The sequence below is a fragment of the Physcomitrium patens genome, chromosome 14 (genome assembly GCF_059467195.1).
Source record: "Physcomitrium patens ecotype Gransden chromosome 14, ASM5946719v1, whole genome shotgun sequence".
NCBI classification, from domain to species: Eukaryota; Viridiplantae; Streptophyta; class Bryopsida; order Funariales; family Funariaceae; genus Physcomitrium; species Physcomitrium patens.
The window spans coordinates 5,459,819-5,531,907 of NC_143423.1; the positions used below are offsets into that span (position 1 = coordinate 5,459,819).

General features: G+C 31.5%; 4 protein-coding genes across 7 annotated transcripts; 2 read left to right on the forward strand and 2 right to left on the reverse strand.

The window, feature by feature from the left end:
* Positions 1 to 22,718: 22,718 nt before the first annotated feature.
* LOC112290935 (mediator of RNA polymerase II transcription subunit 15a) lies at positions 22,719 to 24,468 on the forward strand. The gene is made up of 4 exons (XM_024537781.3): positions 22,719 to 22,920; positions 23,217 to 23,284; positions 23,445 to 23,519; positions 23,859 to 24,468. Exons 1-4 carry the CDS (start codon positions 22,905 to 22,907, stop codon positions 24,045 to 24,047), a joined length of 348 nt encoding a protein of 115 aa, XP_024393549.1. The 5' UTR covers positions 22,719 to 22,904; the 3' UTR covers positions 24,048 to 24,468.
* Positions 24,469 to 24,817: 349 nt separating this feature from the next.
* On the reverse strand, positions 24,818 to 26,768 carry LOC112290936 (uncharacterized). 4 transcript variants are annotated; one of them, XR_012218982.2, is made up of 3 exons: positions 26,641 to 26,768; positions 25,390 to 26,018; positions 24,818 to 25,016 (listed from the first exon to the last, which is right to left on the reverse strand). XR_012218982.2 is itself a non-coding variant. In XM_073538931.2 (3 exons), exon 3 carries the CDS (start codon positions 26,008 to 26,010, stop codon positions 25,699 to 25,701), a length of 312 nt encoding a protein of 103 aa, XP_073395032.1. In that variant the 5' UTR covers positions 26,011 to 26,018; positions 26,229 to 26,381; positions 26,641 to 26,763; the 3' UTR covers positions 25,362 to 25,698. The 4 variants fall into 4 exon arrangements, 3 of the variants coding, with proteins under 3 accessions (XP_073395032.1, XP_024393550.2, XP_073395033.1); XM_073538931.2 differs by lacking the exon at positions 24,818 to 25,016 and adding an exon at positions 26,229 to 26,381 and having other exon boundaries at positions 25,362 to 26,018; positions 26,641 to 26,763; XM_024537782.3 differs by lacking the exon at positions 24,818 to 25,016 and having other exon boundaries at positions 25,362 to 26,018.
* A 2,384-nt stretch (positions 26,769 to 29,152) lies between these two features.
* LOC112291817 (26S proteasome regulatory subunit 6B homolog) lies at positions 29,153 to 32,104 on the forward strand. The gene is made up of 6 exons (XM_024539725.3): positions 29,153 to 29,724; positions 30,106 to 30,336; positions 30,608 to 30,766; positions 31,082 to 31,234; positions 31,435 to 31,518; positions 31,796 to 32,104. Exons 1-6 carry the CDS (start codon positions 29,236 to 29,238, stop codon positions 31,928 to 31,930), a joined length of 1,251 nt encoding a protein of 416 aa, XP_024395493.1. The 5' UTR covers positions 29,153 to 29,235; the 3' UTR covers positions 31,931 to 32,104.
* Positions 32,105 to 38,785: 6,681 nt separating this feature from the next.
* On the reverse strand, positions 38,786 to 40,044 carry LOC112291006 (uncharacterized). The gene is made up of 2 exons (XM_024537925.3): positions 39,515 to 40,044; positions 38,786 to 39,277 (listed from the first exon to the last, which is right to left on the reverse strand). The coding sequence occupies exons 1-2, from the start codon at positions 39,998 to 40,000 to the stop codon at positions 39,023 to 39,025; spliced, it is 741 nt and encodes a 246-aa protein (XP_024393693.1). The 5' UTR covers positions 40,001 to 40,044; the 3' UTR covers positions 38,786 to 39,022.
* Between the last annotated feature and the right edge of the window lie 32,045 nt (positions 40,045 to 72,089).

Genomic DNA, 72,089 nt, shown 5'->3' on the forward strand with positions numbered 1-72,089 from the left:
GCCTCAGGTTCGACAAGCACCGCTGGTTCTACAACATAAGGAGCCCCGAGTTAGCCTTCCGGACAAGTTCGATGGTACACGTTCTAAGTTTCAAGGATTTGTCAACTAAATCAGGTTGATAACGATTTTACAACGCAAACGCTATCCAACGGAGGAGTTACGTGTTTGGCTTGTTGGAACCTTACTTACAGGAGAAGCTCTATCATGGTTTGTTCCTTTGTTTGAGAAACGATCATCCATGCTAAACAACTTTGAAACCTTTTTGGAGGCGTTTATAGAAGCATTTGGTAAACATGACAAGGTTCGATGGGCTACAACAAAGATCCGATCACTACGAGAAGAGATGCGCTCTACATCAATCTATGTATTGGACTTCAGAAAATAAGCATACGACATCAATTGGAATGAAGAAGCGTTGATGAGTCAATTCTATTGGGATTTAAGGAACGATGTGAAGGATTTGCTGTTAACTCTTCCTGATCCGCAAACGCTCAATGAAGCTATTAGTCAAGTTTTGAAGTACGATAACCGCCTATTCCAACGTCGCCAAGACCAACGTTCAAGACAACATACGGTTTGCCATGCCCCAATTATATCGGCAAGGAGCGTGAATTCACATTCAGAGGTAGAAGACATGTAAATTGATGTCGTACGTCTCAAATCTCTTACTCTAGAAGAAAAAAAGTAGCGTATGGAGGAAGGTCAATGCTTGTATTGTAGTGAAGAAGGCTACAAAGTTGGAAACTGTCCCAAGAAGCAAAATCGACGTATTGTCAAGACTAAGGGCACGTTTATTCAGGAAAACGAGGATGCCCAACCACAATAGGAACCATGCGGCTGGACAATGAAATATCGCAACAACAACCAGGTTCCTTTCTTTCCACTCAACCTGCCCTTTATTTTACAATCCCTTTGCTTATTGGCCCTCAGAAACTGAGAACCTTAGCATTATTAGATTCAAGAGCATTTGCTTGTTTCTTAGACGAAGAATTTACGAAGCATCATAAGATATCTTTAGTACAAAAATCCAAAGCTGTTCACGTCGAGGTTATAGATAAGCGAGAATTATTGTGTGGTAGTGTCACCCATGAATTAGAACCTATAGAAGTGACGTTTAAGGGCCATAGTAGTCACATTATTTTTAATATTATTAGAATCCCATCAAATTCTGTTATTCTTAGTCTTTCTTGCTTGGAAAAGCATAACTCATCCATAGATTGGAAGTTGCAGAAGATGACCTTTCCCACAAAACCATCCAAGAGCAAGCCTAGTAGAAAATACCGAATAAAAAAATTCTTATTTATTCAAGCAAGAGCGTTTATAAGATCATCCAAGGAATGCACACCATTTGTCATTTATGCGGTGTCGTGTTGTAACACGAGTATACTATGAAAATATAAAGCAAGGGGACTTTTATTAATATTCAGTTACCTCGAATATTGGAAGCAACGACCAATTCCAGTGCAAATACTAGGAGGCCAGGTTTAGTCACTATGTTACAATCAGCCGGGGCATAATGAAATGCTCCGTTTGATTCCAATAACGGGAGTCAGCAGAGAGGAAAAGGACCAATTCAACGACGGGTGAGCTTGGTTTGAAGAGCCAATTGGATCCAATTTCAAGACATCCAATCCGGGTCCTCTTCCACAATATAAGACCTGACTTGGTTGGGCAACCCAATGCGGTCCAATTATGGGATTATCCTGGTCTTACTATGGGTCTTTTAGCCAATATGAGACCTGAATTGGTCGGGCGATTCAATGTGATTCCGATTACGGGGCTCGAATTCCGTTTCAGGCTGTTCCGTCCTTTGTGCCATTTTAGAAACATCCTTTCGGTAAAAGCATCTCTTAAAGGTAAAAATAGAGGAGAAAGCTTTGACGATGGAGCCAATTCCGGATCCAAGATAGAAGATTGAAAAAATTCAGAGAATTAGGGTTAAATGGGGAGAATAGGGTTTTTTTGGAGAAGGGTTGGAGAGCTAGCTTCATGCTTCGGAGCAAGAAAAAAAAGACAAAGAATTGGATTTTTTTTCTCTTCATAGGATTTTAGGAAGATTGAGGCAATCGTTGCTAAATAGTCGAAGTGTTATAACGGTGAATCAGGATTTTTAATGAAGTGGGTTTGATTACTCTTCACTGTTTTGTGAAATCGAGTTACGTCTATGATGAAGAATTAAAAGGGTGTCTATAGGATTGAGTATGCGGAGTGAATGAAATTTATTGGGTTAATCTAACGAGACAGTCAGTGGATACAAGATCATGAATATAAAGCAGTATCGAAGATTAACAGTTTGGGTTGTTCGGGGTTCTCTATAACATCTAGAGACCTACCGGCTAGAGCAAAAAGGACTTTGACAAGCAGTCGAAGGACATCCGTATAGATTTATGGTATATTCTTGTAGTTGTTTATATTCCAATAGTCAAAAACCGATAAACTGCTTGAATATTAGCGAATCTCTATACTACCTTCTACAGCCAGACGTCTGGCGGGTTCTCGAGCAGTAAAGCACGTAATACGATAAAAGTAGTGAACCCGACGTGAAAGCTTGAGGTGGAAGGTATTGGATTTTGTTTGATTTTATTTTTATTTTTATGGAGAACGAAAATAAAAATTTTGAAGGATCTTTGGTAGGAGTTTCTGTTGGGGGTTCTTCTAAAGGACAAGGTATGCACATGGATCCGTCTATTGCTAGTTTGTTTCAAGCCTTCTCATTGTCAATGCAGCAACAGCAAAGCAATGATCGAAAGGAAGCTTTGGCAACCAAAGCATTGCAAGCAGTGGTCAATAAAATTGATCAATTTGATGGAAGGAATATTTCAAGGTATTTAAGATGTTATGTTCGTGAAATGGAATTAAATCGAGTTTCTGAGAAGAAAATGGTTGAATTATTTAGACTTGCCATGATACCGGAGATAAGAGACCATATTATATCGATTACAGATCGTTATGGGAATTCATGGGAGATTTTTTCACATGCATTGAAAGACGAATATTTCTTGGAAGATGTTGATTACGTTACTAAGAAGCTGTTTTTGGGATGGATTGAACGGCCCAATAAGAATTTACAAGCAACACAACTACTAAGGGAATTTGAGAGGCAATATTCTCAATTATCGAAGGTAGAAAAATTGACATTAGAGCCGAACAAAGTTGATCTATTTCTTCAAGCTGCTGATGGAGAATTATAAGGGAAATTAGAACCCCTTCTTGAAGACAAAGAAGAAGATGAAGGATTGACAACAAAGTGGAAGAACGTTGAAGATGTGGTGGGATTGATTACAAAAAGAGAAAGGAGGAAGGATAGGAGCAATATTCCGAAAACAGTACAAGCATCCAAAGCTCCAGTACGTACAACACCACCAACAATGCCTACAGTTCAACCTTCGACATCCTTATCAAAGAAAGCAGATATGGGGATGGAAGAAATTATACGAGGAATGCGAGATCTTCAAATCAAATTGGCAAGACTTGAAGAGAATACTTCTATAAACAATTCGAAGAATGTTTCAAAACAAGGATATGTACAAAGATGCATTTGGTGTGATGATGCTTCACACACTAGAAAAGATTGCAATGAATTTAATAATATGATGCGGCAAGAGATTATTTGCTGGAAAGATGGGAAGATAGCATTGAAAGATAGGGAGGATCTTCTTCAAACCAATTTTGGCAAGGGAGGAATGAGAGCATTGGTTCAAGATCACCTAAAAGAGGGCAAAACAACAGCACGAGAAAGTGCAAGTTATGGTGCTAGAGTAGATGATGACCTTGGTGGAAGTACGGAAACTAGTGAGTTTTGGGCTTCTGCCGTTTTCACAATGCAAGAAGGAAAATTACCTCGAGAAGCATTATTGAGGACTGCACCTAGAATACGAGGTGCAACAGGTTGGAAGGATCCTGTTGAGTCTCTTTCAATTCATGCATATATTGCTAAGAGCCAACATGAAGCTTTGATGGAAGAAAAGAGACGAGGAAATTTTGATGATACTAGAGAAGGAAATTCTTTTAAGAGGCAAAGTCGAAGAGACAAGGCTCAGGAGGCAACTTCACAAGAATTGCCTGTAAAGGATACCTCAGCATCATTGGAAGAAAAAACAACGGAGACAAAAGATAAGGGCAAATCAATTGCTTATAAGCTACTTTCTGACATTGAAGCGGCATCAAATTTGAAAGGGATGTTGGAAGAACGTATATTAAATGCTAAGGTGGAATTCACATTGAAAGAAGTCTTGAGAATTGCAAAGAAGGAGTTTCATGATGTTATCATTGACAGCATTAAGCGAAAGAGGCAGTTAATGGACGAAACTGGAATGAGTCATGCTATTAATGTAAGAATATATAAAGATGAAGAAGAGGTTGATATTGGTTACAAGCAATCAACAAATAAAAAGAATGGGTATAATCAACGAGTACGTTTCAAAGATTATAGTGATAAAGAAATGGAAACCTTGAGCCATTATACTCGAAAGCATTGGACAAGGGCAACTACTAAGGTATTGGTGAAAGTAGGAGATATAGAAGAACCAATTGTTGCTTTAGTCGACCATGGTTCTGAAATAAATCTCATGTCTAAAGATCTTTATAAGAAGCAAAAATGGCCAATTGATATGGAACATGGATGGGCAATACGAGCTGCTAATAACACACGAGGCGAATTATATGGAGCTTGTCCAGATGTCAAAATTTAGATTGGGGATGTTGCGACGGAGCAACATTTCTTCGTTCAAGATACAACGTCTTATCCGTTGATTTTAGGACAACCTTATATCACGGCAACACGGATGGAAACAAAGGTACTTGACGATGGTTCTGCTTATACAAGGGTACGGAGCGAAGATGGGAGGAAAGCTGTACAATTTCTAACAGTACCTCTTAACCATGAACGGAATCGGGATAGGTTGAAGGAGAAACCATTGTCAAAGATTATTGAAGGATTTAAGGATTTTAAGGAGGTACCACTGTAAAGCGAGATTATGGAGGTACAAAAGAGGAGGTACTCTCGCGAGATGAAGGTGCCTTTGATGCGAGTTTTATTCGTATATTGGAGAATGGAAATATTATATATAAGAAAGTTAATGATTTTAAAAGAAAAGAAAGAAAAAGATTATATGATATTGAACGATAATTACGCAAGTTAGGTACATTGCAAGATGATGAGAGGATTTTAGGTGTTTATGAAGAAAATGGACTGGAAGATTCATTGGAATTGATTACATCTATTGGGTTAGGAGATAATGATAAGATTGTTGAGATTCATTCAAGAGAGGTTTATACCATACTTGAATCTTTTCAAGCACCAGAAGTCACTGTAGAGACGAGATATAAAATGGCAGATAAGAAGGTAAAGCCTGTTGCCAGACCATTACCAGAAGATTCTAAAGAACAAATGGGAGAAGCATCAAAAGAAGCAAGTTTAAGAGATCCAATGAGTATTGGACATCAGTTTACTAAAGAGACTTTTGAAGAATTGAAGATTGGTTCTGATGGTTCTTTATTGCCGAAGGAAATTACTTGCTTCAAAAAGATGTTGGCTAAACAAGGTAGATTGTTTGCCTTCGAATCTCATGAAATTGGGTGTGTGGATCCAAATATTATAACACCTATGGTTATCTTCACTGTACCGCATGTACCTTGGAATCTAAGACCGATTCCAGTATCGAGGATACATTTACCTAAATTGGTGGAACTATTAAAAGAAAAGATGAAGATAAAAATATAGGAACCTTCATTTGCATCGTATTCTAGTCAATGGTTTACGGTACCTAAGAAGAATGGGTCACTACGGTTTATTCAAGATATGCAACTGGTGAATGCAGTAACTGTCAAGAATGCAGGAATTGGGCCTATTGTGGATGAATTTGCTGAGGCATTTGCTGGAAGGGCGATCTATTCAATGGATGATTTGTATTCAAGTTATGATCAATTTCAACTTGCCGAAGGAAGTAGAGATATGACAACGATGAGGATACCGCTTGGATTGGTTAGAATATGCACTCTTCCTCAAGGCGCGACCAACTCAGTTGCGCATATGATGAATGGGATGAATAAGGTATTGAGAGATTTTATTCCGAAAAAGACTATGCCTTTTCTGGATGATGGTCCTAAAAAAAAGTGCACAGAAGGAGACAAGGATGAAACTTTAGATATGAGGGGGTGTCGCAAATATGTTGTTGATCATATATAAGATTGTGAAAAGATTTTAACTCGGCTTGGAGAAGTTCATCTTACATTATCGGGTATGAAGTCCATATTTGGAGTACGAGAGGTTGTGATTGTTGGACATTTATGTGGATCTTACGGAAGAAAACCAGATCCGACTAAAGTTGATGCAATTGGAAGGATGAAAGAGGATTGTGATTCTTTAATAGAGGTTCGCAGGTTTTTAGGTGCATGTGTATTTTATCGAATCTGGATCCCTCATTATGCTTACATAGCGGATCCATTATATGAACTGTTACGCAAGGGCTACCGATTTAAATGAGAAGAAAGGCATATTCAGGCAATGCAAAGATTGAAGAAATTATTGATGTCACCTCCAATATTGAGGAAGGTTGATTATAAGTACAATAGACCAGTGATTCTTACTGTGGACGTTAGTCCAATTGCCATTGGATGGACTGTGGGTCAAGATGATTCAAATGGGAATAGATTTGCAGTTCAATTTCGAGCTAAAATTTTAAGTATTCGTCAGCGTGCATATTCGCAAGTCAAAAGAGAACTTTGAGAAGTTGTTTCAGCTATGAAAGCTGAAAAGGACTATTTGATTGGGGCAGTAGTAGTAATTGAAACAGATTGCTTGCCATTGCTTGGAATGATTATTAACTGTTCAACGCCAAATATTGCAATGTTGAGATGGATTGCTTATATTAAGTCACTAAATCCAGAATTTAAGCATATCACTGGAAAGGACAATTTAGTAGCAGACATGCTATCTCGAGCAAGATACGAGAGGGAGGACGATATGGTTGAAGACATTGATGATGTCGGATTGAAATTCTATTCAATATCAAATCTCAACAGAGAAGACAAGCTATTTCTTGAAGAATCTTATAAAGGAAAATTATTAGATATTGGTCATTATTTGAATACCTTGACTAAGCAGGGGAATTGGTCTACAGAAAAATTCAAAAAAATAAGAAAAAAAACATATGGATTTTTGCTTCGAGATGGATTCTTATGGAAGAAACCGAAGAAAGGAATTGGGATGCCACAACGAGTGATAGGCAAAAAGGAAGAAAAACTAAAATTATTAAAAGAGTTCCATGATAGTTTATGGGTAGGGCATAGAGGAATCTGGGCTACTTTTGCTATACTCAAGGAATGATATTGGTGGAAAAATATGTATCGAGATGTGCTCTCATTTGTAGAGTCATGTGAAATCTGTCAATCGTATTCTAATATCCGACATCGAGATGGTCTTCATCTTATGTATCCTTTGGCTATTCATTTTAAATGGGTTGTTGATTTGGTTATTATGCCAGTTGGATTGTGGCAGATGAGATATTTGGTTTTAGCTCGTGAAGATTTATCAAATCAAGTAGAAGGAAGAGCATTGAGTACAAAATCTATAGAGGGGATTTGTAGGTTTTTGCTTGAAGATGTCATTTGCCATTACGGGTGCATAGGAAAAATCACTGCAGATCGTGGAGAATTAAATGCACAAGAAGCTTGTAAGTTCTTTGAAAGATGTGGAGTTAAACTATCACTGACTACTGCTTATAATCCGGAAGGGAATGCGAAAAGCGAACGCGGTCACCCGTCGATTGTGAAAGCATTGGTTAAAGCTTGTAATGGGAAGGTTAAAGAGTGGCCACGGCTTTTGTCATTTGAATTATGGGCTGATCGAACAACACATAGTTCGGTGACAGGATATATGCCATTAGAACTTATGACAGGTCAAAAACCAATTATGCCGATTGAAAAAAAGGTACTTACTTGGAGTCTGCTACTATGGGAAGACGGATTGATAAGAGAAGAACTTGTGGCTATTAGGATTCGAGAATTGGAGCAAAGAACGGAAGATGTCCAGATAGCATTGGAAAGGTTAAAAAGAGCAAGGTTACAAAACAAGGCGCGATTCGATAAGCAACATCGATTGAGACCAAAAGCAATCGAGGAAGGTGACTGAGTACTTGTTTATGACAATAGTCTGGATAATCAACATAGTATCTTACGGAAATTTTCAAAACGTTGGTTTGGACCATATGTAATAACAACTGTTCATGATAATGCGACTTACTCATTACGGGAGTTAGATGGTACAAAATTGAAAATACCAATTGCAGGGAAGCGAATAAAAATATTTAAACGAAGACACGCGGAGATGAATATGGAAGACCTTAATAAAGGTATAGAGATTCCGCAGCAAGAGATTGAAAGTGATTTGGATAATGAAGGTAACGAAGACGAACTAGACAAAGACGTAGAGAATATATTCTAAATCAAACAGCAATTGGGTAAATTGGTGCATACCGAAAGATGCACAGGTTCAGAGGGGGTGGATGTCGTGTTGTAACACAAGTATATTATGAAAATATAAAGAAAGGGGACTTTTATTAATATTCAGTTACCTCGAATATTGGAAGCAACGACCAATTCCAATGCAAATACTAGGAGGCCAGGTTCAGTCACTCCGTTATAGTCAGTCGTGGCATACTGAAATGCTCCATTCGATTCCAATAACGGGAGTCAGCAAAAAGGGAAAGGACCAATTCAACGACAGGTGAGCCTGGTTTGAAGAGCCAATTGGATCCAATTTCAAGACATCCAATCCGGATCCTCTTACCCAATATAAGACTTGATTTGGTCGAGCAACCCAATGTGGTCTAATTATGGGATTATCCTGGTCTTACTATGGGTCTTTTAGCCAATATGAGACCTGAATTGGTCGGGCGATTCAATGTGATCCTGATTATGGGGTTCCAATTCCGTTTCAGGCTGTTCCATCCTTTGTGCCATTTTAGAAACATCCTTTTGGTAAAAAGATCTCTTTAAGGTAAAAACAGAGGAGAAAGCTTTGACGACGGAGCCAATTCCAGATCCAAAACGGAAGATTGAAAAAATTCAGAGAATTAGGGTTAAATGGGGAGAATAGGGTTTTTTTGGAGAAGGGTCGAAGAGCTAGCTTCATGCTTCGGAGCAGGAAAAAAAAGATAGAGAATTGGATTTTTTTTCTCTTCATAGGGTTTTGAGAAGACTGAGGCAATCGTTGCTAAATAGTCGAAGTGTTATAACGGTGAATCGGGATTTTTAATGAAGTGGGTTTGATTACTCTTGACTGTTTTATGAAATCGAGTTACGTCTGTGATGAAGAATTAAAAGGGTGTCTATAGGATTGAATATGCGGAGTGAATGAAATTTATTGGGTTAATCTAACGAGACAGTCAGTGGATACAAGATCGTGAGTATAAAGCAGTATCGAAGATTAGCAGTTTGGGTTATTCGGGGTTCTCTGTAACGTCTAGAGATCTACCGACTGGGGCAAAAAGGACTTCGACAAGTAATCAAAGGACATCCGTATAGATTTACAGTGTATTCTTGCAATTGTTTATATTTCAACAGTCAAAAACCGATAAACTGCTTGAATATTAGCGAATCTCTATACTACCTTCTATAGCCAGTTGCCCTGTGCGTTCTTGAGTAGGAAAGCACGTAATACGACAGCGGCTCCAACTACCAGGGAGAAGATCTCGACAGCAAGTATACCAAAGCAATATAAGGATTTTAAAGATGTGTTTGAAAAGAAAAATACCGACATGCTACCGGAACACAGACCATATGATTGCGCCATAGACTTCCAGGAAGGAGCACAACTGCCTTTTGGCCCAATCTATAATCTATTGCAAACGGAGTTAGTAGAGTTGCGGAAGTATAACGACGAGAATCAAGCCAAGAACTTCATCCGTCATTCAAAATCATTTGTTGGAGCACCCATCTTATTTGTGAAGAAGAAAGATGGCTCATTGCGGATGTGTGTGGACTATTGAGGCCTCAACAAGGTAACAAAGAAGAATCGTTATCCATTACCCTTGATTTTTGGTCTCTTAGAACAACTTGGACATGCAAGGATCTTTAAAAAAATTGATCTAAGGGGAGCTTATAACCTCGTACAAATCAAGGAAGGAGATGAGTGGAAGACAGCGTTCCGTACAAGGTATGGCCATTTTGAGTATAATGTCATGCCCTTTGGTCTTACCAATGCTCCAGCGGTCTTTCAACATATGATGAATGATATTTTTTGGGAGCACCTTGACAATTTTGTTGTCATCTATCTGGATGATATTTTGATATCCTCCAAAAATAAGGAAGAGCATGAAAAACACGTTCGTTTGGTCTTAAAGAAACTATGCGAGCGAGAACTATATGCCAAGTTGGAGAAGTGTTTATTTCACTAAATAAAGATGGAATTTTTAGGGTTCATTGCGACTATGGAAGGCTTGAAGATGGACCCCAAGAAGATGGAAGCAATCGTGTCTTGGGAGGTTTCGAAGACGGTTAGAGACGTACAATGCTTTTTTGGCTTTGCCAACTTCTATTGGATCTTCATCAAGAATTACACTCAAGTTGTTGCTCCTCTCACTCGGTTGACATGCAAGGATAAGTTGGAATGGGGACCTCTAGCAGAGAAGGCGTTTCAAGACCTGAAGACCGCATTTACTACGGCTCCAATCTTGGTACATCCAGACTTTATAAAGGCCTTTTATTTAGAAACTGATGCTTCAGATTTTACTTTGGGAGTTGTACTTTTACAAATAGGAGAAGACAAGAAGCTCCATCTGGTTGCATTCTATTCTCGAAAGTTCTCTGCTGTTGAAATCAATTATGAGATCTACGATAAGGATCTTCTTGCTATAGTGGATTCTTTCCAAGAATGGCGTCATTTTCTTGAAGGAGCTGCACACCCAGTGATCGTATACACAGATCACAAGAATTTGGAATATTTTATGTCGGCTCGAGTTTTAAATCGACGTCAAGCTCAGTGGAGTCTGTTGCTATCTAGGTTCAATTTTGTTATCACTTATCGACTTGGAAAGCAGCAAGGACTATCTGATGCCTTATCGAGGAGATCGTATCTTGTACCAAAGACTGGAAAAGTAGCGTTTGATCAACAATGTACGACATTGTTGAAGCCAGAGCAATTTTGGCTTTGCGTTGCTATTGTACCAATTGATGCTGACTTCTTAAATCATGTGCGTGTCGCGACCATTAAAGATTTAGTAGCCATTGATATCAAGCAGCGTACCAATGACGACAAATTTAAGGCGGAGGGAGATCTTTTATACTTTCAGGAGCGGTTGTATATCTCAAAAGGACCAGCATGACTCCGAGTTCTTCAATCTCGCCACGATTTTTCAGCTGTGGGATATTTTGGATTCAACAAGACCTTGGAGCTTATTTCTTGAGATTTTTGGTGGCTCCAAATGTAGAAGGATGTGAAAGATTTTGTCCTCTCCTGCGACATCTGTTCAAGATCCAAGAATACTCGGCATCGTCCTTATGGACTCCTACAACCATTGTCGATTCCACGTCGACCATGGTCTTCAGTTTCCATGGACTTCATCACGGACCTTCCATCATCGAACTCATTTGACAGCATCTTTGTCATGGTAGATTGGCTTACAAAGATGGTGACTTTGTTCCTTGCAAGAAGACATCGTGCGGTGAAGTCACAGTAAGGCTCTTTCTCGATAATGTGTATCGATATCATGGAATACCAGATGATATCATATCAGATCGAGGAACCCAATTCGTATCAAAGTTTTGGAGATCTCTCTTTGAGATACTGAAGGTGGATATCAAGCTTTCTTTGGCTTTTCATCCTCAAACTAACGGCCAAACGGAACAGGTGAACCAAATCTTAGAACAATACTTACGATGTAGCATCAACTATCAGCAAGACGATTGGACCACATATCTACCACTAGTCGAGTTTGCATATAAAAACACCCTCCATGCGTCGACTCAATACACACCATTCTTTTTCAACTATGGATATCATCCAAAGCTTCATTTATTGAGTCCGTCAACAAATAACAATCCAGCAGCTGAAGGATTTGCAAAACAACTATCAGAGCTTCAAAATACGTTGAAGCTTCAATTACAATCTGTTCAAGAATCCTACAAGGCGTCTGCAGATAGATTTTGGAATCAAGCACCTACTTTCAAAATTGGAGATAAAGCATGGGTTCTTCGACGGAATATTAAGACCAAGCGACCATATGATAAGTTGGACTATCGAAGATTGGGACCATTTATCATCCAGAAGCAAATCAATCCAATGGCATACCGTCTGGAATTACCGGCTTCTATGAAGATACATCCAGTCTTTCATGTTTCTCTGTTAGAGCCTTATCGAGAGTCGTCTTTTCCTAGAAGAGTATAATATCCGCCACCTAATATTGAGATCGAGAACCACGAGGAATACGAGGTTGAAAAGGTACTGGATTCACGGCGAAGGTGGGGCAAGTTGGAGTATCTTGTTCATTCATGCGGCTACGACATTAATGAGCGAACGTGGGAGCCAGTTGAAAATCTCGCCAATGCACCGCAAAAGGTACAGGAGTTTCATCAACAACATCCTCATAAACCTAAGTCGGTTTGACTATAGCTTCCTTCTGAAGCTTGCTCACCCAAGAATATAAGAAAGGGAGAGAGCACCACCAAAATTCGTAGTTGATATAGTTATTTTCTCCAAGATAAAATAGAATTTTTCAGTAGCCATAGTTTGGTCTTCTAATATGGATAGCCAAGAGATAGATACTATGCTAGTCAGATTATCTCAACCGACTAGCTCATGAATGCGACCCCAAGATAAAGAACTGCCTACACTACGATGACGATGGAGGATACCGAGTAACCGATCACTGATGATTGTATTTGAGTCCGAGCTTGCTTATGATGGTCAACCAAAAGTCGTGTTTGCAGGACAATTTCACAATGAGGACACGAAAGTTCATGCTTGGTCAGAAGTTGAAGGAGTGGGCCACTATCGTTGGCTTCAAGGGTCGATGAACCACTTACCTCGTGAACAACAATTGGAGTTCATAGTAGATGTTATGCGACAGATCTTCATTTTCTTGCGTTAGTACTGATTAACAATAACATTGCTTCTCAAAGACCTCGAAGCTAAAGGAGGGGGTGATATTAGGGACATAGTCCTTAGAACCTTCTAGAGACAAGTTTCTAGAACCTTCTAGAGACAAGTTTCTAGAACCTTCTAGAAGCACGTCTCTGGAACCTTCTAGAAGCTTCTTAGTTGGTAGAAGATGTTAGGGACATAGTCCTTAGAACCTTCTAGAGATAAGTTTCTAGAACCTTCTAGAAGCTTCTTAATTGGTAGAAGTTGCTTGAGAAGCTTCCTAAATAGGAGTATATATTGGAATCGAGGCTGAAGAGTTCTTCAGTCTCGACAACACATCTCTTGGAGTTCTAGCTCACTTCTCTGGTGTTTTTCTCATCTGATTAATCTAGTTCTTGCTAGTTCTTCTTGAACTTCTTGTTAGATCTCGAGTCTGTATTTCTGTGTCCATGACAATGGCCCACACGTAGAAAAACTTGTCTTGTAAGTTAAGGCATGTCCCTACAAAGCTAAACTTATTAGAGGTCCTATAGAGCATCGCCACATAGCTCCTAATTAGATAGTATATATAGAGACAAGAGTGAAGCCTTCTTCACTCTTGTCAACTCCTTTCTTGCTTTCAATCTAGTTTCAAGGGTCTCTAATTTTCTTGTCTTTTGTTAATAGCCATTCCTGTTTCTTTTTCAATATACATACTTGTTTATTTATATTTTGTTACCTTTCTTTGAGTGATGGCTCACTTGTCTGAATTGTTTTTTCATCGAGTTCTTGTCCTTGATAGATACTAATCTAAAAATAATTTGAAATGAGAAGCTAAAAGAGCATTGACTAGTTTTACATATTCTATGCCAAAACACATCATTATATTCTCAATATACTTCTTTTGTAATATTTACAAGCTATAATTTTTTTGTTTCTATGGATATCAATGCTTAGTAGTTTTTTTTGTGATTTTTAAGTCTTTCAAGTCAAATTCTTTACTTAAATTTGTCTTTAGCCTATCAATATGAGATCTTCTTTAAGCTACAATCAAGATATCATCCATATAAAGCAAGAAGATAATATAAATATATGAAGTGAATTTTTTAGTTTATTTGAAATAAATACAAAAATCAAATTTACTCCTATTACAGCTTTTATTTATTATAAAAGCATTGAAATGCTTATACCATTTTCTAAGACTTTGTTTTAATTTATACAATAATTTCTTTGACTTGCACACTTAATTTTTCTTTCAAAGGATTTAAAGATATTTTGCTTAATTTATATAAATATCTTTTATATGTTTTTTCATATAGAATTGTTGTGATAAGATCTAATTGCTTTAATTCTATATCATAGTATGCAATAATAACTAGAAAAATTTGAATAGAAGTAATTTTTACCACGAGAGATTTTTTAATTTGAGCGTATTCTTTTGCTACAAGCCTAGTCTTATATTTGATTTTTCTAACTTTTAGATATCATTTCTTCATCTTATATATATATTTACAACCAATTTTCTTCTTTCATGTATGTAATCTCACCAATTTATCTATTTGATTCTTATAAAGAGATTCCATCTCTTCTTCCAATTATAAGAATAATATAGGCTTCATTTTTACTTCTGTATATATTATTTAACTATAAGCTAAATGACAATATTCTATAGAACCTATTAACACATGTCTACCTTATAAGACTTATGTCTAACTTGCAAAATAAGCTTCTTATATGTGCACCATATGTCCAACTTAAATTACAAGTATTCAACTTATTGGCCAAATTTTCAACCTATTAATCACTTATGGACATGTATAAAAGAAAAAACACATTTATAATGCTTCTAAGAAGCTCATCTATAAGATATTATTAGTTTATCTACTTTTATATATTTCTACCTAATCATATTATCTAAATAATTTTTAGAATAAATATTTATGTCCATAATATTATTTCTTTTTTAAAGACAAGTTCCACTAGAAGAAATGTATAGATGTTGAAAAAGTCTAAGATGCAATGAATTGTGTTTGCTACGTACTTTGGCCTTAATTTGCTTTGAAGATAGTTGATAGGACCTCTCAACAATCAATAATGTTATATATCAAGACAAGAAGTTCACTTTTATATTTGATCATCGTTGAAGCCTTTGCAACTTTCTTCAAATAAAATATTTGAAACACTATGAAGGGTAGTTCCTTCCTCCAATAATATTACTAAAATATTGGAAGTTTCTTCTAAGGTCGTGATACCATATGCATAGTATCTTGCCATTTATTTGAAGAAGAATATGTTATTCTTGAGGGTCTTTATCTCTATTACATTCTTTTCAAAATTATGATAATAAAAATATCTTTTCTAATATTACATTATAATATAGTTATTAGGTAAAAAAAGAAAATAAATAAATAATATTATAGAAGAGCTTAAATAGAAATATTGTAATAAATTATTTTAGAAATATAAATATTAGACAAGGAAGTAATAAAAATTAATAAGTAATAATGCTTCTTTTTTGTAAAAAATACTTCTACTTATTTTATAGAGTCATTAATGAGACAATTCAAAATAAATTAAAAAAAAAATGATGTAGACAACTTTAAGAAAGATTTAAGAGTGGTTTTCAACAGAAATTAGCTTAAGAAACTAAAAATTGATACTTAGAGAGGACAAATTATAAACCAAAGTTGAAATTAGATCTTGAGGCAAAAAAATATACATCTACAATAATTCTAGAATTCTTTGATTGATTGAAGAATAGTAACAGAGAAAAAATTTTGAATATTGATTTTGAATAAAATAAGTTTGTAATGTGTGAGTCATCAAATCAATTCACTCATTATTTTAGGATAAAAAGATGCATTTAGAATTCTTAAAACCACCATATATGGTGAATAGTGTAGAAGTCGTTAGACAAATAAAAAAATTAGAATGTTAATTGTAAAAATGGAGTCTTAGTAAGTCTTGGAGGCAATTATCTTAGTTGATTTAGTATTTTTACTTATTATTAAATATCAAGGATTATTTATTAAGCTTTATATTTACATTGGTCTTATATCTATATATATATATATATATAGTAATTATAAAAAAAATTATTATGTTAATTAATAGTTTAAAAAACCATGAAAAAGAACACGTCTTTTTAGTTAGTTATATAAGAAATAAGATTTATAGTTGATTTAAATTTATTTTATTATTATAAAAAACTAAAAAATAAAATAAATAATTTTAAATTTATATTTATATTATAAAAATATTATAAAAATTTCTAAAATTTATTTAGAAGTTTTTAAGAATTTTTAGAGCAATTTCAAAGACTTTGATAAAAATGAGGTTTATCACCTTGGAAGCTATTATGAAGAAATGGAGCAAGATTTGAAAGCCAATCACAATTATAAGGCTAATTGGGAGTGTTTGAATGCCGAGATGAAGTCAAAAATGTAAAAATATTGGTTTTACTAGTAGAAAATAGTCCTTATAAAAAAGAAGGTGCACAAGTTCCATATGGATTGTAGCACCTTGAAAGTAGTTAAGAGGATAAGACTAAGGCCTCATGGTCCCTCTTAGACACCCATATATGCTACTTGTGAGCCTTGGTGAGGCTCAAATTCTTGATCTCTTAAATAAGTTATCTTTAAAGTAAAAATTATTCACTTAAATTTTTTATTTATTTACTTGTTATTTTTAAATATTCATAACTTACACATAGTAATTCGGATTTATATGTTTCTTATATCATTGAAAAGATAAAAAAAATATATAATTTTAAAAAATATATATTTTTACTTTTGTTTTATATTTTTTATTGAATGAAAATTTTGTGAACAAACTATGATTAGTTTTATAGTGTACAATTACTTAATTGCACTTGTTTTTGTGTTGTGCTTCTTTTTTTCTTGTTTTTGCTAAAAATCAATTCATACCACCAATTACAAATAACTCTTCATTGAGGACATCTTTTAATTTAGGTTGAAAGGTGGAATTTATCTTTACATAATGACTTAAAAAAGGCTTTGTAAAGTTAGGATTATTTTGGAATTAATTAGATTTTTAAAAATATAAAATAAATTATATTTTTGAAGTTTATGAAAGATTAATTTATAATCTATAATTAAAATTTTGGATTTTGTATGATCAATATTTTATTAAATTTGTATTGTATATTTGAACTTAATTTAATGTTTTATTTAAAGATTATTAAAATTCAAACGAATTTGAATCTTAAGAACTAGAATTTAGAGGACTACTAAAGGTATTTTAGATTGACAATAATTTTCTAGTTGAATTGAATTTAAATTTTGCATGATAATAGTTGACTTAATTTAAGCAATTGCATATAATTTAAAGGTCATTGAATTATACAATTAAGAGATATTATTGCTAAGTGATTTGCGACTAAGATTGAAAAAATGAAGATAACCAATACCTAAGTTAATTCTAGGATTTATCTTCTATTTGGTAAGTTTAATTTTTTTTAAATTATTTATATTTATTTCTAATTTAATAATTAAAAGGTGTAAAAATTTTAAATAAAAATCAATAGTTAGATTATTAATTATTGAGGTTTTAATTTTCTGTAGGATTAATTAAAAATTTATTTAAGATTTAAAATTTGATGAATATTTATTTAAGATTTAATTAGAATTTAATAAAAAAATTATTTAGGATTCAATTAGAATTTTATTTAAGATTAGAGATTTATTTAAAATTTTGTTAGAATTTATTTAAGATTTTTTTAATTTTTGATTTTTAATATTATAAAAGATTTTTTATTTTAATATTATTTTAAGATTTTAAATTATTTTTAAAAAATATATGAGATTTTTTATTATATCTTTATTTTTTATCATTTCTTTAAGATTTTAATTAGATTTTATTAAGATTTGATTATGATTATTAAGCTTTAATTAGAGTATATTTAAGAATCTATTAGAATTGCTAAAACTTTATTATTACAATTTCTATTTTATCTTCCGTAGCCAAGTGTTTGGTGCATTTTCAAGCAAGACTTTACATAATATGACATTGATAACTGTCAAGGACATGAACTAAAAGATGATGCATAAACCAATGAAATCCATGTCAAAGAAAGAGTGAAAAAATATAAATAAGAAAGTACGTATATTTAAAAGAAACTGGAATGGCTTATTGCCAAAAGACAAGGAAACTTGAGATGCTTGAAACTAGAATAGAAGAAAGAAAAAAGTTGACAAGAGTGAAGAGGGCTTCACTCTTGTCTCTATATATACTATCTAAGTAGGGATTATGTGGCAATGTTCTATAGAACCTCCAATATGTATTGACTTTGTAGGACACATACCTTGACTTACAAGGCAAGTTTTTCTACATGTGAGCCACATAGTTGGCTTAGTCTTCAAGCTAATAACATGTGTAGCACATGACCAACTTGTTAACTACTTTTTTAACCCAAAAAGTCAATTATAGACACCTATAAAGTCAAAATAGTGTCTATGAAGCTTCTAAGAAGCTACTATAGAAGATATTATAGAATTAACTTATTTTTATTTACTTCTACTTACTTCTACTTATTTATACAAGTAATTATTGGCTTACATGTGTATGTCCATGATATTAACTCAACAAACAATAGCTCTTGAGTTGAATCTGTTGATTATAAATTCTCTTTTTTTCAAATATAAAAAAACTACAATCAAGGATAAAAGAGGGAATGCAATCTTCATTGAATCTCATTTTTTTTATACCAAAAAATTATTTGACTCTTCATTTTAGTTTTGATAGATGTTAGTGATGAAAAGCTTTGATCTTTATTGTTGTATTTGCAAGATTCTTGGATAGCTTCCATGTATCTTTATTAATATCATATCCACGTTAATTAATAAGATATTTCAACCTAAATTGGCACCACCTTGAATCTAAGACATTTTTAACTTCAAATATTTTAATATTATGTATTTTTATGGTAAAAAGTGATATTTTTCTTTATCTCAAGATATTTATTATTGAATATGGCTAAAAAAGAGATATGTAAAATACAAGATGGATCTTTGGAGACTTATACAGGGATAATCAATAAGTGATAAGATTGATCTATTAAAAAATAAGAAATAATTAAAGTCTATATTAATTCAACTTCTTATAAGAATAACTATTTTTAATATTATAATAAAGTAATCATATCTTTTTGCTAATATAAAATTAAGGTTATTCTTTATAATTTGCATTTATATTGATCTTTTGTCATTTTTAAGCTTCTTTTAATTGTACCTTCATTGTTGCATGTAATATTGCTAAATGATTTACAAAATCTTCTACAACTAGATTATCAACTTTTGTAAAGTCAAAAGTATTAAGTCATATATGATAACCATAAATCACATAGAAAGATATTTTAAAAAATCAACTTTAGTAGTATGAAATATATATATTTCTATTTTGATTTACAGCCCTACATCTTTAAGTTTTTGTAATATGCAACAAACATAAATCTTAAATTCTTTTGTATTTATAAAATACATTAAAATTTCATCTAGATTAAAGATAATAAAATCATTTAAAAACTCTTAAAAAAAACATTCATAAGATGTTGAAAAATAGATGGTGTATTTTTAAGTCCAAGAGATATGACATTATATTCAAAATGTCCATACTTAGTTCACAATATAGTCTTCTATTCATTTTCTTTTTTGAAGTGTATCAAATAATATATTCTTTGTAGATCTATTTTTTTATAGATTTTAATTTGATTCAATAGAAGGTATCTATTCTTAATAGTAATCTTATTGAGCTCTTTGTAATGTACACATATTTGTAATGATCTATTTTTTTCCTTTTCAAATAAGATAGAGGCTTTCGCTAGAGATTTTGAATGGCGCATGAAATTCTAAGCCAAGTTTTCATAAATATATTCTTTCAGTTTAACCAACTTATTTTGTGATAAAATATAGATTAGTCTAAATGATGGCTGAGCTCTTCATCAAAGTTTAATGAACAATCATAGAAATGATGCTTTTGAAAAGTATTTTCATTTTTCTTCTTAAAAATATTTTAATAATCTTCATATTAACTTAGAATACCTCTTGAAGTCTTTCAACCAATAGAAATAGATATGACTTACATAATCTAAAGTGATTCTTTTTTAGCAGCATGCAAAAAAACTCTTGCATCTACAAATAAAGGTTTGGTTGTATTAGACTTATGACTTTTTATTTGGTTATCAAAACTCTTAATTATACTTTAAAAAAAATTAAGACTACAAGAAATTCAACCTATTTTAGGGTTATACTTTTCTAAACTCAATAAATCTAGAATGAATTAATTTCAAAGATATTTAATGATATTAAATATCACAATGCTATTATTAGTATTAATTGTAACTTCTATAGAAAAGATTTTATAGATAACATCTTTAGAAGTCAACGGACAATCATCTATAGCTTCTACTTGTACTAGTTTTATTTTCTTTACTAAGGATATATTGTGACTTTTAATAAATTTTTCATTTAAAAATTAAATTGAATCTTTTAACATCTAAAAAGGTAGAGTTTTTGTGATGCTTAGGTCCTAAACAAACATCAATTGAAAAACAAAGAGAAGGTTCCAAAGAGAGAATAGCATCTTCAGTAGCATCATTTGAATATTGAGTAATTACTTTCATTTTGAAAATTCTAAAAATTTTAAAAATAAAAATCATATTTTTATCTTTAAATAAGTTATTTTTTATATTTTTAGAAGTTTTTAAAAATAACATAGTTTATACATAAGATTTAATCTAATAACTTTTTATCTTGTATTTGCTACATATTTCTTATTTCAAAGCAAAAAATAAGGATTATACATGGTTTCTTATTTTTTTTCAAATATATAAAATTTAAATATTGATAATTGGTTTTTTTAACTTAACAATAGATCTAAATTACTAAAATTTAGGCAATAGAAAAAAATCTCATACCAATGAGCTTAAAGCAAGTCAAAAATATCCAATCCACCTAAAAACAATACTTTTATAATTGAACTAAAATTTGAATTATACAACATTAAATAGGTCCAAAATATTTAATTTATCTTAAATTTAGATATTTATATTTTATAATATTAAAGTGTACTGATAAGTAGATACTTTAATAAAGACATATAACTATGATAATTAAATTAGAAAAATATATATGTAAATTAAAAAAATCAATAAGTTTTTTTTTCTCTTTTTTATAATTTAAATTTTTTTATTGAATCAAACATTCGAACAAGACTATTTGTATATACTTAATTCTTTGTGTTGTTTCTTACTCTTATATTTTTATTTTAAGCATAGTAATATTATTATAATATAACTTGTAATTGTAATTGATACTAAATTCTTTACAGAAGAAGTTTTACATTCAATTTATTTATTTTGATAAAATTCTACATTGTTGAATTTTATTGCAATAATATAAGGTTACACCATTTAAAGACTTTTGGAATTGATTATTAAATCTTGACTAAATGCTTAATACAGTTTGAATAAACTTCAATGTGTCAAATTATGCACAAAGATATATTGAGAGTACCAAAGTCTAAACTAAATATTCTATGAGAAGGAGTCCAAATTCCAAATTAAAATAATAGATTTTTATTTTGCTTTTTGCTTTTTCTTAATTTTATGTATTTCTAATGTGGATGATTTTTATTTTTAGAATATCTTTCTAATCAATGTACTATCTAAGATTAAGAAGTATGACAGTTGCATAGTTATTAAATAGAAGTAGTTTCATCTTTGAACTTTGAAATATTTATGGAATGTTCTTATGATAAATTTAAAACTATTAATTTTTTATTTTCTTTTGATACTTCTACTATTAATTAGGCTATATTACTCCTATTATCCTTACTAATCCATAATAGTCATTCTTCTATGCCTAGTGCAAGTATGCCTATTATTTGAATCTACTAATAAAATAATTCATACCTTTATCTAACAAATACATATTTAATAAACTCCCAGCACGTAATAAAATTCATTGCAAATTTCTTGATTCTTTATATTTAGAAGAGATAATGAGAAACAACAATTCTTAAATCTTTTGATTGATTAAGTTTAAGAAGCCTCACTTAATTAGCATTATACTTTAAAAAAAACCAACCTAAATACTATTAGAGAATAAAATAAAAAAATGAAATAGAATGCACTTTTTTCTTACATGGCATAACTATTATTATCTCTTGGAACTTCTAATAGGCCCATCTGAAGAGGTGATTTTAAAATAAAATTAAGAAGACATGTAAGATATGTAAACATTAAAAAAATACTAAAAAAATATAATTATGTATATGTGTATAGATATATATATATATATATATATAAAAGATTAAACCTTAAGCAATGACCTTTTTTTAATATTCAAAAAAATAAAAATAAAATAAAACAACAACAACAACAACAACTCTTCACCAAGCAATAGGCAATGAGAGAATTGTTACTTCTTGTCGGTTACGAGTAGTTGCAGAGAACCTTCTTGAAGAGTGCTGTGTCTGTCTGTCGATATGTCTGTACAAAGCATAAAAGGAGGGCCCAAAAAATGAGAATCTTAATCAATGTTCAACGCGGCCTCGACCGTGAATTCGGGCCCGCACTGCCTTCTGTACCCATATGTTTATAAAGGTTCAGCCATGCATCGTTTTAGTAGCATACTTTCACTAGGCTTTGCAGGCCCTCCGGGTTTCGAGTGAGGAAGGAGGAGTTGGGGAACAGTTTCAGCGCGTCTTTGTTGCGGGATTGTGTCAGGTTTTGGTTACCCTCACGGCGCCGGACTAGGCCGCTGCGGAGTTTTTGAGTTTTTGGGAGCTGTCTGCGGCTACGTTTATTTTTCCACGAGGACTCAGGATGAGTAGTGCTTCAAGTGAGCATGCCCCATAACCCTTCTCTCAAAATTCTCTTCAGTTGTAACAATTTGCGGTGCTGTTTTTCTTTGGGTCTTTTTTATTTTTAGGTTTTTTGTGTGCAAATGAGATGGAGTTGGGGATGCTCAAACGGCAGTCAAACCCTTGAAGCCTAATAGACTGAAAATCCACATCGTTGCTTTTAGTGTCTTTATTCGGCATCACGACTTCGAAGTCGAATGATTTTTTCAGCTCCCCATGCTCGATTTGAAGCATTTTACTGATACGTTTCTATGATGCTGTGGAGCTGTGCCAGCATCTGGATCCTTCGTACTTACAGAACCTCAACATCCTGTTGCCGGAAGGAGGACCGTGTATGGACAGGTAGGTCCATCGGGGTATCGTATTCTATGGCAATTTGCGTTTTTCCCGTTCGGGTTAATATTACAGTTACATGTCTTTTCAAAAGATGCATGGTGTTGAGAATTCCATCCTCACTTGTTTTTATCATAATTCACGATGTCCGTTTTTTTTTACTTTGTAGCTTCAAGAGTTGAAAAAACTCTACCTTGATGATATGATTGAGCTATATAGCATGCTGACAGCCCGAAGCAATCAGGTACTCTTTCGTTAATCTCCTTTCATCTGAAGATCCCATCCAAAGTTCCTGTTTGTGCAGGAAGTGCGGATGAGATTCGCTAACTTGTGCATTTTATTGTATTGTTTTGGCTTCTGCTTTTGCGGAAAAAAATTAAAATTTCAAAAATTCAAAAAATTAAATCCAACACCCAAAACATACAATTAAGTTTGTGACTTTTGCAAGGTTTTGCATTTGTTGCGTAAAAATTACTATTTCTTCAGAAGAAAAACAGTTGTTGATTTTGTCACGGTTCTAAGTGAATCATGAACATTACCACTGTGCAACCGCCTCACAAGCTGGGTGAATGTCATTATGCAGCCCATGCCAGCAGAACAGCTCCAGAAACTAAAGCATTACAAGGATGTCTTGCATCGCATGATTCCTTATCTTCGAGTGCCAGAAGACCGAGTACCTAAAGAATTCAACGCGGACAAAGTGGATGCTTTTGAGAAGCAGATCGTGAACATCATGGAAACCTTTAAGAGAAGACGTCAAGGTGTTGCCTAGCTCTTGCAAAATCCAAACCCAGGGGGCACTGCACTACTACAATATAGCCCGTGAAATACTCCAGTGCTTAGCCATTATGAACCAGGCCAAATTATCATCACAATAAACTCAAATTTAGAGAAAGTCTGGATAGTGCGAAGCAGTCTTAGAAAGGGCACATAAACGTGTGGTGTGCCGGGTTGACTTTGGGTAGGCTTTGTCTTGCTGTTCTGTCTTGTCGATTCTGCCCATTATTCTACGTGCAATAGCCGAAGGGTTTGAACAAGTCAAACTTCAGGCTTGCTAACAGTGCAACACATACACGTCAAGGGGATCCAGTATGAGCGTACTGATAACCAAATGTTCACTTGAACGCGATCTTTCCAATCTAATCAATACCATCAGCTGACCCTGTCTTTGATCTGAGGTTCAATTTGCAATATTTAATAGCTCACTAAATGTGAATTTCATGCCATTCTTAAGTTGCGCAAGAATGTGTGCTTAGTTAGTAAGTTTACTGTTAACCAATAGTGTTGACCAATTTGCTCATCAAATTGAGCCCCCAGCGGAAATGCCTTCGCGCTCCTTAGCCTCTACATGATCGGTCAGAGGGCACTATTTCATCCTTCGGACGGCTCAGGATGAGAAAGGGCAGGGCGTAACGAGTTGCTGAACGCTCAGGATAAGATGGCACAGAAATATGGCATTGGAGATTGCATATTTGTTGGACGATCAATATGAGAAGGGGCATGTACTATAAAAAAGCAAAACTACAGAATACTGCACAAATGTCATTGTAAAACATTTTTGTTCCATGTTTCATTCTAAGAATTACTTTTTCAAAAAATATGTGCACCAGTGCAGTGCGTTTCATTATCCAGCGAGTTATCAAATACCATATTCACTTTCTTCAACCATAACTCATGTACTGTAATAAATAAAACTTCTGCTAATTTTACTCCAACATAAGTAATACATACAGATAAAAACCTGCACACATTTGTTTTCTAAAATTTTAGCTACCTATCTATCAATCTATATTATCCAGTGTATTTTCCTAATATGTCAACCATTCCAATCATAACCTAGTAAGCAGTCAGATTATTGAAGTAACGGAACTTGTCAATACACTTCGTCAAACAAACACGCACAGAAAGGATCAGACTTGCAGTTTGTGGGAATAGATTCTTCACATAAGTTTCTGAGATTTTCAGCTGCACTTAATATCAATAATCACATGAACATCAAAGATAAAGTTTAAAAAACATTCACACCCATATATATATATATATATATATATATATATATGTATATTTATATATATTATAATTCAGGTTATGCAATCATGCAATATAAAGCATACTTAGGTGTGTAAAACATTTATATCGTATTTTGGCTTTCATCCTCCTCTCTCTCAACGGCCGAAGATGACATCATAATTTATCATTCTCTCGAAATCGAAAATAGGTATTGAAACATCATGCTGAAAAACATTACTCCCTCCATCCATTGCGCGCGGGCACCACAGCCTCTGCCCGAACCGTCGCCTGGATGGATGTCGTCGACACTCGTGACATCCATCCAAGAAACTATCTATTCATTCATCAAACCACGCGACAGGCTGAGTTTGGAGGTGCGGTGTCGGTACTCTGGAGATTTGAGGCACACATCCTCACAGATGATGAGCACCCATTCCCAATTCTCCATCGTCGAGCATCAGGGGTGGAAATATTTCGACCATATGTGGCCCCTTGAGAAATGGACCTTGCAAACCGGCATCGACATCCCACAACCCGGCATGATCCGGCGTTGGTGGCGAATGCTCTATCCAACGTAACACTTTCTCCTGAGCAACAGCCAAGCCTGCACCACAACCCCTAATGACACCGGCAATGGTTTCGAACACGTCCTCCGCATATCGGATACCGATCGCAGCCACTCCTCGTAACCAACCTCCACAGTCGGGAACTTGCAAGGTTGTCATGACTACACCTACATCAAATTCACGATTTCAATCAGCAAGTCTACAGGGCCTGTACTGCTTCAGAAGCAAACGAATTTGAACGACATGGTGGTGAGCTCTTTCAACACATGTCCACTGATCCTGAAAATCATTCATATCAATGACAATCATTCAAATTTTGATAAATTTCTACGGATTCAGTAGAAATTTTGATAAATTTCTACGGATTCACGTCTCACTCGTATTTAAAGAAGCTAAGGCAGCTCCAGAAGTTCGGTAAGCAAACGGTAGACGAGTTCAGCAGGAAACACAGCATCCACCGGCACAAGAACTCGTTGCCATTCAGAAGGTCAGTGATCATCAACTATAAACTCTGGATCCAGAGTCGACACCTACAAATTACCACCAATCTGGTCACCTCACAATGCACAAACCAACTGAAAAGAGACAAGGCTCATGACGCATTCTCATGAGACGGTCAGCACTATTTATGAATACGCATTCTCATGTTCACATAAACTTTCTGAGATTTTCAGCTGCACTTAATATCCATAGTCACATGAACATCAAAGATAAAGTTTAAAAAACATTATCACCCATATATATATATATATATATATATATAAAAGATAATTCAGGATGGGAAAAAACTTCGGGAAATAAGGATGAATGCTCGAAGTGGACAAAGTTGAAAGAATCGAAGTGCGCAGAGCGTCATATCTTCGAAAGTTCCATGCGCATCCCTTCATATCCAGAAAATTCATCCTTTTTTCCCGAAATTGTGGGGAACGCGTATTTCTCGTTTCGTTCAGGAACTTGGTCTCTCGGGAGTGTACACTATTTTTAACGGAGGAATATGACGCTGTTTCCACATTTCCTCCGTTAAAAATACATACGCATCCTGACCGTCATTCAGGATGCGTATGTATCGGTAATGACAAATTACAGGACTTGCTTCACCTACAAATATTGGGAGATGATCTGCTCCTTGAGTGCAGGTTTTTATCTGTATGTATTACTTATGTTGGAGTAAAATGAGCAGAAGTTTTTTAATTACAGTGCATTAAATATGGTTGAAAAAAGTGAATATGGAATTTGATAACAAGATGGGTAAACAAACGAACTGCACTGGTGCACTTATTTTTTAAAGAAGTAATTCTGAAAGTGAAACATGGAATAGAAAAGTTTAACAATCAGATTTGCTCAGTATTTTGTAGTTTTTTCTTTTTTGTTTCTTTTTTGTTTCTCATTCTATTCATTAAACTAGATAAACAATTTGAGGAACAATTTGATTATACTTCATATATATTGGATGTTGATTTACATAATTGTATTATTATTGTTATAGTTATATATTACTACTTCTGTCTAAAATAAAGTCATTTAGACATGTTTGACAATGATATTTTGGTTTAAAATAGTGTAGTGTGTACATGTGTATGATTATGTGCAAATTAATTTTTTAATTTATTGCATGTTTAATGCTGTGGATGCTATTAAGTTTTAGATCTCTACTTTTTTGAGAAAATTAGCTAGTAATACCAAATAAAACCATGTTATATTTTTTTATTGTTCTTTTGTCAATTATCAAAAATAAATTAAAACACTTTAAGACAAAAATCAAAAATTCATGCAGATTGAAATCATAATATACAAATGTTATAAACTTGATATACAACATAATGCTAGAAGTAAGATATAATGCAATACATAGTGTAACAATAAAATGTTATATGAAACAATCTACGCCAGCAATGTAATTTTATTTATTTATTTATACTCTAGTTATAAGTGTGTCTTAATAAACATGTATATATATATATATATATATTCCCAGCACTGTGTATGTATTGTCTATACATATTGCATGTCTTATAACATGCAATATTTGCAACTTTCAATATTGTAATGCAATGTTCTGTTTTTACCATTATTGATACAAGGTACACATTGAAGCATACATAATGAGTTTTATAGGTTGAAAATTGTTGTAAATAACAGTTAAAATCAAAACACATAGGAGAAAATTACTAATATAATATTTAGTATTTATTTTATATATTCTTGATTTTATCTATAAAAAAACGTTATTATAAGAGACATTTAAATTTTGGATGTAATTGTATACATTTATACAATTAAAATCACAAAGCAATTTCTACATAATTAAAATAATGTATATTGAGTTATAAGCTAAAACCATGTATATGCCTTACATAAAAAATATAAAAGTTAATAAATTATACACATGTTGTATATTATTTGATAATATACCACTAGTGTATTTTTATTTTGTTTAATTAAAAAACTTTATTATTCAATATTTCATATTTGTATTTTATCCATGTGACTTTTAGATTCTTAAGAAAAACATTTTGTGTAATTATTTTTTACTATAATATATATGGTGCAATATATAGTATGTTTTGTAACTTTATTTTTATCCATAAAAAGTATTTACAAGTATAAATATATATATGAATAACTTTCATTAGGTAAAAATAAATGTTGTGAAAGTTATCTTTTATGATCTTTTGATATTCACAAACAAAGATAGATGTCTAAAGTTGATGAATAGAACTTGTTAATTTATAAATAGATCTTTAGAAGAAAAATGTGTGTATATCTATCTATCTATCTATCTATCTATCTATATATTTTATAAGGGAAATGTTAAAAATTCCTAGGCTTGTACTAAATTGATCCACTTATCCTAACCATCATGAAAAAAATAAAATCACCTCTAAATTCATTTCTCCATTATTGAATCCAAAACCAATAAAAACCAACCACATTCATCATGATTATCATATTCTTTATCATGGATAGGTCAATTTAGTAAAAACTTAGGACTGTTTAACATTTCTCTTTAATAAAGCTCAATATTTTTTCCAATTAAAATAAAAATAATCAATTTTTTATGACCTTTTAAGACTTTATAGTGTTGGATATTATATTTAAAGAAATAAAAGTCACGTTATTAGTGAAATGCAAATCTAGAATTTTGAATGTGTTCCATCATAGTTTCGTCATTCATCCATAATGAGAAAGCGACGATCGGGTTCATCTATCCATCCCTCAGAGAAGGGCGGTGGTGTTTTGCGGCTTCGAGCCAAAAGGCTTTCTCTCGCTCGGGACGGTCTTCACGACATTTGCAAATCCTCCTTTGCAGCAAAACACTCTGTGGGATAGGGGAGAGAGAGCTTCGACGGGGCTAGGGTTTGGTGGTTTGTTCTGTGTTGCGCTATGACGACGGCAATGGAAGTCACGGCCGTGACTCCGACGGGGATAGCTCCAGTCTTATCGGCGAAAACTTTCTTACTGGATCCTGTCGTGGCGGAACTCGATGAGGAGGATCTCTACACTAGGCAAAAGCTGTTAATGCGGCAGCTGGAGTTCCTGGACATTCAAGAGGAGTACATTAAGGATGAGCAGAAAAATTTGAAACGTGAGTTGCTTAGGGCACAGGAGGAGGTTAAGCGGATTCAATCCGTGCCGCTTGTCATTGGACAGTTTATCGAGATGGTGGACCAGAATAATGGAATTGTCGGGTCTACTACCGGGTCGAACTATTATGTGCGGATTTTGAGTACGATCAATCGAGAGCTTCTGAAGCCATCGTCCTCGGTTGCGCTTCATAGGCATTCGAATGCGTTAGTGGATGTGCTGCCGCCTGAAGCAGATTCTAGCATCTCTCTGTTGACACAATCCGAGAAGCCTGATGTGTCCTATAATGTACGTTTCATTTATTTCTATGACCTTTATATTGATATTTTTGTCGATGTGGAGAGGTGTATGTGGAACGAGCAGTGTAGCCCTCTTGCATGTTATCTCATAAATTCTTTACGCTGGAGTGGTCAGCTACACTAGCTTAATTGGTGTGGTATTTCTGAAAGCAACGAAGAGTTAACTATAATCGTAGCCTTTATTGCTCATATGTTTATTGATCACTATTAGCTTTATCATTGCTGTATCTATCGAGGTGCGTCGTAATTATTCCAATTGATACACAACGTTCAATATTTCGCTGCGAATTCAATGATTCCTGGACTGGCTTGCTTAGCATCGTGTTGGTGTTTACTATGAATTGGCGGTGATGTATTTGGTTGAGTGCAGGATATAGGTGGGTGTGATATTCAGAAACAAGAGATTAGGGAAGCTGTGGAGCTTCCACTTACTCATCACGAGTTATACAAGCAGATTGGTATTGACCCACCCCGAGGTGTGTTGCTTTATGGACCTCCTGGAACGGGGAAGACCATGCTTGCTAAGGCTGTTGCTCATCACACGACTGCAGCTTTCATTCGTGTTGTCGGTTCTGAGTTCGTGCAGAAATATCTTGGAGAGGTAGGATTCCTTTTACGTCATCCCCCGACCCTCGGGGGAGGAGTGATTTTTATTCTAAAAATTTCGTTCTCTAATTGCCTGGCCTAATTTGAATGATCACTGTCATTATTACTTTTATTTTTATATTGTGTTAAGTCAAACTCTATTCATTTTCAGAGCTATTTGTTTGAACAATTCTTTCAGGAGATCTTGTTGTTCAGCGTTCATGTTTCTGAATGCCAATTGTGCTGTGCTTGATATTAAAATAAACGAAATGTAAATTTTGTCATAGGGTCCCCGCATGGTACGTGACGTATTCCGACTGGCAAAGGAGAATGCCCCAGCCATTATCTTCATTGATGAGATTGATGCAATTGCGACAGCTCGTTTTGATGCTCAAACCGGAGCAGATAGGGAGGTTCAGCGTATCTTGATGGAGCTCTTGAACCAGGTTTGAGAATCATTCCTTTTGGAATTTGTAAAGTCTCTGGAGCTCACTCTTTTCGAGTGTTTGGTAAAGCACTTGTCACATAAGTCAGTTCTTACGACTAATGATGTTTATTTTCTGAGAAGTCATTTTTAGCATGTCGAGGCCAAGGCTATAAGACTTTCACATTCTTTGGTAATGTTAGACGATTGCCGAACTAGAGTCATGTGTAGGTGTGAAATTTTGCTCATTTTTATCTTTTCCTTCTCTCTCTCTCTCGTTTTTGTTTTGTTTTGTTTTGTTTATTTACTTAACTCTTTATTTTTGCTATGGGTGCAGATGGATGGTTTCGATCAAACAGTTAATGTAAAGGTAATTATGGCCACCAATCGAGCGGATACTCTTGACCCCGCTTTACTGCGACCTGGACGACTCGATCGGAAAATTGAGTTTCCACTGCCTGACAGGAGACAGAAACGTCTTGTTTTCCAGGCGAGTCTCCTGATTCTGAGGGCTTTTGTCCAATGCCCTAAATGGTTAATTTTTGTGTATTTGTGAAGATGTGATGTCAATTCTATGTTGGACTCTCCAGTGATCTTGAAAATATGAGTTGAGAATACTTTCTTGGTAGTTATTTTCTCTAATTTTTCTTGTCTGATGTGCTGCTGACGAATTTTTGAAAATTTCAATAGGTGTGCACTGCAAAGATGAACTTAAGCGAGGAAGTTGATCTCGAAGACTATGTCTCGAGGCCCGACAAGATCAGTGCTGCAGAGGTGTGTTATCCTACCATTATGACCACTCTCATTCCTGCAGAAGCTATATGGGGATGTATATACCCACATATACACATATGTTGGATGGGTTAGAAATAGCACTCTTATTTATTTATTTATTTATTTATCTATTAATTTTTAATATCGTACATGTTTTGTATCAAACATATGGTTGGGCAATTTGAATTACAGCTTCGAAACCTAACTCTATGTCGATTCACGAGCATTTAGATCGTTTGTGGCTACGCTGAAACTCTTTGTTGGTCATTGCTTGCAGATTTCCGCTATTTGTCAGGAGGCTGGTATGCATGCAGTACGGAAGAATCGTTACGTGATTTTGCCCAAGGATTTTGAAAAGGGCTATAGATCTAATGTTAAAAAGTCTGATACAGACTTTGAGTTCTACAGGTAGATGCCTATTAGCTTTCTGATTTCTGCAATGCAGCTGAACATAAAGAAAGAATTGCTTTAGGTTTATTAATTCCTTCAATGGTGTGAACCGGGATATAGAGGGGCTAATGCTTCTTGTAATTTGACCTACAAAGGGCTTTAATAGGTAAAGTTTGTGAGTCCTTTAATAGGTAAAGTTTGTGAGTCCTTTAATAGGTAAAGTTTGTGTAGTCGATTTCGTTTGTGCATCATTTATATGTAACCTGGTAAACAGTTAGATGGCTCTATGCTCGGCATAGTCTAAGACGAAATTGAACTGTTGTGAAATTGCTGTGCTTCAGCTCTCATGGGTAGCAAGTAGTTTGTACATTTATAATTCCTACTTTATCGTCACTTTTGCCCGATGAAGTTTAGTTTCTTCAGCTTTTTTCTATGCTTTCTTCTTTGCGAAGTAAAACTATCCAGCGAATTGTTTGTTTAAAAACCTCTTCCTTCGCTGTGCGGCTTTTCACCATTTCAGACTTCACTTGATACTGAGTTACTAGGGTACAAATAATCTGCCCATTCTCCCCGTTTCATTGATTCCTAGTGGATGTGCTGCCGAACATCAAAAACCTCAGTAGAACCTGTTTTCCTTACTTTGGAGGTTTTGTTGCTCTGTACTAAAGCGCAGTGCCCAGTCCCTGCAACTAGAATACGTCTTCATAGCCACAAATGATGCTGGAAGCACCTTATCACGTAGAAATTCGTTTTTGCAAAATTCTACTCTCTCGACAAGCAAGTTTGAGATTGTTTCACTGAGCCAGTCTCTGATAGTTTGTAACCCGACCAGAAGATGTTCGACAGCATTTCCGGCACTAAAACGATTCACTAGCCTTAAGACAATAATAGCCAACAATTGCGGATGCCACCAAGAAACCAACTGCAACGTTGTAGCCATTTCTTCAGCATTCTATGTACCGTGAAAGTTTGTCTCTGTAGCTGCCATGGCCTGTTGTGTTTGTTGACCTAATTCGAATGAGGCCAAACCAACATCCTCCCTTCTACCATCGAAAGTTCATTTCAGGTTCCGACCATCCACTATCAGTGGAATTAAGAGTAAGCTGTCGTGTTGCTCTGCTAGATTATGATACGGAGAAGCGTAGTAGGCTCACGAAGCAGAGGTAGAACCATTGCAAACAGGTTGAACGGCGAAGAACCCTAAAACGACTACCAGCAACTTGTGCCCACTTCCTCAAACTCAGAAACCCTAAATTCGAAGTGAAATGACAGCCGAGTTTACCGTAGCTTGGTACAGACATCTCAAACGAGTGTAAGTTATTACTTGAATTCAGTAAAACAAGTGCACACGACACGCTCAAAGATATGATTTCATAGTGTTAAGTCAAATATATTATTGTGATCTCTTTATTGTGAAGTGACTGTGCTGAATCTCTGCCCAAATCATGAAAAAGCAGTCTAGAGAAGTGCGTGGACAAGAAAATACTCTACCTGCAGCTTACCTTCTTGGATTTTTCTCATGGTTGATTTTAGTGTTCTGCCCTGAGATGACGAATTTTCGTGATGACATTCTACAAAGGTTTCTTTGTCACACGTGGACTTCCGTTTTCAACACCGAAGACACAAACCATCTACAGTCTCAATGTCAGATGTTGTGCCCCGGAGTTGTGAAAGTCACACTGCTCTAAAGCCATTTGGGTGGAAGGCCTTGTAGATCTTGTAATGCAACGCATCGAAGAAGTCTTGACACGCAGAAGTAGAAATAATTGTAAGAAGGCAATTGAAAAGTATCACATACAACAACTGCTGGGACTTGATCACGCTCACACTACAGAAGAATTCGATTGAATGAGAGGGTGTCAAAACTTCAATTGCTCCAAAAGCATGTCTGATGCTGCCAGACGTGTGCGAGGCATTCTTCTCTAGCAGAATTAGGCCCCTGCCTTGTGCTGGACAGAGCATCAAATGAAACAATCGAGGCTGTCTGTGTCTGTCTACTTCTTCTCCTACAGCTTTACCAGTATCACATAAATATGTCTACAATTTTACACGTCTACAAGTTTACACAGTAATTCAACGTCAAACCGGGGGCATCGTGAGCATCGCGGGGATGATGGCTAAAAAATCAAGTCGTGCACGAAGTTGTAGGCTATTTTAAATTGAGTCTTCGCACACTGCAGCCATCGGAGGAAGGAGGAACTCTTCTGCTTCTAGCTGATCCAGACTTGGTTGAAAAGCAGGAAACAACGACATTGTTGTCAGGCTCGGTGAAAGAGGCAATTGTCCTGAAGATGAGATTCTGAGTAAATGGAGAGTGGCGTCGATTTCACAAGGGTTTAACCTCGACTCCAAAAGATTTGTGGGAGCTCTGTCTCAGAGAGCGAAGAAATACACATGTTGAGGATGTTGGGCATCGAGGAATGCTTGTGGTCTCACAGGTAGGTGGCCATTACGGTGGGTAATAACCGTCCCCGAAAATGTTGCAATCCATAGCCTCTTGATCAAAATCGAATTCATACATGAGGGCTTCAATGCTTGCTAAGTCGTCGTCAAGGATAATTTGGTTCAAGTCGCGATTGAAAGAGAAACAACCATGTCCAATCCCCTCTCTCAGGAGCGTGGAAGAGGCCACTTCCATGGTGCAGACAGTATCAAGGGGTTGCTCAGTGTACGTGCAAGATTGAATATCAGGTGCTGATGAGTGCTGAGTGCTGAGCTTGTAAGTAGTATCTACATGAGTCGCAACCATACCATCGTTGGTTGAACCAGAGTTCTTCTTTTCCAATCCCGCTACCTCCTTCGCAAGCTTCGCGATGGCACTTCGTTGCGCCTCGGGGGACAAGTGCGAGGAGATTTTCCTCAACAAGCGAGGCGAATCCTCAAAGTTCAGCGGCAAATTCTTCTTGCAACACAAGTTTCCTATGTCAAAGGCTCGCGCAGCCTCCCTCGCAGTGTCATACGTCCCCAGCCAGATTTTCTTCAAGCTCTTCGTGGGCCGAATCTCTGACACGTACTTTCCCAGCCCGTCACGATACCTCACGCCTCTGTACTCAGGCACGGCAGTGGAATTCGGATGAACCAAATCACCCAGTATTTGACGCAACGCATCGCGTCGGCGCGGCGGGGAAGGGCTGTCCGAGATCGAAGACGAAGGAGACGTCGACCCAAAGAACGATCGCCTAGAATTTCTTCTTCGCCCTCGTGGCGACGCTTGCTCTGCACATCTTCGAGGAATCTTCGATCCCATATCACTCCCAAAGAAATTCCTTCACTCAACGTCGGAACAATCCCAAAAGGAAAAATTCCCTACAACTCAATCTCACACAAACTCCAACCACAGAGTGCAAAAAACAATTATCAATCAACACCCTGTCTGATGGCATCCAGCTCTTCAAAAACAATCTCAAGCCTCTCTCGCAATCCAAAATTCACACCGAAACATGTACAAAATTTCCCTTTCCGAAGAGAAATTTTTCCTTCTCTGCGGCCACGTTCTGCAACGAAGCACAGATTTACAGTCATGGAACTAGCCAACCCGAAGCTCACAGTCGGGAGGGAACCTTTTTGTAGCTCTCGGCTGCAGCCTCCTCAGTTGCAGACAATTCGAGTGCGAGATTACTCCGCAACACAATGAAAGGCCGCGTGGGGCCCATAATTCGAGGGACCCACCATCGATGGCGCGACGTCGAACCTGTCTGCGTGGCGAAGTGTCGGTAGCCTTCAAACTCCTTCATGGACGTATTCCTTTGTCTGCCGCATTTCAAGCAAAATCAGCTTCCTCTCTTCGGCGTGGTTACGACGCGTGCTGAGTGTGGCGTCGCCGTTAGATCCACCATTTCGACGATGCGATTCACTGCACTGCGCCATCATTACCATCCCCGAAGCTCTCCATTTCCTCGCAAATCCATTGCTAGGCCCCGCCTTCCCCCGCTCCCCGCCTTCGGCACCGTCAATCTTCTCTTCCGCACTCCGAAGTAGAAGCTTCGCGGAAGCGTCGCCGCCGAAATTCTCATTCGTCGTCGGATAATTCATCCATTTGGATGAACTCGGTTGACAGAGTCAAAGCCTATCCCACAAGTTTGGTTACTGTTCCATAATTCCCTTTGTCTGTATCGAAATTGTGTGTGGAATATCTTCACTTTGTTGTTGCTTGAGGCCCACTTTTTCATGAAAAATTACCTTTTTTTTAAAAAAAAAATTCTGTAAAATTTCGATTTTCGGTGCTTACCTTTGCCCAGTATAAAATAATTGGGTTTTGGTGTGCTTGCGTGCTCAGCAGTCCTGGGGTTTTAGATAATGTGTGAAGGATTTACAAGTAGACTTTTTTAAACGTTAAGGATAATTTATGAAAGAGAGCTTTTTTCGTTAAAACATACCAAACAAAGGTCAGTTCATTATTATTATTATTATCATTAGTTATTTATTTATTTATTAATTTTGTGTATTTTTATACTGTATGGTTTCAATTCCAATACTTTTTCTCAAGTATTCTCTTTGTGCAAGGGGAGATGTCTTGTATGTAATAGAAACTCTTAAAATTGGTACTTTAATAATTCCTTCATGCCATAGTATGCAAACAATGGTTTTAAAAATAAAAAACTAGTAACTTATAAAATAACTATGTAATATTATAATATTTGATATGTTGATATTATAATTGCACCGTCTCATGTAAAATAACTAGCAAATTGTGTTTTCTCAGAGTTTTTAAAATTTAAATACCATATTTTTTACAAAGCTTATTTGATTACTTTTTATTGTCACACTACATTAAAAATAATGATTTGTAATTTCTGAATTAATATATATATATATATATATATATATTAATATTCGATAATAAAAAATTTATAATAACATTTAAGATTTTAAAGTGTTTTGTTTCCTAAAGATAATGCAATGAAAATAATAGCATTTTTCTATTTAATGATTTTAAAATTATTTTTTTGGACATATATATATATAAATATGATATTATTTTATAAACTTTTATGTAAAACTTTACAAAGATTCCATGTAAAATCAATATTAATCAATATAGTGCAAGACTACTAATTTTTTTATATGTAAATTTTCTGTAAAAATATTTTATTTATTTATTTATTTTAAATACACATTTATTATTATTTTTAAAGACAGTTTATCTACCACAAAAATTCCATAAAAACTCCTGTGGGGCAAGGAATTTGTAATAAAGTTTATTAATCTACAAGCTTACGGTTTATATTGGATAAGCAATGGTTATTAATATTAATACATGTTTCATTAAGGATTCTTTGATTTAATTTATGTACTATGTATATGTGTGAAGGTTTTTTTGTTAATCTTATGTAACCGATACCATCAATAGTTTAAATAAATAAGTAACACTTTCAATATTTTAAATTTAATTTAAATTAAAATACATGTTGTAGTATAAATCTATAGGAATATTTACTAAATTTAATATATTTAAATATATTTTTAATATTTTTTAATATAGTTTGATTATCCATAAAATAAATAAATTATTATTTTTAATATGTGAAAAAAAAATATATTAGTTTACTTAACAAACAACCCTTTAAGGATAAATCATGTTAAAAATTCTTAAAAAATAATAATATAAATAAAGATGAATAAATAAACACAGTAATATAATTATTTTTTGATTTATTCTATTAAGATAAGAAATTATATGTGTACATGTATTTTAATATATATATATATATATATATATAGATAAAACTTTCATTCAAAAGTTCTGCTTCAATTTTCATGCAGTTCTACTAATTATCAACAAGAACATCATGCAATTTAATTTTTTTTGTTTGTTTGTTTGTTTGCTTGTTTTTTTTTTTTTTTTTTTTTTTTTTTTTTTTTAAAACATGTTTTCTTAATTTATGAACACAAAAACACATGGTGTATTTCAATAAAAAATTTAAAATTTATATGTACTTTTATCCACACAAAATTAAACATTGACAACTTTAATAATCCCGTGCTTTATAGAAATTTTAGAAGACCAGGTGTAGTGTGCACAAGTGATAAAATCGTTCTGATACATAGAACAATCCAAACAGTAACAAAGCAAGAGCTTATAGGCCAAGGAATTGCAAAATGAGTAAAAAAAACAACGAGCTGATGCAACAGAATACTCTTCATAACTGGATGGATGAACAGATAGATGAATGACGCGATAGATCAACGGATGGATATTTAGATGAATGACGGACACATGGATGAACAAACGGATGAATAGATACATGAATGCAGTGATAGATGGATGGACGAAGTTACGGGTAGAACCTCCACGATGAGAACATGCCTGCGTTGTGAGCCGTTGCGACTTCGTCGCCGATGAAGTAGCGTTGATCCAGCATACATCAGTGTCGGGGCATCAGTTACACGCAGCTGCGCAGTGAAATTTGCGGCTCCCGTGGTGACGATTTCAGCGTTTTTCACGTCAGACGAATTATTATCTTTCGATCGACAATGCTCAGTACTTGTCGCCGTCCTCTACAAAACAGAAACGTGTTGGCTGTGGAGGTCCGAAAATCACAATAGTAGATTCGTCTTGAGATTAAATTCAATAATCACTGTTGTTTCCACGGCCACCGTAAGAGCTACAGGCGGCTAAACACTCTGGGTCCGAGCTGGCGTATAAGACGTCTTGTTCTCAGATGTCCAGAAACAGATGAGCTTTCCTGCTTCAAAGACCTGAATCTTTTTCTACTTCCCTGAAATGAATCGATCTTTGCTCAATCTTATTCACTGAAACATTGGGAGTGTTTCACATATATTTCACGTAGCAGTAGAGAGCGTTCAACATTTTTACAGTGACATCTATTTCAAATTCCGCTTCTCAGACAAAAAAGAATGATTTCATTGCACGAGAGAAGTGAAACCTTTGCCCTACCGAGGCTCAAACCATTATTCACAGAAGTTCTCCGACCAGCTTGGCCATCTTGAATCGGTGAAGTACAAGCAACATTCTGAACACAAGAATTCATGTAGCCTTCGATTCCCTTCCTGCCGGTAGAATTTTTACTATGAAAGAATTTCCTCGCTAATCTTGCAGCATTTGCTGGAACCTTATCTTATCTAGAGCATCTAATTCATACTGTCCTATTGCCTAATCAGACTTACCTAGAGCCATCATAAATTCCCCTTCACACACCAAGTCTCCACCTACGTAGGCTTGCCCATCCATCTTCGCAACTCCGAACCTCTTGTTCAGCTTAGTGAGCTTCATCTTCATCAGCAGGGTATCGCCTGCAATAACTGGTTTCCGGAATCGCACTTTATCCACTCCGGCAAAAAAGAACGACTCCTTCGAACCTCCAACTTCCGGCTGCAGCATCATAATGCCTGCTGCCTGCGCCATAGCCTACACTCACAAGAACAGCAAGGCAGACACCCTCTTTAATTCGTACAGAAGTAAACGGCGTTTCAACGTTACGCGCAGTGCTTACAAAAAGATCGAAAACCCGGCCTACGATTCCAAATACAACGGAGGCGAGAATGCAACCAATAAAACTGTCATGCTATCGCAATATGCCCTAGAAGTAAATTGCAGTCTAATTTCACCTTCACATTGAGATTAGCGCACAAAATGCTGTCTCACCTCAAGCATGAGCACACCAGGCATGATAGGTCGCTGGGGGAAGTGACCAGGGAAGAAATTGTCATTGATAGTCACGTTCTTAATGGCGACAACTGACTCCCCGGGATTGTATTCAATTACTCTGTCCACCAACAGGAATGGAAACCTGTGCGGCAGGATATCCATGATCTGATTAATATCCAACACGGCGGGGAATGCGGGGTATCTCTTCTCGATTGGAATCTCTGCCTCACCTGAAGCAGGAGTCTCCACCGGGGCTGCCGTGTTCGTCGAGTTCCCGCCCGACGCCTTCACTCCCTTCAAGGTCCTCCTCGCAACACGCGCCGCGCTATTCCGGCTCCGCAACGCGACGAGCTTCTTCCCGCCGACATTGCCCACGAACAACGACGCCTTCGAGGCAGGCGCAACCGACCAAGACAGGCTAGTGCAAGAGAGCGCCTCCATCGCTGGGCTCATTGTGCCTGCGCCTACGACAGCTGCTGCCATTGAATCCAAGCTCCGCTAAAAGCCCTCGAAAATCCCAGACTCGTGAAACAATGGACAACCAGACACCCCTCGGAAGCCCGCCTACAGCCAGCGAAGGAAGCTTGGAAGCGAAGACCACTCTCTCTGTCCACGAAATCACCATCCAGATTTTGGATGAACATGGATGAATGCTTTAAATGGATGAATACATGTGAATGAATGGATATGATGGATGTGGATGGATGAATGGGATGCACTGAACGAGGCTAGTGACGTATATCGTGTGTATAGAGTATCCTTCGTGGCTCTGCAGCAAATATCCTTCGTGGCTCTGCAGCAAATATCCTTCGTGGCTCTGCAGCAAATATCCTTCGTGGCTCCACTTATACATACATTTAAAACTATGTATCCTAAAATGAAAAAAACTATACATCTGCAAAAGCTCAAAGGGTTCTTTGAATTTATTATATTATATTATATTATATTCATTTTTGAAAATGATCTTACATATAAATTCAAATAGTAATTCAAATTAATTGAATTACATTTGGTGTTACTCTTGTAATTTTCTTCATTGTTCTATTTTACATGATTGTATAAAAACCTAAACATTACTTAGTCAAATACATGAATTTTTAATTATTATTATTATTATTATTATTATTATTTGGTTAATCTGCATCAATTTTGAGCATGCATTTTTGAATCTTTGTTGACTTTAGAACAAGTTTTTTTTAATTATCATATTATCTTTTAAAAAACATCAGAATTCTACCATAAGATACATGCATTATATTTCAAATTATAAAATATTATTCTATCAAATTTATAAAAATTAAACTATACATTTCTTTAAAATTTGTAAAATAATATATGTAAAAGTGTTAAATTTTCACTTTGTTGTATTTAATGTAGAAAAGAAAAAAAATTCCCAGCTTGATAGACTTTACATAAGAATTTTAAGTAACATAAACTCCTATGCAATCTTTTATAGGTAAACACATATTTATCTACATAATTGGCTAATTTTCAATCAAAGGGGACAATTGCATTTTCAAATAGAAATAGAGATTTTCAATGGAATAAATCATTTGAATTACAACAATCTTAATATATATCAAGTAAATTTATTCTACAAGTATTAGCAACTAGACATCATAAATCACAAATATACAACATATCATCTTCATTGCTATTTTTTTATTATTTTTAAATAAATGGCTAAAACAATATATATATTTAAAAATAAAATAAAATTTATATTATAAAAAATATTAAAAAACTTTAAATATTTGAAGCAAAACAATTTAATAATTTTTTAGAAAAAAATGATAAAATAATAAAATTAATAAGTTGAATAAAAAATAGAAAATAAAAATAGAAAATAATAATAATCTATAATAATAATTATTATAAAGAAAAGATATAACATAATAAAAATAAATAAATATATATATATATATATATATATATATATATATATATATATTTTCTGTGTTTGAAAACCAAAAACAAATTGAAAAAAATATTATCAAAGACATGAATTTCAAAGAAAGAAAACTCAATACACTCTTGTGTCACTGAAAAAGATTTAGAAAATAACTCAAAGATGATAATATATTGAACTAAAATATCTATTATCAAAGATAAGAAGATTAGAAAGTCTTGAAACAAGATTGAGGACTAAAAAGATATTTATAAGAGTAAAAAAGGCTTCATTCTTACTTCCATATATACTATCTAACTAGTAGCTAAGTGACAATGTTCTATAGGACCTCCAATACATGTTGACTTTGTAAGACACATATTTTAATTTACAAAGTAAGTTTTCTATATATACACCATATAATAAGCTTGTTCTACAAGCTACCAAAACGTGTGACATATGGCTAACTTGTTCACGAAATTTTTAACCTATCAATAAATTACAAATACATATAAAGTCAAAATTATGTCTATGAAGCTTCTAGAAAGCTTATCTAGAAGATATTATAAAATTATTTCATATTTATTTATTTCTACTTAATTATATAAGTAATTATTAGAATAAATATATATGTATGTGACATTATCTTTTTTTTAAAGATAAATTTCACAAGGAATAGTCATCATATGTTGAAAAAAATCTAAGATGAGACAAATTATATTTGTCATATATTTTGATCTTTGTTCTTTTTGAAGATAGTTAATAGGTCTTCTGAGCCATTGATAGTATCTTATACCAGAGCAAGAAGAATACCTTATTAATTGATTATTGTTGAGGCCTTCATTACTCCTTTCAAGTAAAATATTTGGAATACCATCAAGAGTTGTTTCTACCTTTAATAATATTAATAAACATTAAGAGTCTCTTCTAAGGTCGTTATATCAAATACATTGTATCTTGCTATCTATTCAAGGAAAGACATATTGTTCTTAAGGATCTTCATTTCAATTACTTTGCCTTGAAAGTTGTGACAATTATAATATTTTGTTTGGTAAGTCAATAAATGATAGTTCTTGAATTGAATCTATTGGTTGTTGGTTTTCCATCTCTTTAATACCACAAATATACAAAAAACTATGAAAAAGAATAGAAGGTAGAATGTTATTTTTTTTGAATCTTGTTTCTTTTATACTAAATATTTTCTATTCTTCATCTTGATTTTGATAGATGTCATTGATGAAAAGTATCAATTCTCTTTACTACATTTATAAGATTCTTTATTTGCTCTCATACGTATTTATTAATATCATATCTAAGCCAATGAATAAGATTTTTCAACCTATTTTAGTGTTGCTTTGAATCCAAGGCTTCATCTACTTCAAACTATTGATTATTATGTATTTCAATAGAAGGAGGTGATATTTTTATTTTTTGTAAGATATTCATTATCTTATATGATTTAAGAAGAGATATATGGAATATAGAATGGATCTTCATAGACTATAATAGATGTAATTGATAAGCAATATGATTGACTTGTTAATAAATAGAAAATGGTCCAAGCCTATGATAATCCAACTTGTCACAACTACAGCTAGTCTTGATATTATTATGACATAACCATACCTTATGTCAAAGGTATGAATCTTGAAGAATTGAAAGATCAAGATGCATTTATGTCACTCAAAGATAAACATTGAAAGATGATATAATATTAAATTAGAATAGCTATTATCAATGATAAGAAGACTAAAAATTCTTAAAACAAGACTAAGAACTAGGAAGGCATTGACAAGAATAAAAAAGGCTTTATTCTTGTCTCTATATATATTATCTACTAGGAGCTATGTGGCGATGTTCTACAAGATCTCCAACATGTATTAACTTTGTAAAACATACCTTAACTTACAAGGCAAGTTTTTTAATATGTGTGATATATAATTAGCTTGTTTTTTAAGCTATCAACATGTGTAATATGAAATTAACTTATTGGCTAGATTTTTAATCTATCAATGAACTACAAATATGTATAAAATTAAAACTGTATTTACATAGCTTCTAGGAAGCATTTCTAGAAGATATTATGAAATTAATTTATATTTACTTACATCTATCTAATTATATAAGGAATTATTAGAGTAAATATATATATTTCTAATATTATGTCCCATTCTAAAAATGAGTTTCACAAGGAGGGATCATCATCTTTAATGAATCTTACTATACTTTATTTTGATTTTGATAAATAATGTTAATGAAAAGCCTCAACCTTTTTTATTACATTTATAAGATTTTTTGTTGGCTTCCATGCGCTTTCATCAATATCATATCAATGCTAATAAATAAGATATTTTAACCTATTTTAGTACCTTTTTAAATCTAAAACTTCTTCTATTTCAAATTCTTGATTCTTATTTATTTCTATATAAAGAAGTGGCATTTTTTTTCTTTCTAAGATATTCATTGTCTTAAATGGTTCAAAAAGAGATATATGGAATATAGAATGGATCTTCATAGACTCCAATAGATATAATTTATAAGCAACATGATTGATTTTTTTACAAATAAGAAAAGATTTAAGCCTATAATAGTAGATTTTGTTGTAAGAACAAGTAGACTTGATATTGCAATGAAGTAATTATATTTTGTCACCCATATTAATTTGTGGTCATTCATTATATTAGGCATTTGTATTGATCTTTTCTTATTCTTGATCTTCTTTTATTTTCACCTTTATTATTTTATATAATTCCAACAAATAATTTGGTTAATCTTCCATTGTAAGATTATCGACTTTTAAAAAGTCAAAAATATCAAATTATAGATGATAATCATAATTGGCAAAGAAGATATTTGTTGTATAAAAGAAATTATTAAATTATTGTATGTAAAAAGTCTTTTAGTTTTTTATATTTGTATCCGCCAATTTTTTTTGAATATAAGCTCTAAAATCTTGTTATATCCAAAATTTCCTAGCATTAGAAAGTTGTGACATACTTATTCTTCTAGAATATATAGACAATCTTAAAAATATCATAGATTGTTCTTAAACTTTAATTTTGAAGTATTAGAGAGTTTGAAGAAGTATTCTTGATGTCATGAACAAGAAGATCAAATGACATATTTGATTGAATTTACTTGATTAAGGTTGAATTAATAATCAATGTTGATTTTATTGCTCAAAAATGAAATTTTTGAAGCTTCAAAACAACCATTCTTTATTAATCATTAGCTACATCTTATTCTTTTGATACAAGATAAAAACATTTAGAAAGTGCATTTGATAAACTTTGTTGTTTTTAAAGTTAACATATGATCTTAAAATCAAATATTCATAATGACATGCTTCCATGAATTTGGCAATAATTCAACATCTATATTGACATGAAATACTCAAGGTTCTTATGATCTGTATATATAATGATTGAATTAGAAGTGCCTTTTAAATAATGACGCTATTAAAAAAATCTATAGTTGCAAAAAGTTCTTTATTGTAGGTTTTGTAGTTGATTTCAATTGCTAAAAATTTCTCAAAATGAAAAACTATCAAGTGGAGCTTGTCATTTATTTCCATTCATAACAAAACAATACATATAGCAAAGTTTGATGTATTTTTTTTAGTAAAAAAAAATTCAAAAAATTGATGCTATATAAAATTGATGCACAAATAAATATTAGTTTCAAGGCTTCAAAAGATGCTTCAACTTCTTTGCTCTACTCAAGTTTGTCTTTATATGTTAGATATGTAAGAAAAGTTGCAACTTAAAAAAAACTTTTGATAGAAATCGAGTAATAATTAGTGAATCTCAAAAAACATTATACATCTCTAATTGTTTTTGAAATCTTTTTATCTATGATAGTTTGAACCTTCTTAAGATCCATCATAAGACCATCATTTGAGATGATGTATTGATCTTATAGATAAAGGTTTGAATGTATTGATCTTATAGATATTTACTTTCTTAGCGTAATCTTAAGAAAAATTATGGAAAAAATTAAGATTATGAAAAATCTAATCTATTTGATGATTATATTTTTTTAACAATGATAATTTTAAAATAATTGGATTAGAAGAAGATCAATTCACATTAAATATCACCAAACTATTATGACTACTAGTTGTTACATCTAAAGAAACTATTTCATATATAACATCTTCAAAAGATAACAAACAACCACTTGTTATTTTTACATGCATAGATTTGGTTTTTGGAATTAAATATATTTCTTATTTTTTGATAAAATCTTTGACTATAAAACATGTTGAGGCTTTTGAATCTAATAAAGCTAAGACTTTGTGATTTTTTGGTCTTACATAAACTTCTATTATGAAATATGGTAATGGATCTAACGAGAAAATAAGACCTTTATTAGGTGTTACTAAAGATTTCAACTACATAGTTCTTATTATAATTAGATTTTTTTTATATATTATCTTTTTTTAGCAAGCATGCTTTTTATTTTACAATTACATTTTTTTTGAAGAATTTTGAGTAGTATGCTTAGATTATCCATAATATAGGGACAAACCTTTTTAATAACAATGAATCTTTTCTCACTCAATAAAAGATTCGAAATGTACCATAGCTTGACTTTTATCTTTTCAATCAAATATTTGTACTTGGCATTTTTTAAAAAGTTAATTATGGCATGCAATGGCTTTAATAATAAATTATCTAATGGATTTGTTCTCGACATTGTTAACAATAAATCTTTGATTTTAAATTTGAATTCATATCAAAATTGATTGATAAGAGATTTTTCATTTCAATCCATGTCATAAGCAAGATTTTTGAATTCAATAGCTTATATAGTAGGTGAACATGATTTTAATTATAGAGATATAAGCTTAATCTTTACTATCCTATTTCAATCATTTTTTTAAAATATAGCCATAAATACTATTGTTCTCCTTGTGTTCAAGCTTCAGTATACCAAAGCCATTGAACTAATAGAGGTCGATTCGAATACGGGGAAAGACTGGTTATATGAATTGGGACTGAACTGTTAGTGTCTCAATCGACTGTATTCTAGCTATCTAAAATCAAGTATCAAACTACAAAACATCAAGGCTTATTACTTCCATCTTAATTCAATCTATAATCCATTCTTTGATTAACAATTCAATAATACTTCTTTCAATCACAATTCTTCATAAGTAAATAATAAAAGCAAAGAAAACAAAGAGATAACATCAAGCATACCTCGGCTTACGACTCTCATAGTCTGGCTCTGATCTCTCATTCCTCAACCTATTTATCTTACCAAAAAGATGATCCATCGACCAGCGGATTCCAAAGGTTATGATCCTTTGAATTCTTAACTATTTATTCCACTAACAACCTACTATTATGAGCTAAATTGCCTAACCATAAGCTTAATTCTCAAGGTTGTCAATAATCAACCAATAACTTACTACAAATTTTATTTACCTATTTTACAAATACTTTCAAGAATGAGTTCAAATCATAGACTAATAATAAATCTTTTTCTATCAGAGGTACAAACTAAAAAAGAGTGCTTCCAAAGAGAAGTATTCATATAAATCTAACTTGAATAAATCTATTGAGATATTGAAAATGATTCAATCTTAGATTGACCTTTACTTGTTATAAAAACCCTTGAAACTTTGAGCTTGTTCCATCAAAATTCTTTTGCATATTTGTCTTTATCTCCCTTATAGTTGTAGTAGAAAGATTTTTTAAATTCAATTGCTAATTTAATCTACTTGCTTCTCTTAATTAGATAATTTATTAGTATAGATTTTAAACTTTATTGTTGACTTCTTCTATGGACTTAGGAATAGAACCTCCATAATTTATATTAGAAATACATGAGATTTCTATCCTAAGAATGTTGATAAGCTTGTAAAGATTTGTAAAAGTTACAAATCTATTTTCACTTCTAATGAAAATATTATCTATAATTTTTTTTTCCATAGACAATTCAAGTATATTCAAAAAGTTAAATAAGAAGAAGATAATTTTCAACCTCTAGTATCAAATGAAAATTTCCACACAGAGAGAGAATCTAAGTTTTTTAAAGAAAAAAAATCAATATTAAAAAATTATTAATTAATTTAAAGATGGATAGTTGTCAAAGACATGGACTAGAAGAAGATGCATAAACTTGAAAAATCTATGTTAAAAGAATAGTGATAAAATAGTAATAAAATAATATGTATATTAAAAAGAAATTGGAATGGTTATTGCCAAAAGACAAAGAAAGTAGAGACTCTTAAATCTAGAGTAGAAGCAATAAAAGAGTTGATAAGACTAAAGAGGACTTCACTCTTATCTCTATATATACTATCTAATTAAGAGTTACATGGCGATATTCTATAGGACTTCTAATATATGTTGACTTTACAAGACACATGCTTTAACTTACAAGACAAGTTTTTTACGAGTAGGCCACATAGTTAGCTTGTTCTTAAAGCTATTAATATGTGTGGCACATGGCCAACATGTTGACCACGTTTTTAACCTAAAAGTCAGTTAAAGACACCTATAAAGTCAAAGCAGTGTCTATAAAGCTTCTATAGAAGATATTATAGAATTAACTTATTTTTATCTATTATTATCTAAATCATATAGGTAATTATTGATTTACATATGTATGTCCATGACATTACCTCCTCTTCTAAGGACAAGTTCTACAAGGAGCAGTTTTCATATCTTGAAGAAATCCAAAATAAAAAAAATTGTATTTGCCACATATTCCAATCTTTGTTCTTTTAAAAGATAGTTGATAGGCCTTCTCAGCTATTGATAGTGTCCCATAGCAGGTCGAGAAGACCACCTTGTTATTTGGTCGTTATTGAGGCCTTTATAACTTTTTTTAAATAAAATATTTGAAACACCATTAAGAAATGTTCCTACCTCTAATAAAATCACTAAACATCAGGAGTCTCTTCCAAGGTTGTGATACCAAATACGTTGTATCTTGCCATCTATTTAAGAAAGGACATGTCATTCTTGAGGATATTCATTTCGATTTTATCATCTTAAAGATTGTGACAATCATAATGTTTCATTTGGTAAGTCTGCAAATAAAATCTTTTGAGTTAAATCCACTGATTGTTGGTTCTCCATCTCTTTAGCATCATAAATACCCAAAAGCTATAAAAAAAGATAAAAGATAGAATGTAATCTTCTTTGGACCTTGTTTCTTTTGTAGCAAAGACTTAATATTTTTCATCTTCATTTAGATAGATGTCGTCAATAAAAATCCTCTACCACCTTTGCTATATTTATAAGATTTTTTATTGGCTTCCATATGTATTCATTAATACCATATCCACATCAATGGACAAGATGTTTTAATTTATTTTGGCATCACCTTGAGTCTAGAACTTCTCCCATTTTGAACTCTTCATTATTATCAACTTCTATAAGAAGAGGTGGAGCTTGTCTTTTTTTTAGTATGTTCATAGTCTTGTATGATTCAAGAAGAGATATGTAGAAGACATGATGGATATTCATTGCTTCTAGTAGATGTAATCGATAAGCAATTAAATTGATTTGTCCATAAATAAGAAAAGGTCCAAGCCTACGATAGTCCAATTTATGACAAGAACGAGTAGTCTTGATATTACAATGAAGCAACCATATCTTATTACATACGTTGAATTGTGGTTGTTCCTTTCGATAGGCATTTGCATTGATCCTTTTTTATTCTTGAGCTTCTTTTAATTGCACCTTCATTATTGAATGTAGATCTAATAAAAAATTTGTCAAATCTTCTACCATAAGATTATCAACTTTTAAAAAGTCAAAAGTATGAAGTCATAGATAGTAACCATAATTAGCAAAGAAAGGTATTTGTTGCATAGAAGAATGCATTGTGTTATTATAAGCAAACTCTGCCAATGGCAAGAGGGTTCTTTAATCGTCTTATTGACAATTGATGATACATCTTAAGTATTGCTCCAAAACTTGATTTATGGGCTTTGTTTGTCGATTAGTTTGAGGATGAAAGGTTGTAGAATGGATAGAAATTGGTTTTTATAGGACATTGATTAAATATTAGTAAAACTAATTAATAATCTATTAAAAAGTCAATTTAGGAGATAGGATGGATGATTTAGTCAAAAAAAGTGATTAAAGAAGAAATATTAGTTGAAATCTTTCTTTTGGAGTAAGTATAAATCAGTTGAAGAAGAAGTCAAAAAGGCAAGACTATGATAGACATGAGCTGAGATAAGCTTGGTGCTACATCTTATTTTTATTTTTTTTTATAGAAGAAAGATAATATAAAGATTTTAAATAATATAAAATAAAATTTTGTAATAAAAGAAAGATTTGATTTATATGATGTCAAATAAAAAATTGAATTTATTGTGTACTGAATTATAAGTAGAGAATTGAAAAGTTGATAATTGAAGATATTTGTGAAGTATGGATATGAATGGAAGAATTATAATACATTGATTATTGAGAATTGAGAGTGTTCCACAAGAAGAAGTATATGGAGTCTGGAATTGTGTGAAGCAGATTATTGGAAACGATAGTTAATTTTGAAAAATTCTAGTGATTGGATTATGGAATATTTTATGTAGTCTTTTAAGATAGTGTAATATTACATATTATTGTTATAAGTTTGAAGAAGAAAAGAGACAATAAATATATAGGATAGAATTATCAATTGTAATATTTTATTTATTAAAAGAAGAATTGATAGAATATAGAAGGTATTGTAGCATTCTTGGGTATTTTTAGTAGATCAAAATATAATTAATTGTGTGATTCATATGTGTAAATTCATGTGGATAGTCTTTTCTCATGTTTGAACTCCTGTTTACAAGTTTATTCTAAAAAGGTATTTGAAGAATAAGTAAAATGATAATTATATATTGACGCCACTGCTAAAGATTGACAATAGTATTGAATATAAGGAATTAACTTCTAAACTAGTGGTTTTAGATATTGCACAAAGAGGTTATAAAATTGATACTCATTCAAAAGTAAAGTCAAATGTATACTTAAATTGGAGATAGAAAATAATTTCAATATTATATGATAAAAGATTATGGTTTACAAGAATGAGAATATTATACTAAAAAGAATATACTAGTTGAAAAGAAGACAAGAGAGAGCATAAGCAAGAAATTTGTTGCGGGATGAGCAAGAATATAATCTAAAAAGGAAGCATCAATAGACTTGGATTAAACCATGGTTGCATGTCTATCGACATCTTTGAGCATACTTAGAACTTGATAGATCTTTAATATTTCAGACATATATACCATTAAAAAAATTACCAAGAGTACTTATAGAAAATTCTATCAATAGTCTAGCATATTTCTTAAGCCCATTAATTAAAAGTAAAGGAGGCACAAAAGAATTGGATACTCTATTGGATACTTTTTTAATAGTTGATATAGCCAATTTTGACAAGACTAGTTCCTAAGAATGGCATAAGTTGCTTGCTAATAAGGACCAATTTAGGGTGTCTCAAAATCCATTATTTTCACCTCCAATTCAACCAATAGAATTACTTCTAGATAATAAAAATAAATTGAGGAGGCTAAAAAGTCCAAAAAAGATAAATAAAAAAATACTTTTTATTTTAATAATGAATTAAGTGAAACATTATCATCTTCAATCGCAACAAGAGGTCTGACAGTTCTAATTGCAGTCCAAATGGATACAGTAGGTGATTGCACAAGTAGCGTAGTTCCATTATTTACTTTTAAAAGTTTTTTAGGTATAGATACAAATCAACATTTGTTTCAATTCCTGACTGCATGTGTAGCCATAAATGGTAGAAGTGAAGATATTTGATTGAGATGGTTGCCAACAACTTCAAAAGACACAACATTTGAATGGTATAATTGCTAGTATGTAGGCCACTTTTTTAATTGGGAGGCATTAAAAAATATATTTTTAATCCATTTTTGATCAATTGGATTTGAAGAACATCTTAAAAAAAGATTAATAAATAGTAGAATGGTACTAAAAAAGTAATGTAGTTATATTATGGTAGAATAGCAAATATCCTTTGTAAATAGTTAAATAGTCAAATAACAGATTTATTTATTATTTTTATATTGATTAATAGACTATACCCACCAGAATTGAATATGTTTGTGAAAGAGACTCAATTGGCCACTATTGCTTCTTTACTTGATTAAACTAAAGTATGAGAAGAATATTATTATGATCAATTCCTAATCATAGGAGCCACAATGATTCCATCTTAGGGAGGTTATCAAATACGAGCTTGGAATGAAGCAGTGGCCATTTATCCAAGAATGATTGATTATGATGCAAATCTTAGTACTAATTTGTAGGAAATAGTTAATATTATCCTATTATAGGCTATACTACCAATAGCAATAATTTTGTATGCTTTATACTTTTCATATTAAAAACCAGTACCTACGAAAGAATAACCTAATGAAATAGTATCAAAAGATTCAAATGAAGCTTTGTTGTTAACTTTGATAAAGAAGATGGAAAAATTAGCTATTAATTTGGTAAAGGATAAGAAAAAGAGACATAAACTGATCAATATGCGCTCCAATATTTGGTGCAATAATTGTAAAGGACAAAGCCATTTGATAACGGAATGTTTTTTATTACTTCAGATGACTATACAATGTATATTTTGTGAGGGTAAGCATGCCACCATCAATTATTAGAATTTACAAAAGCAACGACAGTTTGGTAATGAGATCATGATTCAATCGACTTTGTGAGATGTTAATCAATTCCAAATAGGAAATAGGTTTGGCTAGAGCAGAAATTGTTTGAATAAATAAAATAGGAATTTTTTTAATTTTCAAAATTTTATGTACAACCATGTATGTCGATCCAATTTTCAAGGTATTGAGTAAAATCAGTAAGGATATTTTCAATATTCACCCTTTCAAAAATAAATTCCAAATTCTATAGTATCAACTAGATAGCTGAGATCATTTATCCATCCAACTTGGAACATACCCAATTGATATATATACCAGTAGAAACACCGAATATTCCTAATGGAGTTAAAAGAAGACCACTTCAATGTTATTGTTGCAAGTAGATAGGATATTATGCTAGTGAATGTCCCAATCTAAGAGCTAGCGATGAATATGCTCTAGTATGTAAAAATTGTAAGCAGTTGGGATATACATATCAACAATGCAATGCTCTATTTAATTTTAATAATTGAGACCAATAGATCTAGTTGCATAATAAGATAGAAGATAATAATTGAGGTCCAGAAGATTCTCCTATAAATCAAATAGAATGCATTCATATAGTAGTTATCAAAGGCTAACAAAAAGGAAAAGAACCAATTCAATAATTGGATGCACCGGTTGTGAAGGAGCACTTCAATCCAATTATAAGAACTTTAGATTGAATATCTATACCAGAAATATTACCAACGATGGAACCTGGTCCATCTACGTAGTCCAATGATGTTCCTAGTATCAAAGTATTGGTTCAATCTAAACCAATATTGTTATCTAGGAAGTTCGAAGAGTCGTCTTATAAATTAAAGGATCTTCTCATGGATGGACATTCCAAAAAAGCTCATTCAGCTATTCTACTTCCAAATTTTGTAAAGAAAGATATATTATCTCAAGGAGTTAAATTGAAATCCATGAAAAAGAAGAGGGCCCTGAGAATCACTATCAATATGGAACTATATGATATTTTAAAAGATTTAGATATAATTTAGTCCCCTATTACAATGAAGCAACTTTTGGTGGTAGCATCATAATGTCATTCTACATTGAATTCCTCATTAATAAGATGTAGGTCCCATTATAGAAAAATTTATGAAGTTAGTTTAAATCTCGATCAAAGAGCATCAATTATTCATGTATCCATTGATGGTATTCTTATTTCCGGAGTTTAAATGGATGGTGGCTCTAGTATGAATCTAATGAATGCCAATACAATGGAAGATTTGGTCTTAAATCAATTATTACCCATGAAATTGATATTGAGAATGGTAGATCATAGCCAAGTGAAACCAATGGATTTGTTACGTAGTATTGTCATTATAATTGTTGGAATCATATATAAGATTAATTGTATTATTTTTGATTATAGAATTCTACATTATTCTCTCCAATTTTATTGGGTTAGTCGTGGCTATATCAAGCCAAAGCTAGGAATGATTAGAGCTGTAGAACATTGACTATTGTAAAAGGAAAAGTCAAAATTGTCTTACAAATGTACTTAGTTCAATATCATGGAGAATCTTAAATTTTAGATTTAGAAGAAACATCTAATAATGACATTCAATCTGATGCAAAATATGATGAAGTTACCAATACAATGTAAGTTGGTGATGATCCAATTCACATGCAAAAGCAATGCATGTTATACTAATGTGAGAGACTCAAAGAATATTTAGTATATTTAGAGGATACAATGAACTTTGATCAAACTATTGCCAATTAAATGAATAATCTTGTGATTAATGAAGTTAGTACATTAAAATCACAATTATGTAATTCTAATTTGTTGAATTATATGACAAATTAGAAGTTAGAGAGAAAAATCAAACTGGATGTTTTTGAGGAACCTGTGTACCAATCCATCAACTTAGGTACCAATAAAATATCAAAGGTTATTAAAGTATACAATAAGATTATGGATATGGAGTTGAAAACTTAGAAGACTTTCTTCTTAAGTTATAAAACTTCTTTTGTGTGATCATATGTGGCTTTAAAAGGCATTCTTGCTGAAGTTTGTGAGCATCAAATTATTTTGGAAGAGAATGCTATACCAGTTTGTCAAAGAGAACATTAACTCAATTCAATATATTTTTTCATGGTAAAAGAGGAATTAAATAAAATTCTTGATATGGATTTTATTTATCTAGTCCTGTATAATAAATGAATTTCACCAATTGTGATGGTGTGAAAGAAGAATGGAAAAATTTGAATCTGTCAAGATTTTCATAAACTAAATGGGGCTATAAAGAATGATTATTTTTTTTTACTTTTTACGGATAGTATCATGGATGTGATAGCCAAGCATGAATGTTTTCTTTTTTGGATAGATTTTCAAGTTACAATTAAATTAAAATTATAGAAAAGGACTAGTTAAAGACTACCTTCACTATGGACTAGAGGACCTTTGCTTATAAAGTTATGCCATTTGGATTATATAATATCCTAGCCACGTTTCAAAGGATAATATTGCAAGCTTTTCAAGATCATTTATAAGACTCAATTGAGATATTTTTAGACTATTTTTTCATATTTAGTATGAAGATTGATCATTTGAAATGTCTTAGTAAGTATTTGGATTACTATGGCTATTATGGGATCTCTTTGAATTCAAAGAAATGCTAATTTGAGATACCATCTAATAAATTACTAGGACACATTGTGTCATTGGCTACTATTGCTATTGATTTGGATAAAGTTACTTGTATATTGGCTTTACCAAAGCCAAAAATAATACCAAGTATTTGTGGTTTTGTTGGCCATGTGAGTTATTATTGATGATTTATTCATTTATTTGCAGTCATATGTTAGCCTTTAACTAATTTCTTAAAGAAACCACCATCAAATGGATCTAGTCCAATTTGAACTGAAGAATGTACAATTGTGTTTGAGGGATTGAAACAAAAATTAGTATGTGCACTAGTATTAATTGCACCTTTTTGGACAAAACTATTTCATGTTTATGTTGATGCATCTACTGTTGTTATTAGATCCGTATTAAATCAAAAAAATAAAAAGGATTTAAATCATCTAATATATTATGCTAATCAATAATTGGTTGCAGCTGAATAAAATTATACTACAACTCAACGAGAAGCTTTGAAAATGATTTATTTTGTTAAAAAAATTTGACATTATTTGCTTGGTTGTACATTTATATTTTATATTGATCATGATTCTCTTAAGTATATGATTAATAAACTCAATTGAGTGGACACATTCCTCAATGGATGTTACTACTTCAAAAATTTATTTTTACTATCAATGTCAAACCAGAAAAGAAATATGCCAATACAGACCATATATTCCATTTATCTGATATATTGAGTAATGAGTCTATTAATGATTTCCTATTCGATGTGGAATTATTTACTATTAACGTGATTACATCCGAATATGGTGAATTGATTTAGTATCTGATATTTCAAATATTTCTATCTACATATAGTGAAAAATTTAAGAAACACTTGATTATAAAAAGTGCACCATATACGATAATTGATGATGCCTTGTATAAGCAAAGGTGGAATGGAATTTTACGCCATTGTATCTTTCAAAGTGAAGTGCGTATCATATTCATAGGCTACCATTTGCATAATTGTGGTGGATATTTTGTCGGTGATAGTATTGCTCATAAAGCTTTAATGGCTGGATATTGGTAGCCAATAATGTTTTTAGATATACATCAATACGTCCAACATTGTGATCTTTGTCAATGAATTGGTCAACCTATTGGAACTTTTGCCATGCCATTGGTACCAATTTTGGCACAAGCACCATTTGAGAAATGGAGTATTAATTTTATAAGATCAATTGCATGAACTTCATAAAATGGATAGAAAAGATATATTTTGGTAGCGATTGATTATGTAACAAAATATGCTGAGGCGGTAGCAAATAAAATTGATACTATCAATATACTAGCTATATTTTTATATGAGAATATTATCACTTAATTTGGATGTTCCAAAGAATTGGTTAGTGATGAAAGAACACAATTTATTATTTCTTTGATTGTAGCCTTGACGGATAAATATGAGATCAAATATTGGAAAAAAATTTCATATCATCCTCGGACCAATGGACAGACTGAAAAGACCAATGATATTCTATACAAAGTTTTAACTAAGACTGTTTCTAATACAGGATCAGATTGGGATACAAAATTATTTGTAGCTTTGTGGGTGTGTCGTACTATATATAAAGTGACTACCAATTCTATACTATTCTAATTGAAGTTAGGGCTATAGCTCTTTTGACTATAAAAGCTACATAGTATTATCATAAGAATTATTATGATAGTAAATTACATCTCAAATCTTTTTTGTCTAATGATCTAGTGCTTCTTTATGATAGCCAATTTCTCAATTTTTCACAAAAATTTCAAGTTTGTTGGGATAGACTGTATTATGTAATCGAAGGTTTTCCTAATGATTCAGTTCAATTGGAAGATTTTATAGGTACCCAATTTACTACACATATCAATAAAAATCAATTACATCTTTATTATACATAAATCCGAGATGGGTTTCAAAAATTGGAAGAAAGAAAGTTTATCTGTTAATGATAGATTATCTATAATTATATGTGTATGATAGAGACTTAAGACATTTGATGGTTGGTTTTGGATCCTAATATTGATTAGTCAAAAAAATAAAAAGTGAGATTCGGATAAATTAAATTAGAGATTGTTGATTCAAACTCCAAATAAAAGATTAGAAGCGAGATATTTAATAGAAGTTTTCTTCGGTATTTCAAATATTATTGTTTAGAGTATAACTACTGGAGTGTAGGATTTATTTTAGTAAGGAAAAAAGTAGTATTTCTATAAGTAAGAAGTGAGAAGCAACTATTCTATTACTATTCTAATATTGATGGAAAGAATGAAGAGAGCTACGGACATAGAAGAAAGTTGCCAAAATGTAAGAGTTAAGAGCAATTTGGAATCATCCTCCCTAATGATTCTTACCAATATGGAATCAATAAAGTTGGAAATCTGTTGGTCTCTACAAAGATAAAGAGATTTTAGAAATATGTAGTTATATCAATTTTTGTAAGGATCAGATATTTTTTCGCCAATTGATGTGGAATTGGTAGAGGAGTATATAGCAAATTATGACCCAGAGGATGGTTTGAATGTTGTCAAAGGGAGCATTATTGAAATTAATGAGACTATCTTACAAAAGGTATTGCACTTCCCAATTAATGAGCTTGCGATGGGTATTGAAGTATATAGTGATTTCAAACTGAGAAGCTATTTCAAAGGTAGAATGTCATCATTTGAAAAGAGTCAAGATTGACAAACAACGGAGGTACTTACATCAAAGCTTATTGAATGGATGTATTTTATTCAGAAGCAGTTAGACTTGAATCGATACACCACATATATCTCCAAATGATTACTATTTGCTACGATAGCAATGCTTCAAGGTATGGTGTTTAATTGGACAACTTTTATAGCAACCAGAATCTATACGGAGATAGGAGCTAAGCAAAAGATAGAAAATTTTGCATCTTTACTCTGCTCCAATTATATGCAATCTATGATTGCCTATATGTTGAGTCAAATACCACCAGTAAAGGAGAAAAATATACCCTCTCCAGTGCCTTAACGATGTATTTAGAATTTAATGGAACTGATAACTAGTCCAAAGGTAGTGGTGCACAAAATTGGAGAATCAAGTAACTCATTGGAATGAGAGGCTATACTAGTGATTATACCAAGACAAGTTTTAATTTGTTTAGTGATTGAGGTAGAGACTGAAGTTCTAATTTTGATAGATATCAATTAGTTAGCATTTCTATAGGATAAAATATTAGAAGTAGTGAATCTCAAGGAAGTTATATTGGCTCAGATTTTTCAATTACAGCTCATAGTGTGTTAATTGGATGGAGAGAGAAATTAAAGGCAATAATTAGAGACGAGTAAGAAAGAAATATTGGAACAAAGCTGCCAAATTAAAGAACAAGATTGGATTATTTAAGAAATTTTGGAATTCAAGTTGCTATTAGAGTTCAAATTCAAGAAGAAACATAAAGCTCTGGAAAAAAAAAAAAAAAAAAAAAAAAAAAAAAACACACACATTCAATATCTTTTAGAAGGCCAAAGATAAAAATTATTATAAAATCACAGGACATGAGGTTTAAAATGGAAGCAGGTGAAGTGTCAGTTGAAAGTAGAATGAGAGAAGATAACATTATTGTAATATAAAAAAAATAATTTGGTGACTAGTATAGAATTGAAATGGAAAAGTTATGGAGAGAAATAGAAACCTTGAAAGCTATAGTAACAAAATTGGAAGATGATTTAGCCAGTATTGATTGGTTATAAATTCATGCGCTACTAATTTCAATAATTGATAAATTGGAGAAGAAGATGAGGCAATAACAATTTTATTTGGAAGCGAAAGATGTCATGATTATGCAATTCGAGGCTCAAGTTTGTAAATTGGGAGTGTATAATTAAGTAAGAAATATTAGTTGAAAAAAGTGATTAAGTGAGAAATATTAGTTGAAATCTCTATTTTGGAATAAGTATAAATTAATTGAAGAAGTCAAAAGGGCTAGACTATGATAGTTATGAATTGAGATAAGCTTGGTGCTACATCTTGTTTTTATTTTCTTTATAGAAGAAGGATAATATAAAGATTTTGAATAATATGAAATAAAATTTTGTAATAAAAGAAAGATTTGATTTATATGATGTCAAATAAAAAATTAAATTTATTGTGTACTGAATTATAAGTAGAGAATTGAAAAGTTAATAATTGAAGATATTTGTGAAGTATGGATATGAATGGAAGAATTATAATACATTGATTATTGAGAATTGAGAGTTTTCCACAAGAAGAAGTATGTGGAGTCTGGAATTGTGTGAAGCACATTATTGGGAATGATAGTTAATTTTAGAAAATTCCAGTGATTGGATTATGAAATATTTTATGTAATCTTTTAAGATAGTACAATATTACATATTATTGTTATAAGTTTGAAGAAGAGAAGAGACAATAAATATATAGGATAGAATTATCAATTGTAATATTTTATTTATTAAAAGAAGAATTGATAGAATATAGAAGGTATTGTAGCATTCTTGGATATTTTTAGTAGATCAAAAGACAATTAATTGTATAATCCTAATGTGTAAACTCATGTGGATAGTCTTTTTTCATATTTAAACTTCCCTTTACAAGTTTATTCTAGAAAGGTATTTGAAGAATAAATAAAATGATAATTTATTAAGGCCAAAAAAAGCTTTATGTCTATCTTTAAAATCTTAAAAATAATTTTTCAAAATCTTAATACAAATTGGCCCTCCTATCCAATATAATATCTTTTACCAATCCATGATATCAATAGATATTATCAAAGAAAAACTTGGTAGTTTCTTCACATGTGATAGATTTTGTACATAATACAAAATATGCTATTTTGATAAAATAATCTATTATCACAAATATAGAATTATACAATCTTGAGATTTAAAAAATTCGTAATAAAATCTATAGAAATAGAAGACCATGATTTTTCTAAAATAGGTAATAGTTGAAGAAGTCTATAAGGTTGATGTTGAGGAGTTTTTGACCTTGAATAAATGTCACATGATTGAATAAAGTTTTTTATAGCTTTTTATATTTGTAGCTACTAAAAATCTTTGGATATAAGCTCTAAAGTCTTCTTGTATCCAAAATATCATACTGCTAGAAAGTTATGATATGCTTAAAGAACATATAAATATACTTCTTTTTTTGGTATATATAGGTGTCCTTTGAAATAAAATAGGTTGTTTATGAACTCAAAGTGAGACTTAAAAGAAATATTCTTGATATCATAAATAAGAGGATCAAAAGACATACTTGACTAAATTTTTTTGAAAAAAATTTAAATCAATAGTTAGTATTGATTTCATTACTTGAAGATGAAATTATTTTGGTTTCAATAAAATTATCTTTTGTTGATTAAAAGCTATATTTTCTTCTTTAGATACAAGATAAGAATGTTTGAAAAGGACATGAGACAAACCCTGTTGTTTTCCTTGCTGATAAGTGATATTGAACTCAAATCTTGAAAAAGACATGCTCCAATGAGCTTGGTGATGATTCAAAATATAAATTGACATGAAATATTTGAGGTTTTTATGATTTGTATACATCGTGATTGGATTAGAAGTACCTTCAAGATAATGATGCCATTTGTAATAAGAATCCACAATTGCAAGAAGTTCTTTGTCATGGATCTCATAGTTAATCTCGGTTGTTGAATTTTTTTATCATCTATTTCTATTTGTGATAATATAGCACTCAAAGCAAAGTCTAATCCATTTTTTCCATAAAAAATGCCTTAAAAAAGTCAATACAATACAAGATTGGTGCAAAAACAAAGGCTATCTTTAAAGCTTCAAATGCTACTTCCGCTTCTTGATTCCATTAAAGTTTATCTTTACAAGTCAAACGTATAAATGGAGCTACAATTTGAGAGAAGTCCTTAATGAAGATCCAATAGTAATTGGTAAATTTAAAAAAATATTAGACATCTTAAATTATTTTTCGAATCTTTCAATCTATAATAGTTTGAACTTTCTTAAGATCCATCATAAGTCCATTGTTTGAAATGATGTAACATAAGAAATGAACTTGAGTAGTATAGAATACATACTTTTTTATTTTAATATAGAGTCCTACATTTCTTAATTTTTGTAACACATGACAAACATAAAGATTATATTCTTTTATATTCTTAGAATAGATCAAGATGTCGTTTAGATAACAAATAAAAAAATCATCTAAAAATTCTCAAAAAATATCGTTCATAAAATATTAAAAAGCTATTGATGTATTTATAAGTTCAAAAGGCATGACATTATATTCAAAATGTCTGTACCTGTTTGAAATGTAGTCTTCTATTCATCTCCTATTTTGATACGTATCAGATTGTATACTTTTTATAGATCTATTTTTGTATCGATCTTAGCTTAATTCAACAAATTAAGAAGTCTAGATATTAAAGGTAGTGGGTACCTATTTTTGATGGTGATCTTGTTGAGTCTTTGATAATCAATACACATCCACAATGATCCATTTTTTCTTCATAAATAGAATTGGGACTTCTCATAGAGATTTGAAATGACGTATGAAGTTCTTAGTTAGATTTTCTTCAATATACTCCTTGAATTTGGCCAACTCATTTTGTGATAAATTATAAATTAGTCCAAATGGCAATTGTACTCCTTCTTGAAGGTCAATTGAGAAGTCATAGAAATGATATTTTGGAAGAGTATCTACATTCTTTTTTTCAAATACATCTTGAAAATCTTGATATTGGCTTAGAATACCACTTGAAGACTTCGTACCATTAGAAATGTGTGTGGCATAAATAACACAAAGTGATCATTTTTTTAGAGCATGCAAGAAAGCTCTTGCACCTACAAATATAGGTTTAATTGTACTAGACTTGTGATTTTTTACTTGATTAACTACACTCTTAGTTATACTTTTAAAAAAATTAAGAATACAAGAAATTCAATCTATTTGAGGATTGTATTTTTTTAACCTTGATAAATCTAAAATAATTGGATTAGAAGGAGATCTGATGATATTAAATACTACAAAGCTATTATGACCATTAGTTATTACTTCTATAGGAAGGATTTTGTAAGTAACATCTCCAGAAGACAACAAACAACTATCTATGATTTCTACTTGAACAATTTTAGTTTTCTTTACTAAAGATATATTAAGTCTTTTAGTAAATTCTTCATCTAAGAAATACACTGAGGTTCTTGAACTTAACAAGGTAGAGGCTTTATAATATATAGGTCCTAAAATAATATTTTATATAACATAGGGAGAGGGTTCTAAAGAAAAAAATATGATCTTTATTACGTATTGTATAAGGTTCCAACCACACAATCCCTATTGTAGCAAAACAAACTTATTTCCCAATATATTGTCTTCTTTGATATTCATTCTTTTCATTTTATAATTACATTGCTTCTTTGGAAAATATTGAGTAATATGCTTAGGTTCTCCATAATATAAGCACAATCCTTCTTAATGGTCAGGAGACTTGTTTTTTCCAGTAAGAAGTTTGAAACGTACCACATTAATTTACATATCCTCTACTTCTGAATGTATGTGTTGAAGAGGCGTTGGTATTGTGATTGAGTTATATTAACGTTGAGATCCACTTATCTGACTCTCAGATCAAAATTTGAAAAGTTGATTATCATACTTCACAACAAAGTCAATTTCTTGACTCAATATTTGAAGATTAGGTAAGTTGAGCATCAATTTCTTTACCTCATATTGTAATCCATAGAAAAATTGGTTAATAAGTGCAGCATCATCTGACTTGATATCAATTATAAGTTGTCAAAATTGTGAAGCATGTAATATTACAGATCGATTATCTTATTGTAAAATATAGATCTTGTTGGTTGTAACATGAGTTGCATCTTGTTTTTCATACATGGATCGAAACTCTACTAAAAAAGCCTCCAAATTATCCAATATTGGATCTTGTCATTCAAAAAAAGATGAAAACCATGATAATGCTAAATCTGAAAGAAGTATAACAATAAACCTAACTTGTGATGTTAGAATTGAATAGTTTTGGAATTTAAGTTCAATCATAAGTTATACTTCATTGATGAATCTTTGAAACTTAGATCTTATGCCATCAAACTTCTCAAGTAAGGGAACTCTTCATTCTTTAGTATCAGAAGTATGTTCCATCATAGGAGAAGGGATATGATTGGATGCAGATGTTGAAGCAGCTCCAATCATATCTATATCATCACTTCTTGTCATTCTTGTTGTTCCTTGTGGTAGTAAATTGAGTTGATGCATTGCAAGCATTAACTCTCTCAATTATTCTTACATTTGTGCCATTGGATTCTTCATTTCAACAATCTTTGTTATGATAATACTTAGAAAATAAATATCTAATATTGCTCAAGACAAACAAAAGAAGAGACTTGAAAACAAAGAAGATATTCAGAATAATATTAGTTTAGAAGAGGGTAATCCGCAACTTCTAATATGCTTATATCTTATGAAGAAAAAAAGATAATCCACTCCTAATGAAGAAAAGATAAAGTTTTAATATTATAAGTGAAGTCTTGTCAATATGTCAAAGATATGAACTAGAAGAAGATGCATAAACTTGAAAGATTTGTTTTAAAAGAATAGTGATAAAATAACAATAAAGTGATATATATATATATTAAAAAAAAATTGAAATGGCTATTGCCAAAAGACAAAGAAAATAGAGACTCTTAAATCTAGACTAAAAACAAGAAAAGACTTGACAAGAGTGAAGAAGGCTTCACTCTTACCTCTATATATACTATCTAACTAGGAGCTATGCGGCAATGTTCTATAGAACTTCTAATATGTGTTGACTTTACAAGACACATGCCTTAACTTATAAGGCAAATTTTCTATGTGTAGGCCACATAGTTAGCTTGTTCTTCAAGCTACTAACTTATGTAGCACATGGCCAACTTATTGACCACATTTTTAACCTAAAAAGTCAATTAAAGACACTTATAAAGTCAAAGCAATATCTATAAAGCTTATAGAAAGCTTCTATAGAAGATATTATGAAATTAATCTAATTTTATCTATTATTATCTAAATCATATAAGTAATTATTTAATTTATATATATGTCCATGAAAATAGTTTGTAAACTTCAAGAACACAATAATAAAAGTGGGATAATCTACTCACTTCTAAAACAAAATAAGAACAATGAATTAGGGCTCTTGTCAAATTATCAAGGACATGAATTTCAAAGAAAGAAAATTCAATACAGTCTTGTGTCACTCAAAATGATTTAGAGAGTTACTCAAATATGGTAATATATTAAATTAAAATGGCTATTGCCAAAGACAAGAAAACTAAAAAGTCTTAAAATAAGACTAATAAATAAAAAAGCATTAATAAGAGTGAAGAATGCTTCATTCTTTTCTCCATATATACTATCTAATCAAGAACTATAAGGCAATATTCTATAAGACCTCTAACACATGTTGAATTTTATAAGACACATGTCTTAACTTGGAAGGTAGATTTTCTATATGTGTGCTATATAGGTAGCTTGTTCTATAAGCTATCAAATCATATGACATGTGGCTAACTTATTGATTAAGTTTCTAATCTAGCAATCAATTATAATCACATGTAAAGTTGAAATTATATCTATGTAGCTTCTCTAGAAGATGTTATGAAATTAATTTGTATTTACCTACTTCTACCTAATCATATAGATAATTATTAAAATAAATATGTATATCCATGATAAACATCTAACATCAAAAAAATATTTATTGAAATTGATGACTTAATGAAATATTAAAAGTACTCACTACAAAAAACCTTAAAAAATTATATAAAAGAAAATATAGTATTTATATTAATATTTTTATTAAAAAAAAATATATTTAGATTATATATATAAAAATATGTATTTATTTTGTTTATATATTTATAAAGTAGACGATATAAATAATTTTGATGGTAGAAGCATCAAAAAATAAGAAACTATAGATATATAATATTAAATTTAGAATTCTATAATGGCTATGATAATAAAACTAAAAACTAATTTTTTTATTATATATATGTATCAAAATATATATATATATATATATAAAATTTAAGATTACCATATATATATATATATATATATTTAAGATTGCCATAATCTTATTCAATTCGTACCATTTCGACACTATCACCTTATTCTTCAAAAAAAGAAAAAAAAACAGAAAAGAAAAAAAGAAACTTAAGAACATATGGATAATTGTTATCATATTTACCAAAGCAAAATCTGTCTTTTCAACTACTCTATAAATAACTTGAGCATTTGTCAGTTAGTTTTTTCTCTTATATATATATATATATATATATATCAAATGCTATTGAGAAAGTGACAGAGAAGTATACATCACTCTCCTAATTACCTATCACCTTTTCAAAATGACTCATGAAAATGCTATATTAAGCGTAGTTTTGAAATGCTTAAGTGAGCTCTATGAAAGTGAAGCATGGGAAACAACGACTGATGCACAGCCAGCATGCAACCCTTTCAAAGTATGACCCTCTCAACACCCGTTCTGCTCCAACAACATTCACATCTCCCCGCTTTTCTAATACACAGATACACACAAATACATGTTTTTTATGAGTTTTCTATCTGAATCCAGGTTTCTCCCACAGCAAATCCAGTGATCTATCCATCTAGCCAGAAGAAAGACGATGGAGATAAACCTCCACGCTACTCGTAACACCCACTTCACCAACCGAAACAGATGACATCGATCGATGGGTTTTTCTCATTGCATTTCATAATCACTGTGGCAGAATAATCACTGTGGCATCACCGTAAGGGCAATCTAGTACGTGATTGGAAACTTGGGTAGAACTTGTTTGGATAGCACTCATCCTGTGCTTTTGAGAATCGGATCTAAACGCTACGTGGTTGCAGCTATCTTTGGTTTCAGCTCGAACTGCTTGACTGGTTGAGTGCTGCGAAGCTGTGTGTGTGTTGAGGGACTTTTCTCAGTCTCAAAAGCAGCTCCTACGCATGTCAAGATTTTTGAAGATAGATTTGGTGGCTGTCGGCACTCGGAGCTGGTTATCCGAAGAGTGTCATGTCACGAGCTTCGAACTGCAGTAAGCTGGAGCTACGATGAGCGTGGGACTCTTGAATGGGATTTTGTTTCCTTTGCATGCTGGTTGAATCACCCTCAAGTCTCATCACGATTCGTTTTTATGTGCAGCATCGTCTCGAGGACCACGAGCTGCCATTTGGGTTGTTCTAGGTCTTCAGCGTGAAACCCATGCATGCAAAACAAGCACATTTTCTTCGTCATTCGAAGTTATGAACCTGATTGTGGTCCAAGTATGATTGTTGCAGGAATTCGACGGGTCTACAATTTAGAATGCCACTGTGCATTTCATTGCTGTGGAATAAGATTTCAGTGCCCTGTTGCGGTACCGAAGTAGGCAGAGAGACCATGCAAAAAAAATAAACGAAAAACGAAGAAAAGATAAAACACATACATACACATTTCAGTTTGTTCAAAAACTATGAGTCTTGTTTCAGATAATGTGAGGATGCCATTGAAGATAGCATAAAATGATTTATTTACTGTAATTGTCATAAGGTTAATAGTTCAGACTCTACATTGGATTTGAATACAAAGCAACAGTTCTTATTTTCACTCGCAGGTTCACCCCCCATATCAATTTTGACTGTAGAGAATTAGGATGTTGTGACCTGGTTAATACAGAGAGATTTTTAATATGTGAAAAAAGAAAAGAAAGGACATCAACGTTTTATGTTGAAAATTTGAAATATGTTTCATATATATATATTTATGTTGAAAATTTGAAATATGTTTCATATATATGATAGCTCCTAATTAAATAGTATATATAGAGACAAGAAAGAGGCCTTTTTTACTCTTGTATTTTTTTTTTTTTTTTTTTTTTTTTGCTTTTAGTTTAGTTTTAAGAATCTCTAATTTTTTTTTTGACAATAACCATTTTAGATTTTTTTTTGAATGTATACATATATATATACATACATATATATTTTGTTTACATTTACACTTATATATTTACATTATTTAAGTTCTTATCCTTAATAGATTGATAAGAATATACTTATAATATCAAAACTTTATCTTTTCTTAATTAGGGGTAAATTACAATTTTTTCTTAATAAGACATAAATATATTAGAAGCTAAGTCCTCAAGTCCTACCTTTTAGTTGTATTAAGTGATATTAGAGATCTTTTTTGTATTGCATGATTATAGTAAAGCTTTTTGAAATAAAGAGTGCAATGGCACATATACAAGAGCAATTGAAGGAATTAATACTTGTAATATATCAACTTAATTTTCCACCACAAGGAACAATAAGATTGGCAAGAAGAGAGGATATAGAAATTATTAGAGCTGCTTCAATATATATTCCAAATCATGTTATTTTTCTTATCATAGAATACTATTTAAGCATTAGAAAACCAAGTATTGTCTTACTTGAAAAATTTGATGGCTTAAAATTAAAGATTTGAATATTTATCAATTAAGTATAATTAGTGATTAAGCTTCAATATCAAAGCTATCTACTTCTAAGATCATAAGTCAAATTTATTAAAATATTACTTTTTGGTAATATTTTATCATAGTTTTTATCTTTTTTATATAACATAATCTAATATTGGATGATTTGGATGGTTTTGTGGTAGAGTTTTGATCCATGTGTAAAAAGCATGATGCAATTCATGTTGCAACCAATAAGATTTGTATTTTGGAATAAGTCATTTGATCAATAATATTATATGTTTCACAATTTTGACAACTTGTAACTAATAGAAAATAGAATAATATTACATTCATCAACCTATATTTTTACAAATTATAACATGAAGTAAATAAATTTATGCTCAATTTATTTGATCCTTAAACAATGATTTTGGTGGTTGATTTTTGTACGAAGTATAATAATCAATTTTTTGAATTTTGATTTAAGAATCGTACAAGTGCACTTCACTTCAACATTTTTACAAATCAATAGCAACACCAATGTCTTCTCAACACATACATTTAGAAGTAAAAGACACGCAAATTAACGTGATACATTTTAAATTACTTACTAAGAAAGAAATAACTTGTCTTTGTCAAAAAAGATTGTGGTTACATTATAGAAAACCAAAGCACATTGCTTAACTTAGATGAAGAGTTTATTAAAAGATTTAGAAAATTTATAGTAAAAAAAATTAAATTTTCATATATAGAAGTCATAAATAGTTATTTGTTGTCTTTTAGAGAGATTACCTATGAAATCCTTCTTATAGAAGTAATAAAAAATGGTCATAATAGCTTTGTGATATTCAATATAATTAAATATCCTTATAATCTTCCTATTTTAGGTTTATCATTGCTAAAAACATATAACACTTGGATAAATTGAATTTCTTTTAGTTTTGATTTTTTTCTATTGTATTAAAAAATATTATATTAATTAAATAAAAAATTATAAGTCTAATAAAATCAAAATTTTATTTGTAAGGATAAATATTTTTATATATTCTATAAATAAAATATCACCTTTTGTTATTTATGTGATATTTATTTTTAATAATAAAATTTTTAAGTGGTATTTTAATCATTTAAATTAATTATAGCTATTAAAATATGAATTAGATGTATTTTAGGAATATATTAATAAGAACACAAACAAGAATTTTATATGTCATTCAAAATCTCCAATAAAAGCTCTTATCCTATTTGTGAAAAGAAAGATGGATTATTAAAAATGTATGTAAATTATTGAGGATTCAACAAGATTACAATCATAAATATATCCCTTCTACCTTTGATATCTACAATTCTTGATATATTGAAGTAAATTATGATCTATATAAAAATATATCTACAATGGATATACAATTTGGTATGCATCAAAGAAGGAGATAAATAGAAGATTGTATTTTAAACCATGTATGGATATTTTGAATATAATGTCATGCCTTTTGGACTTATAAATACCCTAGTTTCTTTTTTGTTTCTAATGAATGATATCTTTTGAAAGGTTTTGGATGATTTTTTTGTTTTTTATTTAGATGTCAATTTAATCTATTCTAAAAACACAAAAGATCATAAATTTCATATTTTTTATATGTTGCAAAAATTAAGAGATATAAGATTATATGCTAAAATAAAAAAACATATTTTATATTATTTAAGTTAATTTCTTGAAATTCATCATTTCAAATAATGATCTTATAATGAATCCTAAAAAATTTCAAACTATCATAGATTGGAAGATTTTAAGAATGATAAGAAATATCTAAGGTTTTTTAAACTTTATTAATTGCCATTGAATTTTTATTAAAAAAGTTTCCCAACATCTATTTATATATTTGACTTGTAAAGATAAACTTGAGTATAACAAAAAAGTTCAACAAGAATTTGAAGCTTTAAAGATAACTTTTATTTTTGCACCAATTTTATATTGCATGGCTTTTATAAGGTATTTTTTATAAAAATAAATATATTAGACTTTTCTTTGGATGCATTATTATTACAAATAGAAATGTATGTTAAAATTCACTTTATTAATTTATATTTAAGAATTCTTTTAATAATAGATGTAAACTATAAGATCCACAATAAAAAACTTTTTGTAATCGTGGATTCATTTCAAGAGTTGCATCTTGAATATGCTTTAAGTTTAATGATTGCATATATAAATCATAAAAATCTTAAGTATTTTATGTCAATATATATTATAAATTATTATTAAGCCTATTAAAGTATATCTTTGTGAAGATTTAAATTTAAGATTATGTATCAATAAATAAAATAATAAAATTGATTAGACATTCTTTCTAGACATTCTTATCTTACACCAAAAGAAAAAGATGCAACTTTTGATCAACAACAAAAAAATTTCTTAGAGCCAAAGAAATTTTATTATCAAGCTATAAAATCAACATTGACTATTGATTTAATATCTTTTAAGCAAGTTCAATCAAGTATGTCATTAAATCTTCTTATTTGAGATATTAAAAATAATTCTTTTAAATCTCATAATATTTTTAAGTTTGAATTTAAAAATAATTTATTTTATTTTGAAAGATATTTATATGTTTTAGAAGATGAAGCTTAATTAAATGATTTCCAAGCTTGTGAAAATTTTCTAGATGTAGGATATTTTGGATACAATAAGATCTTGGAATTAATACCATGAGATTTTTAGTGGCTTCAAAATTAGTTAAAGACTTTGTATAATTATGTGATATTTGTTCAAAATCAAAAGCTCATTGTCATCAACTTACATACTTCTATAATTACTATCTATACTAGAATAATTATAGTCTTTTTTTTCCTATGGATATTATCATGGATCTTGTAATCTCAAGTTTATATGACTTAATATTTGTAATAGTAACTTATTTCACTAAAATGGCACATACATTCAAAATTTATTACATGTGAAGAAATAATTAATTTTTTTTTTGATAATATTTATTACTAACATGGATGTCTAAGAATCTTTAACAAGATATTGCAATTGTGACAATCTTTTGTATTTTTAATATCAAATAGATAAAAAAATCAAATAAAAATAGATTTAATTTATGATCTATTATTTGCTAAATTATTAAACAAAATATTACAATTTTTACCATCTTTAAAACAACATAATAGAAATAAAGATTCTTAAGAATAAATTTTAAAAAAATATATATAAGATACAATGCAATAGTATCACAAATTTGGAAGAGACTTGTAATATTTGGTCATATTTTTAGAAGTAGAAAATATTTATAATAGTATTTTAAATATTTTATTTGAAAGAAGTTGTCAATACTTCAACAATGATCAAATATCAAGGTAGTATTTTTATCCATATATAAGATACTATTGATATCATGGATATATATAGATACTCTAGTAAATACCTATATGATTAAATATAAGTAGATAAAAGTAGATAAAAGTAGTATAATTTCATTATACCTTCTAGACAAGCTTCCCAAAAGCTTTATAGATACTGCTTTGATTTTACATGTGTTTGTAGTTGATTGATAGGTTTAAAATTTAGTTAACAAGTTAATCACATGTTGATAACTTAAAAAATAAGCTAATTATATGACACACATGTAGAAAACTTGTTTTACAAGTTAAGATACATATCTTATAAAGTTAATACGTTTTGGAGGTCCTATAGGATATTGCCACATAGCTCCTACTTAAGAGTATATATGGAGGCAAGAGTGAAGCCTTCTTCACTATTGTCAATACCTTTGTAGTCCTTAGTCTTGTTTTAAGACTTTTTAGTCTTTTTTTTTTTTGGCAATAGCCATTCTAAATCAATATTATATCATCTTTGAATAACTTTCTAGTTCCTTTCAATGACACAAGAGTTTATTGAAGATTTTCTTTCTTCGAGATTCATGTCCTTGATAATTGATGGCTAAGATAGCTTATCAACTATCTTTAAATAGAATAAAGATTAAAATATGTAATAAATAGAATTTATGGCACCTTGAATTATTTTAATATATGATTTTTATTCCTTGTAGGAATCATTTTTTTAAAAAATAATATTATAAATATCTATATTTACTTCAATATAAATCTAAATAATATGAATATATAAAAATAAATTAAAATAGATAAATTTGATAATATCATGTGAATAATCTTCTTAAAAACTTTATAAACACAACTTTGCCTTTATACATTTTTACAAGTGATTGATAGATTGAAAACTTAGCCAATAAATTGACCATTTGTAATACAAGTTAGACATGTGGCATATATATATATATAGGAAGCTTAAGTTGCAAGTTAGACATGTGTCCTGTAAATTAGATATGTGTTGGAGGTCCTATAGAATATTGCCACGTAGCTTCTAGTTAAATAGTTTATATAGAGATAAGAATGAGGCCTTCTTCACTCTTATCAATTCTTTTTTTTACTTTTAGTTTAGTTTCAAAAGTCTTTAATTTTCTTGTTTTTTTTTGGCAGTAGCTATCTTGGTTTTTTTTTAATATATATATATATATATATATATATATTTTCATCCTTCTTTGAAAATAACTTATTTATTTACATTCTTTGAATTCTTATCCTTAATAATAATTTAGTTTAATATAAATAGATAAAAAAATATAAAATTAATTTAAGATTTATAATGGAATGATTTGATATGTTACGATGGAGTAGAATATAATTGAATATTCTTTCAATTTTTTTTAGAGTTTGATCAATACATGAATTTTAATATAAAAATATTTAGATTAAGATTGAGATGTCAAAAGATGAAAAGCTTGTATAATTATTGTGGCATCAAGTGCATAAAAAGACGATGACGAAGGAGGATTGCTGCACATGCATCTTCCTGATAGCTCATGGAGAATTACGGTGTGGTGGTGGTGGTGCCCAGCCTCACCAACGGACGTCGATCAGATTCTCCACC

Coding starts and splice junctions, on each gene's coding strand:
- LOC112290935 (XM_024537781.3), top strand. Junction 23,285..23,444: donor GGAGGACCGTGTATGGACAG/GTAGGTCCATCG, acceptor TTTACTTTGTAG/CTTCAAGAGTTGAAAAAACT. Junction 23,520..23,858: donor TGACAGCCCGAAGCAATCAG/GTACTCTTTCGT, acceptor GTCATTATGCAG/CCCATGCCAGCAGAACAGCT.
- LOC112290936 (XM_024537782.3), bottom strand. CDS start 26,707: ATGACGCTCTGCGCACTTCGATTCTTTCAACTTTGTCCACTTCGAGCA. Junction 26,019..26,640: donor ATTCATCCTTATTTCCCGAA/GTTTTTTCCCAT, acceptor AATTTGATGTAG/GTGTAGTCATGACAACCTTG.
- LOC112291817 (XM_024539725.3), top strand. CDS start 29,236: ATGACGACGGCAATGGAAGTCACGGCCGTGACTCCGACGGGGATAGCT. Junction 30,767..31,081: donor TGATGGAGCTCTTGAACCAG/GTTTGAGAATCA, acceptor CTATGGGTGCAG/ATGGATGGTTTCGATCAAAC. Junction 31,235..31,434: donor AGAAACGTCTTGTTTTCCAG/GCGAGTCTCCTG, acceptor AAATTTCAATAG/GTGTGCACTGCAAAGATGAA.
- LOC112291006 (XM_024537925.3), bottom strand. CDS start 40,000: ATGGCAGCAGCTGTCGTAGGCGCAGGCACAATGAGCCCAGCGATGGAG. Junction 39,278..39,514: donor CTGGTGTGCTCATGCTTGAG/GTGAGACAGCAT, acceptor TTGTGAGTGTAG/GCTATGGCGCAGGCAGCAGG.